The sequence below is a fragment of the Myotis nattereri genome, assembly GCF_964212035.1.
Source record: "Myotis nattereri genome assembly, chromosome: X".
Classification (NCBI taxonomy): domain Eukaryota; kingdom Metazoa; phylum Chordata; class Mammalia; order Chiroptera; family Vespertilionidae; genus Myotis; species Myotis nattereri.
In genome coordinates, this window is record NC_138078.1 from 143334614 (window position 1) to 143406702 (window position 72089).

The 72089-nt window shown below is 43.6% G+C and overlaps 3 protein-coding genes across 5 annotated transcripts; 1 reads left to right on the forward strand and 2 right to left on the reverse strand.

Moving 5' to 3' along the window:
- Positions 1–10568: 10568 nt before the first annotated feature.
- Positions 10569–10916, forward strand: LOC308512171 (histone H2A-Bbd type 2/3-like; the record flags this gene model as incomplete). Its single annotated transcript, XM_081081984.1, has 1 exon — positions 10569–10916. The coding sequence occupies one exon, from the start codon at positions 10569–10571 to the stop codon at positions 10914–10916; it is 348 nt and encodes a 115-aa protein (XP_080938110.1).
- Positions 10917–21220: 10304 nt separating this feature from the next.
- Positions 21221–22573, reverse strand: LOC308511160 (40-kDa huntingtin-associated protein-like). Its single transcript, XM_081081153.1, has one exon. It carries the CDS (start codon positions 22522–22524, stop codon positions 21307–21309), a length of 1218 nt encoding a protein of 405 aa, XP_080937279.1. The 5' UTR covers positions 22525–22573; the 3' UTR covers positions 21221–21306.
- A 636-nt stretch (positions 22574–23209) lies between these two features.
- On the reverse strand, positions 23210–49841 carry LOC308511161 (histone H2A-Bbd type 2/3-like). 3 transcript variants are annotated; one of them, XM_081081155.1, is made up of 4 exons: positions 49528–49841; positions 43258–43348; positions 30245–30420; positions 23210–23856 (listed from the first exon to the last, which is right to left on the reverse strand). In XM_081081155.1, exon 4 carries the CDS (start codon positions 23662–23664, stop codon positions 23317–23319), a length of 348 nt encoding a protein of 115 aa, XP_080937281.1. In that variant the 5' UTR covers positions 23665–23856; positions 30245–30420; positions 43258–43348; positions 49528–49841; the 3' UTR covers positions 23210–23316. The 3 variants fall into 3 exon arrangements, 2 of the variants coding, with proteins under 2 accessions (XP_080937281.1, XP_080937280.1); XM_081081154.1 differs by lacking the exon at positions 43258–43348 and having other exon boundaries at positions 49528–49702; XR_013995453.1 differs by lacking the exons at positions 23210–23856; positions 30245–30420; positions 43258–43348 and adding an exon at positions 48806–49005 and having other exon boundaries at positions 49528–49707.
- Positions 49842–72089: the final 22248 nt, after the last annotated feature.

Consider the following 72089-nt stretch of genomic DNA (forward strand, 5'->3'; position numbering starts at 1 on the left):
TATCTATTAAGTCTATCCGGTCTAATATGTCATATCAGGCTAATGTTCCCTGGTTGAATTTCTGTTTGGATGAGTTCTCCGTTGTTGTAAGTGGGGTTTTAAAGTATTTTATTATTGTGTTGACATCTATTTCCCCTTTTAGGTCTTTTAATAATTGCTTTATATATTTTGGTGCTCCCAAGTTGAGTGCATATGCATAAATAAATGTTATGTTTTCTTAATATATTGTTCCCTTTATTCTGAGAATATCCATCTTTGCCTCTTGTTAACTTTTTTGTTTTGAAGTCTATTTTGTCTGATATAAGTATGGCTACACTATGTTTTTTCTTTAAAAAAAAGGTTTTTTTTGTTAATCCTCACCCAAGGAGATTATAATATATATATATATTAGAGGGAGTGGAAGGGAGAGAGAGAGAGAGAGAGAGAGAGAGAGAGAGAGAGAGAGAGAGAAAGAGAGAGAGAAACATTTATGTGAGAGAGACACATCGATTAGTTGCCTCCTGCACTCACCCGGACCAGTGCCAGGGATCAAGCCTGCAACCGAGGTACGACGTACGTACCCTTGACCAGAATTGAACCTGGGACAATCCTGGCCAACTCTATATCCACTGAGCCAAACCAGCTAGGGCCCATCTTTTCTCTTAGTTCCATTTGCTTAGTGCATCATCTTCCACCCCTTCAGTTTGACCCTATATTTATCTTTAGCTCTGAAATTGGTTTTCAGAAGACAGGATATATTTGGATCTTGTCCATTCAGCTACTCTGGCATTTAATTAATGAGTTTAATTTATGTAAATTTAGACTGATTATTCATATATGAGGATTTACTACCACCATTTTATCTTTTGTTTTCTGATTGCCATGTACCTCCATTGTTTCTTTTTTAAAAAAATATTTTTTCCTTTTTATTGAATTTATTGAGGTGACACTGGTTAACAAAATTATACAGGTTTCAGGGGCACAATTCTACAACGTATCATCTGTACACTGTATTGTGTGTTCACCACCCCAAGTAAGTCTCTTTCCATCACCATTTATCCTCCCTATACCTTCCTCCACCTCCCTCCACCATCCCCCCGCAATCACCACATTATTGTCTGTGTCTATGAGTTTTTTCTCTCTAATCCATGTGTTTGGTGCTTTTCTATGATCTTTTTTCTGTTTCATCTTTTTTTATGTTTTGTGTCTCAGATCTGGATTTTTGTTTTGTGGTTACCATGTGGTTTGTAATAAAATGTTTTAGATAAAATAATTCCCTTTTCCCCCTGAGAGCATCTTCATTTACTTACTTAATTTCCATTCTTTCCCCCTTTCCTTTTATGTTTTTATTATAAAAAACTAGAGGCCCAGTGCACAAAAATTTGTGCACTGGAGAGGAGGTCCCTCAGCCCAGCTTGCCCCCTATCACGTACTGGGAGCCCTCAGGGGATGTCCTGCTCCCTGCTCCCCTTGGGGAGCGGGCCTAGGCCACAGTCTGGCCTCCCTTTTTGGGAGGCGACCGGGCTGGTCAGGGGAAGGCACCAGCCCCATCACCCCGCTGTTGCAGCCACTGCCAGTCACTGCAGCCACCAAGGTGTTTTCATCAACATGGACTCCAGTCCCTTTACTGTGAAAAAATGACAACTTTCTTTAGGCATTTTCAAGATGTGTCTTTCATATAATAATAATTTCTTTATTATTTTTTATCCTTGCCTGAGGATATGTTTCCATTGATTTTTAGAGAATGTGGAAGAGAAAGTGAAAGACAGAGAGTAGCATCAAAGTGAGAGGAACACTTTGATTGGTTGCCACCTGCATGAGCCCTGACCTGGACCCTGGCCAGGGAGGAGCCTGCAACCTAGGTACATGCCCTTAGTCAGGATTGAACCCAGACCCAGAAGTGGGCAGGCCGAGGCATTATCCACTGAACAAAACCAGCTAGGACAGGATATGACATTTCTTAACCCTCCAGCAGCGGACCTTCGTTTTTTTTTTTCACCAGGAGTGTGCTGAAAAACCCTAGATCACCGTTTTGGATTCTTATTACCCAAGTTACTAAGAATATTACCAGTGGCATACAGGGAGCTAAGCCAATGAGCCGTCAGAAAAGGTGTTTCCTCTGTAGTTCACACCGATTGCCCGCTTGGCCCCTGCCCAGGCCTAACGCTTCTGGCCAAGGCATTAGGCCTGGGCAGGGGACCCCCAGCTCCCCACGATTGCCGGCTCCGCCCATGCCCAGGCCTAATGCCTCTGACCAAGGCATTAGGCCTGGGCAGGGGACCCCCAGCTGCCCATGATCACTGACTCCGCCCCTGCTCCCTGTGACTGTGGGCTCCGCACCTGCCCAGGCCTAATGCCTCTGACCAAGGCATTAGGCCTGGGCAGAGGACCCCCAGCTCCCACCATCGCCTACGCCCCTACCCAGACCTAATACCTCTGGCCAAGGCATTAGGCCAGGGCAGGGGACCCCCAGCTCCCCACGATCTCCTTCTCCGCCCCTGCCTAGGCCTAATGCCTCTGGCGGAAGCATTAGGCATGGACAGGGGACCCCCAGCTTCCCCCCCCATCGCTGACTCTGCCCCTGCTCCCAGCGATGGCTGGCCCCGGCCTAAGGCCTCTGGCCAAGGCATTAGGCCTGGGCAGGGGACCCCCAGCTCTCCATCTCCCGCTCTGCCCCTGCCTAGGCCTAATGCCTTTGACCAATGCCTCTAACCGAGGCATTAGGCCTGGGCAGGGGACCCCCAGCTACCCATGATGACTGACACTGCCCCTGCTCCCCTGATTGCCGGCTCCTCCCCTACCCAGACCTAATACCTCTGGCCAAGGCGTTAGGCCTGGGCAGGGGACCCCCAGCTCCCTATGATGGCTGGCTCCGCCCATGCCCAGGCCTAAAGCCTCTGGCCAAGGCATTAGGCCTGGGCAGGGGACCTCCAGCTCCCCCCGATGGCTGACTCTGACCCTGCTCCCAGCAATGGCTGGTTCCGCCCCTGCCCAGGCCTAATGCCTCTGGCCAAGGTGTTAGGCCTGGGCAGGGGACCCCCAGCTGCCCACGATTGCTGACTCTGCCCCTGCTTCCCGCAATCACTGGCTGGGGGTGGGCAAAGGCACCCGGTTCTCCGATCATGGGGCAGGGCAAAGGCGGCCCCCAGGGCGCCCTGGCTCTTAGCTGCCTCCTCGGTTTTGATCACCTGCAGTGGCAGGCGGCTTCTTCCGTCCTTCCCCTTTGGCCTCCCAGCATTGGGCCTACATATGCAAATTAACCTCCATCTTTGTTGGCGGTTAACCGCCATCTTGGTTGGCAGTTAATTTGCATATAGCCCTGATTAGCCAATGGGAAGCGTGTCGGAGCTACAGTTAATTACCATGTTTGTCTATTATTAGATAGGATTATCCCTTGCCCAGCTGTAGTGGCTCAGTGGTTGAGTGTTGACCTATGAACCAAGAGGTCATGGTTTGATTCCTAGTCAGGACACATGCCCAGATTGCAGGCTCCATCCCCAGTGTGGGTCGTGAAGGAGGCAGATTCTCTGTCATCATTGATGTTTCTATCTCTCTCTCCATCTCCCTTCCTCTCTGAAACAAATAAAAATGTATTTTAAAAAATATCCCTTTTTATGTTGTGCATTCATTACCAAATTGAAGTAGCTATAGATATTTTTATATTTTCTTTAACCTTTATGGTATAATTAAGTGTTTACATGCTATTCTTTTCTGCTCCTGTCTGTTTGTCATCTTACTCAAAGTTTTGTGTATTTTGCCTTTTTGTTTCAGGTATAAGAGCTCCGTTCAACATTTCTTATAATGCAGGCCCTGTGGTGGTAAATACCCTCAGCTTCTACTAGTCTGTAAAGCCTTTATATATCCTTTATATCTGAAGGATAACTTTGTTGTATATATTATTTTGGGTTGGTGTTTCCTCTCTTTAAATATTTTGAATATATCATTTAAATCTCTCCTGATCCACTGGGTTTCTGCTGAGAAATCTGATGATTACCTAATGTGTGTGTGTGTGTGTGTGTGTGTGCGCGCGCGTTACTGTCTTTGTTCCCTGACTGCATTGATAATTCTTTTTTATCATTAACTTTCCTTCCCCAGGTTCGGAAAGTTCTCATTAGTTATTTCTTTGACTAGTCTCTGTTCCCTTCTCCTTCTCTTCTCCTTTTGGGATACCAATCATCCTTATATTGCCCTTTCTAAAGAAATCAGCTATTGTATAGTTCATTAATTTTTTAAAATAGTTCTCTCTCCCCTCCACCTGAATAATTTTTAGATTTTTATCTTCCAGCTTGCTAATTCTCTCTTTCATATGGTCTGTTCAATTTCAAATACTTTCCAATACATTCTTAATCTTATTTACTGAGTTCTTCAGCTCCAAGATTTCTGGGTATTTTTCAGAGTTTCAATCTCTTGGTAACATATTCCTTCTGTTTATTATTTTTATTCCCAATCCCATTGAACTGCTTTTCTGAGTTTTCTTCAATATCATTGAGTTTTTTTTCATGACTGCTATTTGGAATCCTCTAGATCACAATCCATGTGTTTGAGTTTGATTTCTGGAGAACTGTCACTCTCTTTCCGCGTTACCATGTCGCCTTAGTTTTCACAGTGCTTATGGGTTGTTCCTCTGTTGGCACATTTGAAACAGTGAACAGTTTTCTTATTTAGGTACCATTGTGATTTTAGCCGTTCATCAGGTTGGTAATTAGAGGTCTTTCTTTACATTTTCCAGTAGATGGTGCTATAGTGCAAGTTTTTGTTTCCTCTTACCTGCACTGCTTGCACCTCCAATGTCCCAGTGGGGGGTGGGGATGCTCTCTGTGGAACTGGAAGTCAACCTGTGGGTAATTAGGGTGATGGGTCTCCTGGTTGTTGGGGCATCATCACCATGGTAAGGGGATGTGGCAGGTGGGAGGAGCCAGGCTTGCAAGCCTTCTGTGCTGCTGTCTGGTTCCCTATGGCTGCTGGTACCATGGCAAACCTTAGACTTATTTCTCCTGCCAGGGGGCTCTGCCATCATTGGGGGAGGGAACCAGATTCTCTGGCACTGACTCTGCTGCCGCCCATCTTACCCTTCATGGTGAAGTGGTGTTGGGGATCCTCTAACACTACCGTGGTCACTGGGGTCATGGTAATAGTCACGGTGTTTGAGAAACCATGTCTGTGGGCATTGTTCCTATTCCTGCCCCCCCCCCCCCATCCTTTCTCTCCCATGCATTACAGTATGCTCAACTTCAGATATGCCAATGCATGGATCTCTCAGGGATCCTAGTGTGTTGAACAGAGAAACTTTTGTTGTATTATAGATGTCTGACAAGCTGTAGGCTTATGGGGAAACACTAAGAGGGTGTCACACTTTGCCATGATGCTGATGGCACACCCATCCAGGTTTCTTTTTGTTAACATTTGCAGGCTATGCCTTTCTCATCTCTTTACTTTTAATCTACATACGTTTATATTCTAATTGGGTTTATTGAAGATTTAGTTGAGTTGTAATTTTTAATGCAATCTGACAAGTTCTTTCTACCGGTGTATTTAGTCTATTCATATTAAAAGTTACTAATATAATTAGATAAACATCTATCATATTTCTAGCTGTTTTATTTTTATTGTAAGTCTGCTGCGTTATTTTCCCTCTTTTTCTGCCTTCTCTGGTTTTAATTGGGCAATTTATATGATCCCATTTTATCTCCTCCATTGATATAATTTATGCATCTTTTCTTAAACTAGTTCAGTCATTATCTTGAGTTTTCAATAAGTAGACTGTTTATTTTCCAGTAATATTATACCACTTCTTGTGTAATGTAAGAATTGTATCCATTTTTGTGCCATTGTTCTCCTAGATTTCATTTTGCATATGTTATAAACAGCCCATATATTACTGCCATTAATGCTTTAAACAAATAGTTATTTTTCAATACCCTTAAAATGAGAGAAATATGTTGTATTTTACATTCCTTTATATCATATACAAAGTTGTTCATTTCTTTGTCTAATCCAAGTTTCTAAACTCTATTGTATTTCTTCTGAAAGAACTTCTTTTAACATATCTGGCAGGGTAGGTATGCTGACAATTCTTTTCAGTTTTTGTTCATCTAATAAGTATTTCTTCTTTATTTTTCTAGGGATATTTTCAATTGGTATAGAATTATGGGTTAAATTGTTCAATAATTTAAAGATGTGACTCCATTGTCTTCTTGCTTGCATGGAAATTCCATAAAAAAACACACAAGAATAGCTAGATTAGTTTTATAAATAGTTTGCAAACATCAACAAAACCCCCTCACTTTCTAAAAAGTGTTTTCCAATTTCTCTAATTTTACTTGTTGCAAAGGTAGAAGCTTTGTGATAGAAGGAAATCATTCTATTCAGCACCCTTTCCTTCTTACTGCACTCTTGCAAAATACCAGTCAGTTGTTAGGATTAAAACCATTTTGTAGGACATGTTCATATCACTTCCCCAGAGAGCTCCTGGGCATCTTAGGGGATCCACTCACAGAGCCAGCTGGTTACTTAGCTCAGCTCCTAGTTGTGATGTCAGGCAATGTCTTTGTTCTCATCTCTGTAGGCCTGAAACTCACAAGAGCCAATGACCCTGATAGATTTGATAGTAGTTCTTTTTCTGTCAGATATACATTCAGGAGTTAGTGGGGTTTTGGATAGTTTGATGCTAGTCTTTGGGTTGAAGCAATAAGCCTGGTTTCCGTGCTTCATCTTACTCAGAGTACTTTTGGAATGTTATACTCTGCAAGGAGCTCAACTTCTGGCTATCAGTAATTTCTTCCAGTCTACAAAGCCTGCCATTTCAACACAGACCATTTTTTTTTTTGTCTTGGCTGTTCATTTTTTATTTTACCTGTTAATATTTTTTCCCATCATTGCCATGTGTTTGGAGTGGCAGGCTTTCCATAGTATGAACTCACTCTACCATCTTGAGTGGGAAATCAATGTAAATCTTTCCCATGTGGATTTTATTCTTCCCTAATTCCCTAAATTTGTTATTTAAATATATTTTTAAATTAATTTCAGAGAGGAAGAGAGAGGGAGAGCGAGATAGAAATAGCAATGATGAGCCCTGACCAGTTTGGCTCAATGGATAGAGCGCCGGCCTGTGGATTGAAGGGTCCCGGGTTTGATTCCGGTCAAGGGCATGTACCTTGGGTGTGGGCACATCCCCAGTAGGGGGTGCGCAGGAGGCAGCTGATCGATGTTTCTCTCTCATCAATGTTTCTAACTGTCTATCCCTCTCCCTTCCTCTCTGTAAAAATTCAATAAAATATATTCTTTTAAAAAAGAAATAGCAATGATGAGAGAGAATCATTGATTGGCTACCTCCTGTAGGCCCCACACTGGGGATCGAACCTGCAAACTGAGCATATGCCCTTGAAAGGAATCGAACCTGGGACCCTTCAGTTCACAGGCCAACACTCTATCCACTGAGACAAACCAGCTAGGGCCATAATTCCCTAAATTTGGTTTGTAAAATATGACTACATGCTTTCTTGACGACTCAGGCTTATTGTTATGACTTCATTTTTGTGCCAGGCTAGAAAGTAGTAAAAGTCTTAGCTTTATTAATAGAATTCAAGCTTTCTTTCTGGACAAAAATAATCAAGCATCTTTTACAATTGTGATAAATCATCCTAACACATTGCGCACCAGTAGTTTTATTGCCAGCTTTACCCAGTGGCCAGATAAGTTGCTATTGAACAAGTACAAAAAACGTTTTACAAAGTATCATATTTTAAAAAGATATTAGCTTGTAAGAACATGCAATAAATAACTTCAAAATGCAATGGGTATTTAATTTTAAGGCGTGCCTTTAACATTTATGCAAAACACTGTGTAATATGAAAACACAAAAATGCTCGTGATCTGCCTGCAATATGTTAACCCATGTTGGTGAATATATTGATTTATAGTGGTGTACCAACTTTCTGTCTGTGTGGGTAGATAAGCATGGTAATTTATCCAGTGCACAAATGAAGATCACAGGGTCAATGCTATTCAAACTTGTGAAGTCAGTGAAGCTTTTTCTTTGTTAACCCCATCTTTCTTCATGGTCTACCTTTTGTCCCATTGATGGTGGCCATTTTTCCAGTTCAGGCACTAAGTACCTTCTCACCTTCTGCTTACCAGCTCCCTCTCTGATGCCTTAACTGAAGCAGGATAGTGTCCTAAGAAGAGCATGGGCTTGGCCTGATCTGGGTTTAAATTCCATCTCTGTTTCTTACCAGCCTGGTGAATTCTGGGAAGCTGCTCTCCCTCCTTGAGCCTCTGATTCTTCATCTACAAAATGGGTCTAATAAATGCCATCTATCAGGTAGAATCTACAAAATGGGTCTAATAAATGCCATCTATCAGATAAAGCTGTGATGAAGAATGAAACAAGGTCATGTGTATAAAGTGTCTACCATAGTGAGCATCACATAAGAAACATTTAGCACTTAGTAGTTATCACTGTCACCAATATCATAATTTGAATGAATAGGAGGGACCAGGGCTAGCCTGTGTCTGATAGGAGTCAGCATTATACTTAGTGAGAAGGAGTAGAGTTATGAGGGTCAGAACTGGAAAAGTGTGTGGAAACACTAGGGGTCAGAGAGAGTAGACAGGTTATGAAGCAGACAGATATTGGCAAGGCTTCTGAACTTCAAGCATGGCCTGAGGGTTTATGGTTAGGAAGTTGGTTTGGAGTACATGGTCTTGGGGCTGAGAGCTGAAAGGGTAAAAAAGGTCACAGAATGGATGAAAAAACCCAATGAGACCATCTGAGTCTGGAATATTTTAGGGAGAGTGGCTTGATTAAAAAAAAAAAAAAGCGCACAGTGTGAATGAGGCAGACAAGCAGACCTCCATGCTCTCCATGAGGTATAGTTGAAGCGGAACACATACTTCCACATATAACTTTATCAAGTCCCCCAAATCTACTGAAATTACTCAAAAATTATATTTGACAAGATTGAAAAAGCAGGAAAGGAGATAGATGAGTAGTAATTAACTGAACAGACCCCAGAAGGCCACAAACTAGGAATCCTAAGCCCTAAGTAGGAACAGCCCCAAACCATCCTGATTTACTACTGTCCTTCTGGCAACCAGAAGAATCTTCAAAGGCTGCAAAGGCTAACTCTGGAAGTGGAGGTGAAGGGGGTGGGCACCAAAACAATGAGGGTGAAAACTGTTTAAGAAGTAGAAGCATTTCCAATCCCCATTCTGCACTGTAAAACAAATAAATTGTATGCCATCCAAATGCAAAACATTTGTGCCTCAAAGGACTCTGTCTAGAAAGTGAAAGGACAAACTCCAGTATGGGAGAGACATTTGCAAATTACATATCTGATAGTGGCCTACTTTCCAGACTGCATCAAGAACCTTAAAACTCAGCAACAGAAAAGACAAGCAGCCCAGTTTTAGGAAATGGGCAAAGCAGTTGAAAGTACATCTGCTTCCTCCTAAGCAGATGTACAAATGGCCAAGAGGCACATGAAAGGATGCTCAACACCACTAGCCATTAGGGAAATGCAAATCAAAACCATGAGCTACCACTTCACACCCACTGGGATGGAGATTGTAAGCAAAACAAAAGGGAAATGAGTTTTGATGAGGATATGGAGCAATTGGGGCCTCAGACACTGTTGTCAGAACTGTAAAATGGAACCATCACTATGGACACCAGTGGGCGGTTCCTCAGGAAGTTAAACATAGAATTACCACATGGCCTGGCAATTCCGCTCCTAGATATGCACACAGAAGAACGGAAAACAGGTGTTCAAACAGAACCCTGTGCAGGAATGTTCACCGGGTGCTATTCACAACAGCCAGAAGGTGAAAATGACCCAAACATCCATCCACTGAGGAACCGCTGCCCAATATGTAGTCCACCCATACAATGGAATGTTATTCAGGCATGAAAAGGGAATGAAGTGCTGATTCATGCTACCACCAGGGTGAACCATAATGAGACCATTATGTTCAGTGAAGGTAGGCAGACACAAAAAGCCACCCATTTATCCTATGATTACATCCCTAGAAATTTCCAGAATAGGCGAGCCTCTGTGGACAGGAAGCAGGTTCATGGTTGCCTGGGCCTAGGAGAGGAGGAGGGCAGTGGGAGTGACTGCCACCCAGGGTACAGGGGTTTCTTTTGGGGGAGGTTCCAACGTTTTGGAAGTAGATAGGTGTGCTGGCTGTCCAACATCACCAGTTATACCTGGTGCCACTGGATCCCACATGTTTTTTCTCTACAACATTCCTGTCCAGTGGACAGTGAGAGTTCCCCCAAAGAGAGGGTCCCATGAGCAAGGGTGAGCAGGGCGCTGCCAGCGCCCCTTCTTTGCAAGCCCCGGCCCACCAGGGCCAATGGGAAAGCAGTGACCTCACCGAACTTATGCGTCATACAGCCTGTACCTGGACCAATGAGGGCTCGGTCCACGGTCGCGAGGATACAGAGCAGGAGCCTCTGTACTGGCCATCTTGAGCGGTTGAGACCAACGGGCACCTTCCTGAACCCAACCGCACTTAACCGCACCGCAGCACGCCACAGCACACTGTAGATCTAGGCGGATCGGAGACAGCGCACCCCAGCGCCCATCATGTCTGGGCAAAGGAGCCGCGATGGGTCTTCTGGTCACCAGAGGCGGAACCGCACCCGAAGCCGCACCCGCAGAGCTGAATTGACCTTCTCTGTGAGCCACCTGGAGCACCTCCTGCGGGACGGCCACTACACCCAGCGTCTCAGCGACAATGCACCTGTGTACCTGGCGGCCATCATCCAGTACCTGACGGCCACGGTCCTGGAGCTGGCGGGCAACGAGGCCCAGAAAATCGGCAGCAGGCGCATCACCCCGGAGCTGCTGGACATGGCGATCCACAACAACGCACTGCTCAGCCGATTTTTTGAGAACACCACCGTCTCCCAAGTGGCCCCGGGCAGGCGGTAGCTTCCCAACATGACCTGGGCTCCCCGGGCCTCGGCCCACTCACAGCCCAGGCAGCCCGGGCCTGTCTGGCGCCTTGGGCCAAGTTATTGAAAATAAAGTGTTGAAGGAAACCTCTGTGCCTGCTTCAGTCACTCTGTGTGGGAGGTGGTTGGGATGGGCCGGTGGTGGTGTGTTCCTGGGAGGGGGGGTGGAGTCGGGGATGACAGGACAGGAGCAGCCCCCATGGTGACAGTGCAGGGGGTGGTCCAGGGTGGGAGAGGCCGGCTGGGTGGGGGTAGGCTGGGGTCTGGAAAACTCCCCCATCGCCTCTGAGCAAGTCAGAGCCTGGCAACGTCCCCAGAAGGCTGGTGTTCACTGGGGTGGAGTGCAAGACCATGACTCAGGCATCGTGATAGGGTGAAGGTGCAATGCCAACCCGCCTGCAGAATGGGGTGGGCGGAGTGGTTGGCATCGACTCCCATGGGGCAGTGGCTTTGACCGGGAGATTGAGGTCTGATGTGGGGGCCGAGGGAAAGACAAGGAGAAAGATGCAAAATCGGAATGAGGGTCATGAAGGATCAGTTTTTTTGGTCCTGTTCTTTTAGAGATGCTAAGAGACACCCTTAGCAACCTAGGTAAACAAGCTGTCACCTAGCAACAGAGGGTGCCTGGCCAGAGCTGACCCTGGATTCTCTATTTGCATATGCTGCTTGTACCAGGCAAGCCCCTCAACATTTTTGCATGGGAACTGTGCCCCTGGAAAGGCTTTTCCCCCAACCCCTAGTTGGCGTGTATAACCTGTGCTTGACCAGGTTCTTCATCAAATCACTCGATTTACATATACCTAGGGAAGGGGGCCTTAGTTCTTAAAAGCCAGATTAATAACTGACTCTGATACCCATAATTTAAAGTGAATGAGACTTCTTTTTGTCCTATGTAGTTTGATTTTGATTATGGCTACTGCTTCTATGCCAGTGTACTAGTCTTTCACTGAACTACAAGGAAGATTTTCTCATTGCCGGGCAACCAATGAGAAACTGTCACAGCCCATCCAGAGAAAATCCACTACACTTCCAACTCCCAATTTTCTCCAATGGACTCTATTTGTAACAGCCTCTCCCAACTTCCCCCATTCCTCTATAATGGAACAGTTCCTCTCCTTTGTTCTCTGCACTTGCCTATGGTTTTGCCATGGTTTGTTCTGAATTGCAATTCTTTGCTGCTCCCCCAATGAGCCCATTTTTGTTGGTAAAATAACTGACTTAACTTACTGTTGTTTTTTAGTTCAACACAGTCATGGATAAGTTTCTGTATGAACATAAATTTTCTTTTTTTTAATTAAATCTTTATTGTTCAGATTATTACATTTGTTCCTCTTTTTTTCCCCCCCATAACTCCCCTCCTCCCAGTTCCCGCCCCACCCTCCGCCCTCACTCCCCACCCACTGTCCTCATCCATAGGTGCACGATTTTTGTCCAGTCTCTTCCCGCATCTCCCACACCCCTTTCCCCCTCAAGAATAGTCAGTCCATTCCCTTTCTATGTCCCTGATTCTATTATAATCACCAGTTCATTCTGTTCATCGGATTATTTATTCACTTGATTCTTAGATTCACTTGTTGATAGATGCATATTTGTTGTTCATAATTTTTATCTTTACCTTTTTCTTCCTCTTCCTCTTCTTAAAGGATACCTTTCAGCATTTCATATAATCCTGGTTTGGTGGTGATGAACTCCTTTAGCTTTTCCTTATCTGTGAAGCTCTTTATCTGACCTTCAATTCTGAATGATAGCTTTGCTGGATAAAGTAATCTTGGTTGTAGGTTCTTGCTATTCATCACTTTGAATATTTCTTGCCACTCCCTTCTGGCCTGCAAAGTTTCTGTTGAGAAATCAGCTGACAGTCGTATGGGTATTCCCTTGTAGGTAACTGAGTTTCTTTCTCTTGCTGTTTTTAAGATTCTCTCTTTGTCTTTTGCTCTTGGCATTTTAATTATGATGTGTCTTGGTGTGGTCCTCTTTGGATTCCTTTTGTTTGGAGTTCTCCACGCTTCTTGGACCTGTAAGTCCATTTCTTTCACCAGGTGAGGGAAGTTTTCTGTCATTATTTCTTCAAATAGGTTTTCAATATCTTGCTCTCTCTCATCTTCTGGCACCCCTATAATTCTGATGTTGGTACGCTTGAAGCTGTCCCAGAGGCTCCTTACACTATCCTAGCATTTTTGGATTCTTTTTTCATTTTGCTTTTCCGGTTGGGTGTTTTTTGCTTCCTCGCATTTCAAATCATTGACTTGATTCTTGCGCTCCTCTGGTCTGCTGTTGGGAGTCTGTATAATATTCTTTATTTCAGTCCGTGTATGCTTAATTTCTAGTTGGTTCCCCAATATAACATCGAGGGTCTCATTAGTTTTCTTGTAGATCTCATTAAGTTTATCGGCGGCTTCTAAACAGTTCTTGAGGGACCTTAAAAGTGTGGTTCTGAACTCTATATCTTCCATTGACAATTTTGTCCTGTTTCTTTGTCTCCGCATTTTGTTATGCTTCCTTGGTGCACCCCCTAGTGGTCTTTGTTCGCAGTCTTATAGTTAAATCTTGATTGTTGTAGCTAATTCCAGGGAGGGTTTGACCTCCAGGCCAAGTGGCTATGAGAATCAGCTGTGTCAGCAGTGAGAGAACTTCTGTCCTCTAGGGAGGTGCTAATCTAGCCTTTGCCTGAGGCTATCCGGCAAATGCCTCTGTGCAGGGCTTGGGCGGGGCGGGTCGCACAGGATCAACAGGGTGGGCTGGAGAGAGCAGTTATGGCGGCTTTCAATCCTGTCCCAAGGGGCTCTGCCTCTCTGAGTCCCAGCACCCACTGCAAAGCTCTGATAGAAAGCTACACTCGCTCTGACCGAAGCCAGACAGTCCCGCTTCTCCCGTTTGAGTCTGGATCCCTAAAGACTCGCCCGGATCTGGAGCTCAGAGTCTGCGACTCCCTCCCGATTGAAAATGCCAACCGCGTCCTCCGCCGCCAGCCCACTCCGAGCACTCCGCACCTCAGAATTTGACTTCAGCACTGCGCCTCCTCTGAGTGTCCGTATGCGTTTCTCTTTCCTCCTAGTTGTAGGACTTCCACTCAGCCAGCGTTCCTGTGGTTCTGGGTGATGTCCCTTCCGTCTTTTAGTTTCACTTTTGAAGTAGTTGTTCAAAGCAGCAAACTCGGCGTTAACCTATGCCGTCATCTTGGTTCTCCATGTATGAACATAAATTTTCATTTCTCTAGGGCAGTGGTTGGCAAACTGCGGCTCACGAGCCACATGCGGCTCTTTGACCCCTTGAGTGTAGCCACAAAGTTTCAATTGCACTGTATGTGCGTGCCCGCACATGGTATTTTGTGGAAGAGCCACACTCAAGGGGCCGCAGTTTGCCGACCACTGCTCTAGGGTAAACACCCATGAGTTGGACTGCTGGATCATATGAAAAGATTTCTCAAGCACCTACCCAATTAGCCTCATCCTCATACCCTAGAGGCAACCAATGTTCTTATTTTTTACACCACATAATAGTTTGGCCTGTTCTAGAACTTCAGATTAATGGATTCATACATGTAAGTGTTGTGATAACATTTAAAATGAGGTTCATCCTCTTAATAAAAATTTAGTGTGCAATACATTATTGTTGGATAGGTACAATATTTACAGTAGAACTCTAGAATTAATTCATCTTGCTTATCTGAAAATTTATTCCCATTGATTAGTAACTCCCCATTTCTCCCTCCCCTTTGAACCTAGAAACTACCATTACACTCTTGGATTCTGTGAATTTGACCATTTTAGATACCTCATGTAAGTGGGATTGTGCAGTATTTCTCTTTTTGTGAGTGTGGGAGGGCACTTAGCATAATGTCCTCAAGGTTCATCTGTATGGTTAAAGAACATCTTTTATAGACAGCATGAAGTTGAATCTTGCTTTTATTTACAGTGTGATTATCAGATTAGTCTTCTATGTTTCCAGAACTGAAAGTAAGGCATTAATATTTTAGAGATGTTGGAATCAAGTTTTAGTTGGAATTCAAGCTCAAAATGCTCTTTTCTCCCCTTTCCCCAACAGACTTTGCATAATGGAAGGTTTCCACAAGTTCATGTACTAGAAATCTGGGAATCAACATCTAGAGACCCATTCTACCTTTCATTCCAGATTTTTTTTTACTTGTACAATGGTTCATGACACTTAAAAATCCTCGTTAAGATCCTGAATGGTTTTTTTTTAAATTAATAGTGTTTCTTTATGCCTACCTAGGACTCAAGATCCAAAGATAAAGGCAAGGGTTCTTTAAAAAGTCCACATAAGAATAAACTCAAAATGGATTAAAGGTTTAAATGTAAGTCACAAAATCATAAAAATCCTAGAAGAAAACATAGGTAGTAAAATTTCAGACATTTCTCATAGCAATATTTTTACCGATGTGTCTCCCCAGGCAAGGGAAACAAAGGAAAATATAAAAAAATGGGACTATACCAAGCTAAAAAGCTTTTGTACAGCAAAGGAAACCAACAAAATGAAGAGACAACCCACTGTATGGGAGAACATATTTGCCAATGATACATCTGATAAGGGGTTAATTTCCAAAATATATAATTTATACAACTCAACACACACAAAAAATCCAATTTTTAAAAATGGGCAAAGGGTCCTGACTGGTTTTACTCAGTGGATAGAGCATTGGGCCATGGACTGAAGAGTCCCAGGTTTGATTCCGGTCGAGGGCATGTACTTTGGTTGCGGGCTTGATCTCCAGTGGCGGGTGTGCAGGAGGTAGCTGATCGATGTTTCTCTCTCATAGATGTTTCTGGCTCTCTATCCCTCTCCCTTCCTCTCTGTAAAAAATCAATGAAATAATATTTTAATTAACAAAATGGGCAAAGTATCTGAATAGATAATTTTCTAGAGGACACATAGATGGCCAATAGACATATGAAAAAATGCTCAATGTCACTAATCATCAGAGAGAGACAAATTAAAACCACAATGAGATTCACCTCACTCCTGTCAGAATGGCTATCATCAATAAATCCACAAACAAGTGTTGGTGAGGATGTGGAGAAAAGAAAACCCTCATGCACTGTTGGTGGGAACGCAGATTGGTACAGCCACTGTGGAAAACAGTGGAGTTTCCTAAGAGAAAAAATAGTAACTACCTTATGACCCAGTGATTCCATTTCTATGAATATATCCTATGAAACCCAAAACACCAATCAAAAAGAATATATGTACCCCTATGTTCATAGCAGCACAATTTACAATAGCTAAGATCTGGAAACAGCCCAAGTGCCCATCAGTAGATGAATGGATAAAAAAAGCTTTGGTATATTTACACAGTGGAATGCTATGCATCTGTAAAAAGGAAGGAACTCTCACCCTTTGAGACAGCATGGAGGGGCCTGGAGAGTATTGTGCTAAGCGAAATAAGCTAGATAAAGACAAGTATCACATGATCTCACTCATATGTGGAATCTAATGAACAAAATACACTGATGAACAAAATAGATCCAGGAACATAGAAGCATGGAACAGACAATAGAATGGTGAAGGCCTGGGGGTGGGTGGGCCCAGGGTGGAGGGGATCAATGGGAGAAAAGGGGGGACATCTGTAATACTTTTAACAATAAAGATAAATTAAAAATTTTTTCTATTACAGTTGGTATACAATATTATATTAGTTTCAGGTGTACAGCACAGTGATTAGACATTTACATGACTTACTAAGTGATCACCCCAATAAGTCTAGTAGTACCCATCTGACACCATACAAAGTTATTGCAATATTATTGACTGTATTCCCTATACTGTGCTTTATATCCCTGTGACTAGAGAAATAGCCCATTTGCTTTTTCTTATCTTTTTTTTCCTCTTTTTTTCTGGGTGTGGATCTCTCTCTCTCTCTTCCTCTCCCTCTCCCCCCCCCCCTCTCTCTCTCTAAACTCTTTGTGTATGGACAATGAGAGTCTTGAATGAGTTTGAAGCTAGTAATTCTAAAATCCAGTGCCACTGTGAGCTGGATGCAGGCAATTGAGGAAGCACAGCACCAAATGGCTATTCTGGGACAATTTCTGAGCTGTACAGGCTTGCATTTTCTACTAGAGCCGAGTTGCCTATGTCTGGCATTGTGTTGGAAGCAGCCCCAGAATTTTCAGGTGAGTTGATAATTTCTGATGCTCTCTCTTCTTTTGACACTAGGACAGTCCCCATCCCTACCCACCACACATTTAGATGTTTTTATTATTAGTTATGACATTTACTTATTTAGATATTACTTATTACTATTGTATAGAAAACAATATCTGTGAGTTTATAGAGAAAACATGTGTGAGCTGATATTTCCTGACATCACTCATCAGCACCACTGAAGTGGAAGGGGGCTACACTGGGCCAAAGTATTCTTAGAGCACAGACAATGGAGCTAATTTGGGAGTGAAATGTAAGGGAGAATAATAAAATTGATGTTAGAAGAAGATAGAATATGAGTAGAGAATTTGTTTTTATTATAAACCCAAGAGATTCACTTGACAAAAGACCATGTTTCCCAAGTATTTCTTGCTGTTCTGGGAATATGAGGGTTTTATGTTTATTTGCAAGAGGAAGGTGCATGGTGTCAGAGAACTGGTAAAGCAAGAAAAGGAAGTCAAGAATAAACAGCCTATGAGGTCTTCTGAGAGACATACTGAATACTTCTTTTTCCCCAGGGGTCTAAGTATTGTTTGGCTTTTGGGAATGTAATGTTGCTGGGGCAGGTCTCTTCCTGTTGATACTGAAAATAGCCCCACAGCTCAGGGTCCAGAAAAAGATTGGGTTCAAGACCAAAGACTTTTCTAGAGAACAGAAAGATGGAGTCTACACTAGTAGAGCAAAGTAGACCTTCAACACAATTACCTTAGTCCAGATGTCTTGTCGGTGGGGGACAAATTTGCAGATTTTATTTGACTTGAAGATTTCATGCCTATAGTAATAAAATAGACTACAATTTGTCTTTCCAGTTGGTTTATGTACCACAGCTCTTGACATCCTTCCCTCTGCCGCCCTCCAGAGGTCTCTTGGGGACATTACATAAAGTGACACTGGCCTATGGCACAGATAGGGAAACTGGTGGAATAAATGGCAGATACAGGGGTGGGCAAAAGTAGGTTAAATAACCAGCCCTTATTACCCTAAGGTTAAATAATAAGAAAGGATATGAAATAAAAACAATAATAGTAACAAATAAATAATACAATAATTAATAAATAAACTCTGTGTTTCATACACTCACAGCTGTAAAACCACTTTTGCCCACCCCTATATTTGACCACTGGAGCAAGTAAGTGGAAAAGCCAAATCTACTACTTTGGACAATATGATGATGAGGATTATCCACAGCATCACTTGCAGCTTATGAGACCACTGAATGTTTAACTATTTTTTAGTTAATTCTGAAGCAAGACCCTGGTCCATGATTTAATGTTAGAAACTTATTGCTCCTGTTGATTAGTTGAGTCAATAGTTTAGATGCCAAATTTAATGCTATTACCTATTCTCTTTTGTTTAATTTTTGATTATTGCCTTTTTGTTGTTCTTGAAAGTTTAATAAGGTTCTTATTCCAACTCTAGAAAATATGATGATACCCAAAGTCACTAGGGTCCACAGACAAATTCATACTATTATTTTGTTTTTGTAGAAGAGGAACTTAAGACACAGATAAGTTAATTGATGGGGGAAGAAAGGTGGACATCAGTGCTTGAGGTCTAGTAACAATTAGCAGACGTGAGGAGGGCATCAGAATATAGAAAATAAGAGATGAGTTGAGGGGTCTGCAGCTAAGAAGTTTAGAAGTAGGTTAGGAGGTGGAGAGCAGAAAGGATGGAGTTTACCTGTTTCAGGACAGAGGATGCAAGGACCTGAGGACTGCCCTAGCTGGTTTGGCTCAGTGGATAGAGTGTCGGCCTGTGGACCAAAGGGTCCTGGGTTCGATTCCAGTCAAGGGCATGTACCTTGGCGTGTGCAGGAGGCAACCAATCGATGTGTTTCTCTCACATCAATGTTTCTCTCTGTCTTTCCCTCTTTCTTCCACTCTCCCTAAAAAATCCATGGAAAAATATCCTTGGGTGAGCATTAACAAACAAACAAACAAAGGACCTGAGGGCCATGCTCTCTCCTGACTGGGAGATGTTTACATTTTACAAGCGAAAGATTGCAGGCTGCGCTGGACTCTACCTTCTCCCCGCGGGCCTCCCCTGGTGTGCAGGTCATAGATGAACTCCTTCCCAGATTTTCCCCGTGAAAGGTTACATTGTATTCTGGAGCAGATTTTAGGTAGGGTCTGAGTTCTGTGAACTCATATACATACCTTTCTTATTCCGTCATAGGCTTATATCTTTTCCTATTAGATCATACATCAGAAATGGCTTTAATGACATGTGATTCTCAACAGAGTATACATATTCTGGTCATTTGAATAGATAGTGGTCTAGAGTGTAACGTGGAATTAAAATAAACTAAATGTAGCAAGAAAGTTGAAGGTGAGTGGTTGTGCATGTATCCAAGGGCAGAAGACAATGGTGCAGACTTTGAAGTCAGATATGCCTGGATTTGACTTCTAGCTCCATAACATGTTTTTCTCTAATCACCTTTACCTTTTTGCTGATTCTCTGTATTCTGAAAGCATTTTTTTTTCATGCTACCCCTCCTTATAATTTATATGATTTTTGTAATGTTGACTTATCTTTGTTGCTTCTGTTGGTTTAATCTGTTATAGTCAATAGTCTTATTTTTTCCCTTACCTTATTTCTCGAATCCTTTTACTTAGTTTTACTTCCTAATTTGTTCCCATTTTAACTTGTGCATTCTTTAGCACATGTCTTTCATCAACTCAGGAACTTTTTATTTCCAGCTTTAAATCTGTTTATTTCTTCTGTTCTTTGAATGGTGGGCTTTTCCTGAGGCACATCAAATATCAACATGTTAGCTTTCCATTGTCTATCAAGTATTTTCCAGTTCATTTTTATTAACAACTTGGTTTTATATACAAATACATTATTCTTAAATTATTTAAGACTCAATTTTTTTCAGCCAGTGTATATCAACTTTATTCACACATTTCCTTTTTACGTAATTTGGTTCTCTCCTTATTATGTCCGAGTACTGTTGCAAACTGGTCTTTTTAATTTTTTTTCCAGTTACAGTTTACATTCAGTATTATTTTGTATTGGTTGGGGATGCATTTTCCCAAAGCTGAATGATTGAGAATGAGAGTATACTCTGAAGAATTATCACTCTTGAAACTGTAAATAAAATAAATTTGAATTAAAAAAACAACAAAAAACACCACACAGCCAAATCAGTTTGAATGTAACATCCGGACGAAAAAGCCTTGACAATTTAGAGTTTTAAAATGGAACGCCATCATACTTTGGTCATGTACATGATCACACAACACCAAAGAACCATGCTGATTTTACATAGTCGAGTTATATAAGAGCTGTAGAAAGATTCCTACTACAAATATAGAAATGCGCCAAGAAATTAGCCATGATAATTTGTGGATTATAGGTACCTCTCAGAATAGAAGCATACATGTGAATTCCAATGCACACCTGACACCTTTGCCTTGGACCCCCCTCCAACCACATCCCCCAACCCCACATTGCACCTGATACATTTGCATTGCAGCTATCCCAGTAAATGATCTCTGTAGACTCATTGTCCAGCGTACTTGCATACTAAGTACACTGTCAATTTCAAATGAATGACTACATCTTGGAACTGAACGAGAACTGTTTCTGCTTTCTGGGGCCTGACAACTAGATAAATTATTCCCATTTTATAGATGAAGTAAATCTAAACCACATGTCAGGACTTTTGGCATGGCTTTATCATAGATTTAGAGCTGTAGCAACAACGATGTATGGAACCAAATGGTTCCCATGAATATGTATGGGGTAGATAAAACAGGAGAAACGGGGTGATCACATAGATAGTAGATAGATATAAAAATGCATCAAGAAATTAGTCATGATAAAAAAACACCCCACATAGCTTAAGTATTTAGACAGCAGTGCAAAATAAAATCCTGATAATGAAACAAAGATTGGGGTATGGAGTGAGGAGACTTGGGTGGAAGAGAAACGGGGTAAAAGGAGTCTCATTTTTATGTTGCAGTTTTTGGGGAAGCGAGCCATGTGCTCTGCTCCGGTCCCATCACACTGCTTTTTTCCTCCCACTATTATGGAAAGAAGTCTTTGGGGTACAGGTAACTTTCAGTCAACGAGATTTCTGTGGTGGCAAGAGGAATAAGCTAACAAAGGTAGAACGGCGGTGATCAATATCTTTTATTTCCCTCCAAATGCAGAGGCGGGTGCCTAGGGTCTGGCAGCAGGCAGTGTCACCAGGCTAATGCGAGTCATCCGATCCCCTGTCCCGAGGGGGAGATGGTTTCTTGCAGCACGAGGTGAAGCAGGTGGTTCTGCTCGGCGCTCAGCAGCGGCCACATCTCCACCTGCAGCGCCTTGACGGCTTCCGTGTCCTTCTCGTGGGTGGCCATGACCAGGGACTGGAGCAGCAGGAAGAGGTCTTCGGGGAGCTGGCCGCTGCCCTCCTGGCCCTGGCTGTCAAAAGCCTCCCAGGAGTACTTCTCCAGGGTGTGTGCGTGCTCCGGGAGCAGCTTGGCGGGCGGCGGCTGCAGGAGCAGCAGCAGCAGCACACGGGACACCTCGCAGCGGACCAGGACGTCCGAGAAGGCGCCCAGCACGGCGGGGGAGGGCGCGGCCGCAGAGCCGGCGGCGTTGGGAGGGAGCGGCGCGGCGGGCGGGGCGGGGGCCGCGCCGGGTCCATGTACCTGCGGCGGCGGCGGCAGCGGGAGCGGCGGCAGCGGGAGGGGCGGCGGCGGCACCGGGTGGCTGCCGTGCTCCTGCGCCAGGCGCTGCATGCGCGTGAAGATGGCCAGGGCGCCGTTGTAGTCGCGCGCCAGCAGCAGGCAGGAGGCGGCGTCCCCGAGCGCCTGCAGCGCGGCCAGGGGCAGCTGCGACAGCTGCAGCTGGGCGGCGCGCTGGAAGTGGCCGGCGGCGGCGGCCGGCTGGCCCAGGTCGCGCAGGGCGGCGGCCAGCTCCAGGCAGAGGGCGGCGGCGGCCACCGGCTGGCCCAGCTCGAGGTGCAGGCGCACGGCGGCGCCCAGGGCGCTGGCGGCCGCCTGCAGGGGCTCCCCGTAGGCGGCGGGGCAGGCGAGCCGCTGGCGCGCCTCGAGCTCCTGCTGCAGGAAGAGGCGGGCGGCCTCGGTGAGCGCCAGGGCCTCCCCCGGCCCGTGGAACAGCGCCTGGTGGCAGCGCGCCACGGCCAGCTGGCACCAGGCCGCGTAGGGCAGGCACTCCTGGGCGCGCAGCTCGCGGCCCAGCTGGGCGAACTGCTCGCCGGCCTCCGCCACGTTCGGCTTCCGCAGGAACCGCTTCTTCAGCTTGTTCAACACCTGCCGGTACCTGGCCAGAAAGTCCCCGGCATCCATCCCCAGTCCGGAAAAGCCACCCAGGCCGCTGGAGGACGCCGCCATGTTCCCAGCCCAAGTGCTTCCTCTGGGCGGACTTTGTGGGTGCAGGCAGCTGACAGCGACGTGCCCTGCGTCCCCCATCGGCCTCCCTCCCACAGAGCAGGCACAGGCATCCCACGCCCTATCGTTGCCCTGGTGATATGTAAATATAGGATGCCCTGGGCGGGACCTGGTCTGCTACAAGAAGTATGAACGAATCACGGGTCCTGGGGCGGGGCCTGGCCGCAAGCCCTCTGTTGCTAGGTGACAGCTTGTTTACCCAGGTTGCTAAGGGTGTCTCCAGCATCTCTAAGGGAACAGGACCAAAAATAAACTCGTGACCAGGCGTGACGCTCATTCTGATTTTGCATCTTTCTCCTTGTCCCCGCTCCCCTTCAGTCCTCAATCTCCCGGTCAAAGCCACTGCCCCATGGGAGTCGATGCCAACCACTCCGCCCACCCCATTCTGCAGGCGGGTTGGCATTGCACCTTCACCCTATCACGATGCCTGAGTCATGGTCTTGCACTCCACCCCAGTGAACACCAGCCTTCTGGGGACGTTGCCAGGCTCTGACTTGCTCAGAGGCGATGGGGGAGTTTTCCAGACCCCAGCCTACCCCCACCCAGCCGGCCTCTCCCACCCTGGACCACCCCCTGCACTGTCACCATGGGGGCTGCTCCTGTCCTGTCATCCCCGACTCCACCCCCACTCCCAGGAACACACCACCACCGGCCCATCCCACCAACCACCTCCCACACAGAGTGACTGAAGCAGGCACAGCGGTTTCCTTCAACACTTTATTTTCAATAACTTGGCCCAAGGCGCCAGACAGGCCCGGGCTGCCTGGGCTGTGAGTGGGCCGAGGCCCGGGGCGCCCAGGGCATGTTGGGAAGCTACCGCCTGCCCGGGGCCACTTGGGAGATGGTGGTGTTCTCAAAGAAGCCGCTGAGCAGTGCGTTGTTGTGGATCGCCATGTCCAGCAGCGCCGGGGTGATGCGCCTGCAGCCGATTTTCTGGGCCTCGTTGCCCGCCAGCTCCAGGACCGTGGCCGTCAGGTACTGGATGATGGCCGCCAGGTACACAGGTGCATTGTCGCTGAGACGCTGGGTGTAGTGGCCGTCCCGCAGGAGGTGCTCCAGGTGGCTCACAGAGAAGGTCAATTCAGCTCTGCTGGTGCGGCTTCGGGTGCGGTTCCGCCTCTGGTGATCAGAAGACCCTCCGCGGCTCCTTTGCCCAGACATGATGGGCGCTGGGGTGCACTGTCTCCGACCCGCCTAGATCTACAGTGCGCTGTGGCGTGCTGCGGTGCGGTTAAGTGCGGTTGGGTTCAGGAAGGTGCCCGTTGGTCTCAACCGCTCAAGATGGCCAGTACAGAGGCTCCTGCTCTGTATCCTCACGACCATGGACCGACCCCTCATTGGTCCAGGTACAGGCTGTATGACACATAAGTTCGGTGAGGTCACTGCTTTCCCATTGGCCCTGGTGGGCCGGGGCTTGCAAAGAAGGGGCGCTGGCAGCGCCCTGCTCACCCTTGCTCATGGGACCCTCTCTTTGGGGGAACTCTCACTGTCCACTGGACAGGAATGTTGTAGAGAAAAAACATGTGGGATCCAGTGGCACCAGGTATAACTGGTGATGTTGGACAGCCAGCACACCTATCTGCTTCCAAAACGTTGGAACCTCCCCCAAAAGAAACCCCTGTACCCTGGGTGGCAGTCACTCCTACTGCCCTCCTCCTCTCCCCACCCCCACATGCCCTCTCCTCCTCCCCTAGACCCCAGGCAACCATGAACCTGCTTCCTGTCCACAGAGGCTCGCCTATTCTGGAAATTTCTAGGGATGTAATCATAGGATAAATGGGTGGCTTTTTGTGTCTGCCTACCTTCACTGAACATAATGGTCTCATTATGGTTCACCCTGGTGGTAGCATGAATCAGCACTTCATTCCCTTTTCATGCCTGAATAACATTCCATTGTATGGGTGGACTACATATTGGGCAGCGGTTCCTCAGTGGATGGATGTTTGGGTCATTTTCACCTTCTGGCTGTTGTGAATAGCACCCGGTGAACATTCCTGCACAGGGTTCTGTTTGAACACCTGTTTTCCGTTCTTCTGTGTGCATATCTAGGAGCGGAATTGCCAGGCCATGTGGTAATTCTATGTTTAACTTCCTGAGGAACTGCCCACTGGTGTCCATAGTGATGGTTCCATTTTACAGTTCTGACAACAGTGTCTGAGGCCCCAATTGCTCCATATCCTCATCAAAACTCATTTCCCTTTTGTTTTGCTTACAATCTCCATCCCAGTGGGTGTGAAGTGGTAGCTCATGGTTTTGATTTGCATTTCCCTAACGGCTAGTGGTGTTGAGCATCCTTTCATGTGCCTCTTGGCCATTTGTACATCTGCTTAGGAGGAAGCAGATGTACTTTCAACTGCTTTGCCCATTTCCTAAAACTGGGCTGCTTGTCTTTTCTGTTGCTGAGTTTTAAGGTTCTTGATGCAGTCTGGAAAGTAGGCCACTATCAGATATGTAATTTGCAAATGTCTCTCCCATACTGGAGTTTGTCCTTTCACTTTCTAGACAGAGTCCTTTGATGCATAAAAGTTTAGTATTTGGATGCTATACAATTTATCTGTTTTTTTTTTTCTTTGTCTTTTGTGGCTTTGCTTTTGCTCTCATATTTTGTACCCGTTGCCTAATCCAAGGTCATGGGGATTTGCACCTATGCTTTATTTCAAGAGTTACATTGTTTCAGCCCTTAAGTTTAGGTCTGTGGTCCATCATATTTAATATTTGTACCTGGTGTGAGTTTGGGGTCCATATTCATTCTTATATCTGTGGATATTGAGTTGTCCCTGCACCCCCTTTTTTGAAGAGATGTTTCATTGTTCCATTGAATGGTCTTGGTACCCTTATTGGAAATCAATTATTTATACATATATGAGTTTGTTTATGATTCTAAATTCTAAAACATTGACCTACAATAGGCCTATCGTTATGCCAGGGCCACACTCTGTAAGATTGCTGTAGCTTTGTAGTTAGCTCGAAATTGGGAAGTGAGAGTCCTCCCACTTTGTTCTTCTTTGTGAGCGTGTTTTGGCTGTCCATATTCCTTGCATTTCCATGTGAATTTAAGGGTCAGCTTGTCAATTTTCACAAGGAAACCAAGTTAGATTGTAACAGGCATGGCACTGAGTCTGAATATTGCCTTGGGGATTGTGGCCATCTTAACAATATTAAATGCTCAATCCACTAACACGGGATGCCTTTCCATGTATTTCGGTCCTCTTTCATTTCCTTCAGCAATGGTTTGCAGTTTTCAGAGTACAAGTCTGACATGTCTTTTGTTAAATTTATTCCTCAGTATTGTATTTTCTTTTGGGTGATACTGTAAAAGCCATGATTTTCTTAACCTCATTTTTGGAATGTTCGTTGCTAGTGTATAGAAATACAACTGATGCTTGCACATTGATCCGGGCTCCTGCAACTTTGCTGAGCTCCTTTATTGCATATTTGAATAGGCTGTTGTGTTTTACTATATTCTTTAGTGTTTTACACACACACACACACACACATATATATATATACATATATATATATATGTATATGAATATGTCTGTGGATAAGATGGTTTTACTTGTTCCTTTCCAATTGGAATGCATTTTATCTAGCTGGCCTGGCTAGAACTATGAGTATAATGTTGCATAGAATGTCAAGAGCAAACATTCTTATCTTCCTCCTGATGCCTGGGGGAAAGTACCCGGTCTTTCATCATTGTCAATGGGATGCTCTTTATCAGGTTGAGGAAGTTCTCTTCTATTCCTATTTTGTTGAATTTATTTTCATGAAAGGGTGTTGGATTTTGTCAAATGCTTCCCTTCCCACTACATTTATGAAATAAATGAGCATGAGATCCCCCCCACCCCCTGCATTCTATTAGTAGGGTGCATTACATTAATTGCCTTTCATATGTTACATTCATGGGAGAAATCCCACTTGGTCATAGTGTCTAATAAAGGGTCCACACACCTTTTGTTGAAAGCATAGGTGTGGACCAGGCAAGCTGCTTGATGGCAAGTGTGTGTGAGAGAAGGGATCTGTACCATGACAAGAAGCCGAGGCATTTGGGGGGACCTGCAATTAGTTTACTAAGACTGGAGAGTAGGGTGCCCATGGGGGCGTGGCTGTTGATGTGGCTAGAGTAGAGGCTGCAGGAGCCAAGATAAGTAGGTTCTGGTCTGCTATGCTCAGGTTTTGGAATACCTTGTAGGCTATTATGAGCTCACTGTGGTCATTAAGCTGTGGAGTGGCATGGCCTGATTTGTTTCCAGAAAGCTCATTCTGGCAGCTGTGTGGCAAATAGGATAGAGAGGCCTGAGATTGAAGTTAGAAAGCTACTGCAGTAACTTAATCAAGAAATGATAGATACTTAACTAAGATGATGGCATTGGTAAATAACTCCAGGGGACAAATTCAATTTAAAAAATAATTTGGCTGACAGATCTCAGAGGGGAGGATGTGGGGGGGGGGGAGGGTTGGAGGAGATTAAGCAAAGTACATATATGCTTATATGCATAGCCCATGGACACAGACAATAGGGTGGTGAAGGCCTGGGTGGGTTGTGTGTTGGGTGGAAGGGGTAAAGGGGGGGGGGAGGAAATGGGGGACATCTGTATTACTGTCAACAATTAAAATAATAATTTGGTTAGTAAAATGACACATAATAGGTGCTTGAGACATATTTATGATACTGTTGACCCTAGCTGGAGACTTGGTGATTCTTTTTTTTTTTTTTTTACTATATTTTATTGATTTTTTACAGAGAGGAAGGGAGAGGGATAGAGAGTTAGAAACATCGATGAGAGAGAAACATTGATCAGCTGCCTCCTACACACCCCCTACTGGGGATGTGCCCACAACCAAGGTACATGCCCTTGACCAGAATCAAACCTGGGACCCTTCAGTCCACAGGCCGACACTCTATCCACTGAGCAAAACCGGCCAGGGTGACTTGGTGATTCTTTTATTCATTCCTTCAATTTATTGAATGCCTACTATACATCTGGGACTGTGGTAGGCATTGAAGAAATACCGATGAGCAATGTTCATCAGGTTCCTGCAAGTAGTATGATGGAAGATATATAGACAAGGAACCTGACAATGAAACACTATATTGTGATATGTGCTATGAGAAGGGAAGTTCAAGATGCTATAGGAACATTTAGGAATAATTTACACGGATTCTGCTGTTTGGGACATATTCCTGGAGACATTTGTGTCCACGCTGAAGAACAAATAGAAGTTAGCTGAGTGAAAGAGTAGAGCATTAGTGGAGGAGCAGACAAAAGCTCTGGTATAGCTCCTCGAGTGCAGGGTGAGATGACTATGGATTTTGGAGCCATTACTGGAGATATGGGCTAAAGATGAAGGTCCTGATATTGGTTGGAAGATGAGTTCAGTTTGGAGTATGTCAGTTTGAGATGCCTGTGTGATATTCAGATGGAGATAAAGGATAAATGGTGTGGGAATTAAAGAGAGATAGAGGTCAGGGCTGGAGATACAGATTTGGGAGTCATTAGGATAATTCTGGTGAACATGATGTACAGGCAGTCCTCGGGGTTTCGTGGTTACGTCGCTATCTCCCATTTATTTAATTAAAAGAACAAGTTCCGTCATTTCGACATATGTACATATGTGCTTTATGTTTTTTATTTACCACAAGTAAAGGTCAGGAACTGTTATATTTCTTTTAATTTTTTTTTTTTTTTACTATTTCACTTCATTACTGTTGTGTATGTGCTCCATGTGAGTGACATAGGTGCTTATGTAGGTGGGTTCCGACTTATGGTGAAAATCGTATTTCGTTGTGCCATAGGAATGGATCTCGTGGAACCCAAGGACCTACTGTAGTGAGACTGTACAGGGAAAGTGTATAGAGAGAACACAGAAGGGGACTAAGGGTGACTTCTTTTAAGGGGCCGGCAAAAGAAGAAAACTCTTGGAAGGAGACTGAATGAGTGTCTGCGCAGATAAGAGAAGACTGAGAGAGAATCAAACCAGAAAGAAAAGGGCGGGGGGTCAGAAAAAGACAGATTTTACCCTAGCTGGCTTAGATAGAGTGTTGGCCTTAGGACTGAAGGGTCCCAGGTTTGATTCTGGTCAAGGGCACAGGCCCGGGTTGTGGGCTCAATCCCCAGTAGTGGCGTGCAGGAGGCAGCCAATCAATGATTCTTTTGCATCATTGATGTTTCTATATCTCTCTCCCTCTCCCTTCCTCTCTGAAATCAGTAAACAATATACATTTTAAAAAGAGGAGAGAGAGAGAAAGAGAGAGAGAGAGATCTTTTGGATTCTTATATTTTCCATCTTGTCTATTTTTTCCATGAGAGTCCTTAACATAGTAATCATAGTTAATTTGAGTTTCTTGACTGATAATTTCAACACCTGTATCATATGTGAACCTAGTTCTCATGGTGCTTTGTCTTTCCAAATTGTATTATTTCTTGCCTTTTAGCATGTTTTTAAAATTTGTTGTTGTTGTTGTTGGCCAGGCATGCTGTATAGGACAGTAGATTCTGAGGTAAATAGAACTTCAAGGTGAATATTTATATCAGTCTGGCCAAAGATGGTTTCTATCTGATGTTTGCGTCTATGAATAACAGAGGCAGTAAACTTCTCTGGTGTCCTGTTTTTGTCTCCCCATTACTTTGTGCTGCACATCAGAGACAGTCTGCCTCTCGCAGCTCTCCCAGCTGTAGCCCACTTTTATTTTAACCAGAGGCGTATTGGTTGTATTATATGTGGAAGGAGGACATTCTCTAATCTTGGAATTATGTTTCAATCTTTAGAGTGAACAGTGGGCCTATGTCTTGGAAGTGCGGCCTTCACAAGTCTTTTAGTCCCTTTCTCAGGTGTTATGGTTTGAACTGTATGCCCCCAAAAGATATGTTAATATCCTAATTCCTAGTACCTGTGAATAAGGCCTTATATTTGGAAATAGGGTCTTTGAAGGTAACCAAGATTATTTGAGGTCATACTGGATTAGGATGGCCCTAAATCCAACAATTGATGTCCTTGTAAGGAAAGAGAGATTTGAAGGCACAGAAGAGACACAGGGAAGAAGGCCATGTGATGATGGAGACAGAGAATGTAGTGATGTTGCCACAGGTCAAGGAACATGAAGGATTGTTGGCAACCACCAGAATAGATTTAATGATAACCAGAATCTAGAAGAGACAAGGAAGAGCTCTCTCCCAAAGTCTTTGGAGGGAGCATGGCCTTGCCAATACCTTGATTTCAGATTTCTAGCCTCCAGAATTGAGAGAGAATAAATTTATGTTGTTTAAAGCCAACTAGTTTGTGGTAATTTGTTATAGCAGTGTTATGCAACTAATACACTGGGATAAAGCTTCCCCGCCCCCTCTTCCACGTAATACTTTTCCTGGTGGTAGCATTTCCAGTCTATGCCTTTGAACCTCTCTCTTGTACAATGAGGCTTTCTTTACTTTCCTATTTTTCCTTATGAGATACAGCGAGATAAGAGTGGGGCTGGAACAGTGTTCCCTTTTTCTAGCTGGGATGACATTTTACTATTGCCCAAATTATTTTTGTCTTTCTTGCAACCTGTAGGATAACCTTGGAAATAAATGGCTAGAGGTCCTTAGAAAGTATTTTCAGTCCACATAAAAATTATCTGTTATTGCAAAACAATGTGAATATATTGAACACTATTGAACTGTACACTTAAAAATGGTTATGTTAAATTTTATGTTGTTTTTATCACAATTAAAAAGAAAGTATTTTTTCCCACACATCTTACCAAAATCATCTCCATGTTGTCAAGCACAATTCAGAGGCTTGGAGTCTGTATGGTGTCAATGGATGGTTAATGGAAGTAAGCTTTTGAAGTTGGGCTGTTGAAGGGCCCAGTGAATGACTCTTCCCCTCAGCAGGTCCTGGATCCTGCTTTGCAGGTAGGACAAACTGTGGCACATCCTAAAACATTCAATAATAAGAAGAAAGAGTTAGTAGCAACATAAAACAACTTTTATGAGCCCAAGAGAATAAGACTACATAAAAAACTGTAAAAGAATAGATTTTGTGATCTCACAAAATATTACCAGTGGCATACAGGGAGCTTAACCAATGAGCGGTCAGAAAAGGTGCTTCCTCTGTAGTTCACACCAATCTGCGGCTTGGCACCCCACCCACCCCCGCCCAGGCTTGACACCTCTGGCCCAGGCAGAGGAACCCCCATCTCCCCTGCCCAGGCCTGACCCCTTGGCCAGAGGCGTTGACCTCCATCACCCTCCGATTGCCAGATTGGCCCCTTGCCCAGGCCTGATGCCTCCGCCAGAGGTGTAAGGCCTGGGCAGGGGACCCCCATCTCCCTCCCATAGCTGGCTCCGCCCCTGCCCAGGCCTGACGCCTCTGGCCTAGGTATCAGGCCTGAGCAGGAGACCCGCATACCCCTCTGATTGATGGCTCCACCCCCCGCCCAGGCCTGACGCCTGGGCCAAAGGCATTGACCCCCATCACCCTCCAATTGCAGGATCAGCCCCTTGCCCAGGCCTGACGCCTCTGCCAGGGTACCCTCATTTCCCCCCATCACTGGCTCTGCCCCCCACCCAGGCCTGATGCCTCTGGCCCAGGCGTCAGGCCTGGGCAGGGGGCCCCTAGCCCCTTCCGATTGCTGGCTCCGCCCCTGCTACCCATGATCTCTGGCACTGCCCCTGCCCAGACCTAAGGCCTCTGGTGGAGGCATTAGTCCTGGGCAGGAGACCCCCAGCTCCCCACGATCTCCTGCTCTGCCCTGGCCTAGACCTAATGCCTCTGACCGAGGGTTAGGCCTGGGCAGGGGACCCCCAGCTCCCTGCGATTGCAGGCTCTGCCCCTGCCCAGGCCTAATGCCTCTGGCCAAGGCATTAGGCATGGGCAGGGGACCCCCAGCTGCTCACCATTGCTGACTCTGCCCCTACCCAGGCCTAACTCCTCTGGCCAAGGCATTAGGCCTGGGCAGGGGCCCCCAGCTCCCAGTGATCTCCCGCCCTGCCCCTGCCTAGACCTAATGCCTCTGACCGAGGCCTTAGGCCTGGGCAGGGGACCCCCAGCTGCCCTCGGTTGCAGGCTCTGCCCCTGCCCAGGCCTAATGCCTCTGGCCAAGGCATTAGGCCTGGGCAGGGGACCCCCAGCTCCCCACGATCTCCCGCTCTGCCCCTGCCTAGACTTAATGCCTCTGACCAAGGCCTTAGGCTTGGGCAGGGGATCCCCAGCTACCCAGGATGGCTGACTCCACCCCTGCTCCCTGTGATGGCTGGTTCTGCCCCTGCCCAGGCCTAACGCCTCTGGCCAAGGTGTTAGGTCTGTGCAGGGGACCCCCAGCTCCCCGGATTGCAGGCTCCACCCCTGCCCAGGCCTAACGTCTTTGGCCAAGGCTTTAGGCCCGGGCAAGGGACCCCTAGCTCCCCGGAATGCTGGCTCCACCCCTGCCCAGCTCCCATTGTGAGCTCCACCCCTGTTTCCTGCGATCACTGGTCGGGGGTGGCAAAGGCTCCCATTTCTCTGATCACGGCTGGGGGGCAGGGCCGCCTTTGCCCTGCCCCCGGCTCTTAGCTCCCCCCTGGGTTTCCGATCACTGTCAGTGGCAGGGGGCTTCTTCGGTCCTTTCCCTTTTGCCTCCCAGCATTGTGCCTACATATGCAAATTAACCGCCATATTTGTTGGCAGTTAATTTGCATATCTTGCTGATTAGCCAATGGGAAGGGTAGCGGTTGTACGGCTAATTACCATGTTTCTCTATTATTAGATAGGATTGTGTTCACCCCCAAAGTCAAGTCTCCTTCTATCACCATTTATTCCCCCTTTACTGTCCTCTATCTCTCACCACCCCACCTCCTCTTCCCTCTGGTAATCACCATAATGTTGTCTGTGTCTATATGAAGTAAAAAACCCCCAAAAGAACAAAAAATCTGAGGTAGTTCTTTGAAAATTCACTACTTTTTTTCTTTTTGTTAATGCTCATTCAAGGATATTTTTCCATTGATTTTTAGGGAGAGTGGAAGAGAGAGGGGAAGACAGAGAGAAACATTGATGTGAGAGAAACACATCAATTAGTTGAACCCTTCACGTGTCCCAACTAGGGCCCCAACCAGGGCCCAGGCTAGGGAGGAGCCTGCAATCAAGGTACATGCCCTTGACTGGAATCGAACCCAGGACCCTTTGGGCCACAGGCCAACACTCTAGCCACTGAGCCAAACTGGGTAGGGGTAAATTTCATTAATTTTAACCTTCCCACCACATATAAGCATTGGTTTTCAGGTTCCATCCTTCTGGGCCTCTTTACTTATGACAGTATTGATTGCCCTCACCCTGGCTCCTTGGAGCTTTCTTTCCCAATGATTATGTGTGACTGTGGGCAAGTTACTTAAACTTCCAGTGACTCCATTTCCTATTTTGTAAAATGAGGACAATAATAACACTTCCCTCCTGGGTTTAATATGAGCACTAAAGCACTTAGAACTGTGTCTGTCCCATACTAAGACCTATGTATGTTAGCTGCTATTATCATTATCATCATCACCATTATTATGGTTGTTGTTAAGAATAAACTATATCTCTTGATAAACCTGCTTGGAGTTGGGAACTCCCTGAGTGTGATGGTTTCAGAAAGGTTAATAAAACAACTTCATTTGGATAAGGCCTTAAAAGGAATTAATTTGTCTTGTGGGAAAAGAGAAGATATGCAACTGCAAAGAAGTTGAATGGTGCTTGATGTGAACCGTGTCAATAAACCCCTAAGGTCACTAAACCCACAAAATGCTTATTTTTTGGTAAAATATGTTTTTATTGATTTTAGAGAGGGGAGGAGGGAGAGAGTTAGAGAGACAGAAACATTAGTGAAAGAGACACATTGATTGGCTGCCTCCTGCATGCCCTGCACTGGGTATCAAGCACACAACCCAGGCATGTGCCCTGACCGACAATCAAACTAGGGACCTCTTGGTGCATGGGTCAGTGCTCAACTATTGAGCCACACCGGCCAGGCACAAAATGCCAATTTTGCCAATTTTGCCAATTTTGAGTGGATGTGTGCATGTGTGTGTGTGATGTAAGCTGATGAGGGGACTAAATTTCATGTTGATGTGGGATGAAACCAATCACATACCAGAGGCCATAGCTAAAGACATAATAGAATTTGCTGATGACGAAGGGAATGTTCTGAAATAACAGGTTTGGAAATCAAGAGCTAAACTCAAATTTATTGAGAGTGTGTGGGTGGTGGCAAGGAGAAGAGCATAGAGTGGCCTCTGCTGATATCTGGGTTATGTTTATTTTTTCCATAGACTCTTGTTTTCCAAACTCCTACCTATGGGTATTGTCTATTACAGAGGCTATCGAACTATGGCCCATGCCTATTTTTATATGGCCTACAAGCTAAAAATGAATTTTACATTTTTAAAGGGTTGTAAACAAAAATAATGAAGACTATGAGCCCAAGACCATATGTGGCCTCCAAAGTGTACAATATTTCTTATCTGGCCCTTCGAAGGATAATAAAATTCCAACCCCTGGTCTAATGCTCAATTCTTAATCAAATACTCTTATTCTTTTATATTGGACTAGAGGCCCAGTGCATGAAATTTATGCATGGGGGGGTGGGGTGGGTCCCTCAGCCAGGCTTGCACCCTCTCCAATCCAGGACCCCTGTGGGATTGGGCCTAAGCTGGCAGTTGGCCATCCCTCTCGCAATCTGGGACTGCTGGCTCCTAATTGCTCGCCTGCCTGCCTGCCTGATCGCCCCTGACCACCTCTGCCTGCCAGCCTAATGCCCCGAACTGCCCTCCCCTGCTGACCTGAATCCCCCCTAACTGCTCCCTCCTGCCGGCCTGATCACCCCTAACCACCTCTGCCTTGGCCCCTGCCACCGTGGCTTTGTCCAGAAGGATGTCCAGTCTAATTAGCATATTACCCTTTTATTAGTATAGATTACTCCCCACACCAAACCACTCTTAAGCAAGTATATTAATTCATTTATTCATTATTTCACCCAACATATATTACTGAGTACTGGAGATATAAACATAAATAAGTCAGCAACCCCAGCCACCATTCAAGAACCTCACAATCGCTAAACCGGTTTGGCTCAGTGGATAGAGCATTGGCCTGCGGACTCAAGGATCCCAGGTTCGATTCCGGTCAAGGGCATGTACCTTGGTTGCGGGCACATCCCCAATAGGGGGAGTGCAGGAGGCAGCTGATCGATCTCTCTTCTCTCATCGATGTTTCTAACTCTCTATCCCTCTCCCTTCTTCTCTGCAAAAAATCAATAAAATATATTTTTGAAAAAACACCTCACAATCTAATGAGGAAGAAAGACAGATATAGGGTGATAACCAATACTATCTATGATAGTTGTAATCACAGAGTACAGTGAAAAAGCGCAAAGGAAAAAGCAGTTAACTACGCCTGGCAAAACTGGGAGGACTCCATGCGATCAGAGTTCTTTACAGAACTTAAAAATTAGCCAACTATATTTGCTCAAACATTTAATCAACTCACCCCTAATGCTTTGGCAGGGCCAGACCAAATGATTTTGTGGACCTTATACGGCTTTTGTGCTGGATATTCCCCACCCCTGACCTAAATGATTCTTAAACCCCATGTACTACATGATATCTCTACTTATCACCATCTAAGTTCAGGTCCACTATTATTTCTCACTCAAAGACTGTAATAGACTCTTAATTAATCTATCCATATACACACACCTTCAATTCAAACTATTGTGCACACTGTAGGGATTGAACGAAAAGAAAACAGATATGTCAGTATGTCATTCCCTTTGAATGGATTGCTAGGGTCTTCAGGGTAAAGTCCAGTTTCCTTATCATGTTATGCAATGCCTTCCATTACCTGGTCCTGAGCTACTTCTCAGCCTTACTTTCTGCTATTTATGTCTTTGTACATTATTGCTTATAGTTTCCCAGACCCACTAAATGCTTTCATGATTCTAAGAAACTCATGTTCATGTTTTTATTTCCTCAAACTGGAAGCCCTTCCTACTTTATCTTTTTTTAAAAAATATATTTTATTGATTTTTTTACAGAGAGGAAGGGAGAGAGATAGAGAGTTAGAAACATCGATGAGAGAGAAACATCAATCAGCCACCTCCTGCACATCTCCTACTGGGGATGTGCCCACAACCAAGGTACATGCCCTTGACCGGAATCGAACCTGGGACCTTTCAGTCCACAGGCCAATGCTCTATCCACTGAGCCAAACCGGTTCCGGCACCTACTTTATCTTTTATTCATCCTCAAGAATCATCTCCTATAACAAGTCTTCTCTAAACTCCCAGAATAAAGTTGTATCTCTTTTGTTCTCTCATAATACTGTTTATGTCTCTAACTTTCTTCTTAATACATTTTGCTAAAATTATGTTTTTATGTCTTTCCTCCTAGAAATACTTAGCTGCTCCACAATATAAAGACATAGGTCTCATTAATTTTTATACTCTAATATCTAGCATAGTTTCTAGACATAGTAAAACTGCATAAATGTTTGTGGGAATTGGATTAAATTAATTTTCTTCCAGCTTCATAGTCTCTTTAAATCTGGTAAGCTGCTTGTTCTGAATCTTTATTCAATAATAAAAATATTGAGAAACCAAGATGGCGGCATAGGTAAACACCTGAAATTGCTGCCTCGCACAACCACTTCAAAACTACAACTAAAAGACAAAATTGACATCATCCAGAACCACAGGAAGGCTGGCTGAGTGGAAATTCTACAACTAGAAGGAAAGAGAAAAGCACACTGAGACTCAGAGGAGGTGCGGAAGTAAGGTGCAGAGGTACGGAGGTGCACGCAGAAAGGGCTAGCAACTGAGGACACAGTTGTCTTTTTCAATTGGGAGGGAGTCTCAAGCTCCTGACTGCTCTGAACTCCAGTTCCAGGCGAGTCTCTGGGGACCCAGACTCATACAGGGAGAAACTGGACTGTATGGCATCAGGTGGAACTCGAGGGCAGCTTTCTCTCAGAGGTGCTTGCAGCGATTACCGAGGGACACTGAGACCTGGGGCCTCTTAGGGGAGGGCTGAGGATCAGCCATAGCTGTTTGCTCTGCCCTGTTGATTTCCTAAGACCCTGCCCCACCCAAGCTGTGTGCAGAGGCTTTTGCATATGAATGGCCTGGCCCTTTGCAAACTAAAATTACCTAACAAACTGCAGCTGGGTCAGAGAGACCCAGAACTTCCAAGAGAAGGCCCAAGGCCCCACAGCAGCTTACATTGCTTCACAGCTGGGCCTCATCTGGGAACCTCCAAACCCAAAACAAAGAAGAGGAATCTGCAGATCTCTCCATAGCTCCTGTGGGGTAGCCTCAGGCAGAGGCTAAATTAGCACCTCCTTAGAGATCCAAGAGCCAGTGTACCCAGTCGTCAGAGTGGGACCATCCAGATTACAACTCCTCAGATCCATATGGGACACACTCAGGGGGCAGACTCAGTGAGCACCAAAGCCACACTGAAGCAAGTCTTACCCCATAAGGGTGTCTCCAGCACAGAAGTTCTCCCACTGTAGACACAGCTGATTCTCACAGCCAATTGGCCTGGAGGTCAATTCCTCCCAGTGATACCAACAACAATCAAGGCTTAACTACAACAACACTGTGCTCAAAGCCCACAAAGGGGTGCACCAAGAGTGTCCACCTCAGGTAATTGGGGAAGCTGAGCCACAGGGCCCTATAGGACACCTAGCACACAAAGCTACTCTATCAACACAGGGAAGCATAAAAAAATGCGGAGACAAAGAAACAGGTCACAAATGACAGAAATGGAGGAAAGCAAACCACTGGATATAGAGTTCAAAACCATGGTTATAAGATTTTTCAAGAATTTTCTAGAAACTGCCGATAAATTTAGTGAGACCCTGGAGTATATGACAAAAGACCAACTAGAAATTAAGCATATACTGACTGAAATAAAGAATAATATACAGAGATCCAACAGCAGACTAGAGGATCCCAAGAATCAAGTCAAAGATTTGAAATACGAAGAAGCAAAAAACACCCAACCGGAAAAGCAAAATGAAAAAAGAATCCAAAAATATGAAGATAGTGTAGGGAGCCTCTGGGACAACATCAAGCGCACCAAATTCCGAATTATGGGGGTGCCAGAAGAAGAGAGAGAGCAAGATATTGAAAACCTATTGGAAGAAATAATGACAGAAAACTTCCCCTACCTTGTGAAAGAAATAGACTTACAAGTCCAGGAAGCACAGAGAACCCCAAACAAAAGGAATCCAAAGAGGACCACACCAAGACACATCATAATTAAAATGCCAAGAGCAAAAGACAAAGAGAGAATATTAAAAGCAGCAAGAGAAAAACTGTTAGTTACCTACAAGGGAGTACCCATATGATTGTCAGCTGATTTCTCAACAGAAACTATGCAGGCCAGAAGGGAGTGGCAAAAAATATTCAAAGTGATGAATACCAAGAACCTACAACCAAGATTACTTTACCCAACAAAGCTATCATTCAGAATTGAAGGTCAGATAAAGAGCTTCACAGATAAGAGAAAGTAAAGGAGTTCATCACCACGAAACCAGTATTATATGAAATGCTGAAAGGTATCCTTTAAGAAGAGGAGGAAGAAGAAAAAGGTAAAGATAAAATTATGAACAACAAATACATATCTATCAACAAGTGAATCTAAAAATCAAGTGAATAAATAATCTGATGAACAGAATAAACTGGTGATTATAATAGAATGAGGGGCATAGAAAGGGAGTGGACTGGCAATTCTCGGGGGGAAATGGGTGTGGGGGTGCAGGAAGAGACTGGACAAAAATCGTACACCTATGGATGAGGAGAGTGGTGGGATGTGAGGGCGGAGCGGGGGTTGGAACTGGGTGGAGGGGAGCTATGGGGGGAAAAAAGAGGAACAACTGTAATAATCTGAACAATAAAGGTTTAAATAAAAAAATAATAAAAATATTGCCTAGGTCAAGCTAAACATAGGTTTGAAACAGCCTATCAAAACTCTTCCTTTGCCTATGGTCTGTTAATCGTTACTCTTTGAGTATGCTAATAACTTAATTAATTAATATACAATTGTTTTAATTATCTAAACCATCAATATGGGTTCATAATTATTTTTCATAAGTGTGTCATAAAAGATGTTAAAATTTTGATGAAATATCAGTCATTTTCTCATTCCATATTTCTTCTATACTTCCATAAACTACATGTAATGATCTTGTCAGAAGTAAAAATTATATTTGTGTGGAATCTCTTTGTTGATAACTTTGTAACTTTCTAAGTACTCTCTTACTTGAAAACTTTTCCTTCTTTTTCTTTGTTATAATTTTTTTTTCTTTAAAACTTCTGTACTTTATTTGTAACCCATAATTTTATATCAAGTCCAACTATCAATCAAGGTAAGGATAAACTAAACACATTTTTATTATTATTGAGGTCACATTGGTTTATAACATTATACGTTTCAGGTGTACAACATTATAATTTGACATCTGTGTACTCACTAACCAAAAGTGTAGTTTCCATCCATCACCATATATTTGACTCCCTTTTCCCATTTTGACCTATTATGCCCCCATTCCCCACTAGTAACCACCAATCTGATGTCCATATATTTGATAATGAATTTGCTTTTATTTTGTTTTGTTTATTTTTTGTTTGTTGCATATTTCAAATATGAGTGAAGTCATATGAGTTTTGTCCTTTTCTGTCTGATTTATTTCACTTCGCATAATACTTTCAAAGTCCATCCCTGTTGTTACAAAATGGCAATATTTCATCTTTTTAATTCCTTGATCATTGAGAGAAGTTTAAGAATATCATCTGAGTTGCAACTTATCCAGGACACACATACTTTTTTTCTTTCTGAGAACATAGTTAAAATGTTGTTCTTATTGTTTTTGTAAATATATATTTATCCAAGCCAGAGGTAATTTGGGGCCTTATTTTTCCACATACTAATCCTTTAGGCACATGCCACCTGTTACAGCCATTCTTCTTTTCCATATGTAATATTATACTTTTAAAAAAGGAACTATGAGCTCATTGTAAAACTTCCTATGCAGTCCCATGGTTTCACTCATTTCTTTTTTAATGGAATAATTTGCTGTTTCATAGTCAAAATTATGTTTTTGAGAGCATCCCAACCTTAAGAGTCTAAGCCATCTTAATGTAAATTAAGGTCCAACAAGTATCAATCACAATAACAAACTTTTGGAGGCCAGCCATAGCTAGAAATTCTAGTCAGAGTAGGCAATTACATAATAGGTCAGTCTGAATCTTTTCATGGTTATTACTAAGGAAGAAGCATTACCTCTCAAGAGGCTTAAAGCCAAGAGTCCATTTAGCTCCTGTCAATTTTTCCTTCCAAATGTCTCTCAGATTTGTCCTTCTCTTTCCATTCCTATAGATGCCTTCATCACTTCATGCCTGGACTACTGCCATAGGCTAGATGATTTCTTTGCCTTCAGTCCATCCATATTCCCATCCACTTTCCATACTATTGCCAGATTAATCTTCTTAAAACACTTTCATCATGTCACTCTCCTGCCTGAGACCTAGCTCTAATGTCACCTTCTTTGTAAAATATTCCTAACTCCTCTAGGAAGAGTTAGCAGCTGACCACTCAGTGTTTTCACAGCTCTTTCTGCATTCTCTTACTAGTACACTTACAACACGTATAATAATTGGCTGTTCATTTTTCCTTCCCCATTTGGTGAGAGATTCTAGAGGGCAGGCAAAAGGATGAAGTCATCTCTTTCCAATGACACTCAAGGCTTTACATAATTGGCCTTATTGGTCTCGCCCTCACTGCCTCAAGGCCTTCACATATGTTGTTTCCTCTGCCAACCATGTTGTCCCTCTCATTCTTTCCCTATTCAGTTTTCAGGTCTCGAATTAAATAGAAATTCATCTTAAAAACCTTCCCTGACATCCTTATTAACGAATTAACTAGCTAATCAATTCATTTAAGAAATATTTATTAGGTGCCAACTTTCTGCCAGGCACTATTTTAGGCCCTTGGCATAGATATATCAGTGAACAAAACAGACAAATTTCCTGTTTTCATGGAGTTTATCTTCTAGTGGGAGGAGGTAGACAATTAAAGATAAACAATATAAAGGAAATGATATAGTATATTAAAGGTAATAAGAGCTGCAAAAAACCCAGCAAAGTAAAGGTGTATGCTGTTAAGTAGCAGGACTTTTAAACATGGTGGTCAGGGTAGAGTTCATTGAGAAAGATAATATTTGAACAGAGAGGTAGCTTGTCATGAAAATATCTGGTGTAAAGTAGACCCGTGTAAAGGTACTAAGCTGCGATTGTATCTATTGTTGCCAAAGAACAGTATAAAAAGCAGTGTGGCCCAGCTAGCATGGCTCAGTGGTTGATTGTTGACCTATGGAACTGAGAGGTCAAGGTTTGATTCCCAGTCAGGGCACATGCCGAGGTTGTGGGCTCAATCCCTAGTGTGGGGCGTGCATGAGGCAGCCAATCAATGATTCTCTCTCATCATTGATGTTTCTAGCTCTCTCCCTTCTCTGAAATCATATATATATATATATATATATATATATATATATATATATATATATATATTAAAGGCAGTGTGGCTGAGCTGAGTAATCAAGGGGAAAACTAATAGGTGATGTCAGAAAGGAGATCACAAAGGGCCTTCTATACTAAAACATAAAAACTTAGATTTTGCCCTAGCTGGTTTGGCTCACTGGATAGAGCATCGGGCTGGAGACTGAAGGGTCCTGGGTTCAATTCCGGTCAAGGGCATGTACCTTGGTTGCGGGCACATCCCCAGTGTGGGGTGTGCAGGAGGCAGCTGATCGATGCTTCTCTCTCATTGATGTCTCTAACTCTCTATCCCTCTCCCTACCTCTCTGTAAAAAATCAATAAAATATATTAAAAAAAAACAACTTAGATTTTTACTCTGATAAAAATGACAAACTGAGATCCAAGATGGCAGCAGATAGGTGGAAGTTACTTTCAGCTCCTCTTAGGACCAAATTGGAATTAAAACTAAAATATGAAACAATCAATCTGAATAATCAGCTGAAGACTAGCTTAACAGAAGTCTTATAACCAATGATTTAAAGAAGAAGCCACCTCGAGACTAGTAGGAAGGATGGTATCATGAAAAGGGCTGGCTCTATACCCATGTGCAGTATTTGAGAATCCAATGGGCTATCTCAGCTGCAAAGGTCCCCCCTGGGGAGCCTGAGGTCTCAACCCCAAACCAGGCTCCCCTGCCTAGAGCGCCAGAACTGGGAAGTGGAGCCTATATAACATCTGGCTGTGAAAATCAGCGGCATTTCTGTCCACCAGGGAGATGCCGATCTGCTAGAAAGCCAGACACTCTACTAATGGGTCAGTGCACAGAATCTCATTGGCAGCCACTCACCCTGGGCTCCAGTGGAGGGAGGGAGGCTCAAAGCAGAGTGGAATTGTGTGAGAAGACTGGATTGTGTGGCCTTGGGGAGAGTTGAAGGGACAACCACCAGGGTCACTGTGCTGAGGCCCTCTTCCACACCAAAGATGCCATCTTCCCTGGGTCTAGCCCTTCCCTCCAAATGGCATTAGCCTGGAGGAATGCAATGGCCTGGCTCCTTGTCACCTTGCCCTTCAGAGCTCATGCCCTGAGAAGAAGTCAGCTGACTGGGCCCAGGGTATAGAGGTTTGGGTGGATTCAAGAGGTGTCAGAGACTGAGTTGTGTGGCTCTGGGGTGGGGACTATTCCATCTGCCTTCCCAATGGCCTGACCAGTGCCACCACTTCATGGGACATCCACTATCCCCACTCTCCTGACTTCTCGCTGTCAAACTCCAATTCTCCAGGAGGTCTGGGTAGAATCTCAGAAAGATTGACTTGTGTGGCTCCAGGTCAAGGGCCACTTATCCCTCACATGCCCAACCAGTGCAGAATGCTCACTTCCCATGGTCAAACCTTGGTCTGTTTGGGTCTGATGAACTCTGCTGGGCTCCAGCAGAGGTAAGGTGACTCAGAATGGACTGGAATCCTACAGGGAGAGATTGAGTAGTGTGGCTCTTGGAAGAGGCCAGAAAGGACAGCCACCAAGGTCCCTGTGCTGAGTCCTTCTCCCACACCACTCACAGATGCCATCTTTCCTGGGTTGAACACTCCCTTCCATTCTGCATCAGCATAGGGGAATGCACCAGCCCCACCCTCCAGACTCCCCGTGGCCCCACTCTGCTGAGCTCTCAAGTTGTGGAGGAACTTGTTGCCTCTGGCTAGACTGGGCCCATGGTGCAGACTTTCTTGGAAGGCTCTCAAGGAGGTCCGGGCAGACTACAGGTGGCAGAGATGAAGAGAAAAAGGCTTAATTGTGTGGATCTAGGGAAGGGGCCATTTTTCCCTCACTTGTCTGACCAGCACTACTATTCCTGTACAGAACCCTCCCTCCAAACGTCCAAATCTTTTAGCCTGATGAGCTCTGCTGTCCTCCTCCAGATGACTCCCCAAGACCCTGCCCTACTTACCTCAAAGGTCTGTGTTCACCCAGCAGGTGACAGCTGGCCTTGGTGTACCCTGGGACTTTTGCTTAGTGGCCTCAGACTTAGCACTGGTACCGAGTTTGAATTTGTATCAATCTGGTGAACACCACTCACCCCTACCTAGTGACTCACTGAGAACCTATCTCACACAACTCACATACCACCAAAGGCCCTTTTAGTGACTGAGCCTAACAGGCAACTGGTAGGTGGAGGCAGGTGGAGGCAGGTGGAGGTGAATTACGAGGTGCTTTAGACATTTTGCTGACCTTCCACTGGGCTCCGTGCTGGTGAAAACGTTGCAGATCTTTTTTTACATGAAAGGAGATGAACACTGTTACATATACTTTATTTAGTATCCTGTAAGAGAGAAGCAAGAGTTTAAAGAATGTGGGGTTTAAAAAGCATTGACAACTGTGGCCCTTGGTGAGAAACAACAATGTCAAGCAGGACATGGCCAATTTCATCAGTGCACCTATTGTAAAGAGTATGGCTTGTGGTTCTGGGAGGCAGGCAGGACAGGTTGAGGTAAAGTTTATGTCTAACAAGGGTGGTCTAGGGCAGTGGTCGGCAAACTGCGGCTCGGCAAACCATGGCTTGCGAGCCACATGCGGCTCTTTGGCCCCTTCAGTGTGGCTCTTCCACAAAATACCGACTTCTGCTCATGAGCCACAAAGTTTCAATTGCACTGTACACACGCGCCCACACGTGGTATTTTGTGGAAGAGTCACACTGAAGGGGCCAAAGAGCCACATGTGGCTCTCAAGCCAGTTTGCCGACCATGGGTCTAGGGTCAAGAGTATGGGGATCTTCCCTTTTGGTTTTCCTGGTGTGTCCTTGTCTACAGTGAACAGACCTCATGTTTATGCATGCCACAAGACATAATGTCAAATGCAGTGCCACAAAACATCTTTAAGTGACTTATTCCATGAGTCACAGAGGCACACTGGGATGGTATTATGGTACAGGCAGAGAATTTGGGATTGGATTTGGCAACACAAGTATACTTCCATCAGGACTTACAACTGGCAACTTAAGTATACTTCTTTCAGTATACTTAAGTATACTCACGTACACACATCAACCACACATTCTATGTCCATTTGGTAAGTCTGCTGAGCACAGGTGTTGGTCTGGTGTTGCTTCTGGATGAAGCCTACTGACCCTGGTGCGCACTGGAGGGGGCACCCTTACACCCTAGAGCAGCGGTTCTCAACATGTGGGTCGCTACCCCTTTGGGGGTCCAACGACCCTTTCACAGGGGTCGCCTAAGACCATCGGAAAACACATATATAATTACATATTATTTTTGTGATTAATCACTATGTTTTAATTATGTTCAATTTGTAACAATGAAATTGGGGGTCACCACAACATGAGGAACTGTATTAAAGGGTCACGACATTAGGAAGGTTGAGAACCACTGCCCTAGAGAGAATGACTTTACAGCAGGGACTACCGACCTATACTTTGGGAGTGGCCTTTGGCTGCTGAAGACTTGTAGTATACGTATGGACAAGACACCCCATCACCCATGTGGAGTCTCCTGTACTGTTGTGTTGGAGAAGACCCTTTTCAAGATGCATAAATGCTGTGAGATAAGATGTGGTATAAATGAAGAGCACCCCTAAGTGCCTTGGGATCATTATGAAATCTGGGCGGCTGTGATGCATTGTTAGAAAAAAAAAAGTTCCAATAGAAGCATACATGATAGTGTTAGTGCCTTCTAGTGAAAACTGAACTAAGGCTTTATTCATGTATCTGTGCATGTATATGTTTTTCAGGGAGAGTAAGTAGAGCAAGATGACTCCAAGGCTAGCAACTGAACTTTTGTGTTCTGTTAGCTGGTTTATCAGTTGGCATCCTTAATATGAAAGGAGGCAGCTTCTTTCCTCAGGGCCATACTTGCCATATATATTGTCTACTGGTGCACCATTATCTCTTCCAACATCACACCATGGTGCTACTGGAATTATTGATTGAAGGATAGACTTTATGAAGGTCAGGTACTGCAACCCAAGGAGGATTTCCATCAGTGTCTAGGTGGAAGGTTGTAAGCATTGATAAAACCAAAATAGAAACCATCAGAGATAGTCCAAGGATGACCTACTAATATGAAAAGATAAAATTGTGGTCAGGAGACAAAGAAGGTTACCATGAGTGTTCCATATGAAGGATGAGGAAAAGGTTCCAACAGGACAAACAAGAGAGTTTCTGGAGAGTCAAGTGGGAGATGGGCCAGTGTTAGTCAAATGGAATGACTTATGATTTCCCTGTGAATGGCCACTTATGCGGTAGGACTCCCTTTTTTTATGGTTTGAAGTACATGATGAAGAAGTGGGTACGTGTGATTCAAGGAGACAAACTATTCTAGTTGGGGGGGGGTGTTTCAATGTCCTGACCATGGTATTGCTCATAATACTTTACTTAGAATGTTCTCTTTATGCAAAATCTCTATTGACTTTTCAAAGGCCATTTCAAGTCCTATTCATTGAAAGAAGCCTTCCTTACCTTACCCGGACTACACAGATTTATTGTCTTTCCTGACGATCAGCAACACATACTGTTGGAACCAAACATGAGGGTATTATCTTGAGTGAATTGACCTAATTGATTCAAGAATGTAAGCTTTGATTCTCCAGATAGACTGTAAATTCCACGAGGTCACAGAACAAATTTCTTTGTAATCCCCACAGGCCAAACATATACTAAAGACTCAATGCGTTTTTATGTTAGTTAAATTAAGTCAAGACCCAAAAATCATTGATTACAAAATATTCACAAACACTTGGGCAATGGCCATAGCTAGAAATTCTAGTCGGAGTAGGTAATCACATATGTCAACTTCAATCTCTTCATGTTTACTACAAAGAAACATCCTCTTCTGAAAGTCTACAAGCCAAAAAACTAGGCATTTTGATTCCTGAATGACTGGCAGTGACATCTGAGGAGAATGACTACATTAGGGATTGGGAAAAACAATGACTTTGCCTCTCCTTTTTCTGAAGCACAAGAATCATGCTAAGAAATTGAAACCACAAATGTCTATGTTTTAGCTTCAACTGTAAAACAAAGCAAAACAAATTATCCAACTGGTATAGGGTCACTAAAAGAATGAAATCTGTCCAGCCAGGCATGGCTCAGTGGTTAAGAGTAGATCTATGAACCAGGAGGTCACGGTTTGATTCCCGGTCAGGGCACATGCCCAGGTTGCAGGCTTGATCCCAGTGTGGGGTGTTCAGGAGGCAGCCAATCAATGACTCTCTCTCATCATTGATGTTTCTATCTCTCTCTCCCTCTCCATTCCTCTCTGAAATCAATAAAAATATATTAAAAAAGACAAATGACAGATACAGAAGGCATAAAATCAGTAAGAACATAGCTGAACTCAACACCATCAACCAATTGTATATAATTGAAATCTATAGTCTACTTCATCCAAAAATGGCAGAATATATCTTTTTCTCAAGCTCACATGAATCATTCACCAAGATAGATCACATTCTGGGTCATAAAAACACACCTTAACAATTTTAAAGAACAGAAACCATACAATGTGTACAGAAATATAACTGGAGATCCCCAAATATGTGGAGATTAAACAACCCACTCTTAACCCATGGTCAAAGAAAAAAATCTCAAGAGAAATGTAAAACTGCTTTGAAATAAATAAAAAGAAAAACACAGCTTATCAAAATTTGTAGGATGTAGCAATTTTAGTGCTTAGGGGAAAATTTACAGCATTGAATGCATATATTAAAAAAGAAAACAAGGCCTAAAATCATTACGCTAAGTCACAAAAGACCACATACTGTATGACTGCATGTATAACATGTTCAGAATAGGCAAATCCGTAGGCACAGAAAGCAGATTAATGGTTGCTAGGGGCTGGGGGTGGTAACAGGGATTAAGTGCGAATGGGTAAGAGAGAGATGTCACTGAGGTGATGGAAATGTCTAAAACTGCACTGTGGTCATGGTTGCACCACTCAACAAATTTACTAAAAATCCTTAAAGGTGTACACTTAAAATGAGTTAATTTTATGGTGTGTAAATTATATCTTAATACACAATTTTAAAAACACCCTAGAAAGCAGAGGAAAAAGAATTTGTCTCTTGGACATTATATTAGGAATAACACAGAGCTCGTTAGGCTCTTGTATGTTGTTGTTGCTGCTGCTGTGGTGATGGTAGGAGTGGTGGCTTTCCCATTAAGACTGAGGGTCCAGCAATGATTTAGATCTTCTAAAACAAAAATTTTAAAATCATTAAATACCCTGGCCAGTGTGGCTCAGTCCTCCCATGCACCGAGAGGTCACTGGTTCGATGGTACATACCTGGGTTGTGGTCCCAATCCCCAGTAGGGGACGTGCAGGAGGCAGCTGATTGATGTTCCTCTCTCATCAATGTTTTTCTCCTTCTCTCCCAAAAACATATTATTTAAAAATCACCAAAAAAGAATGATTCTGGCTTGAAATCTGGAGTAGCAGTGGCAGGCAAACAGAAGTGGGTGGGATTTAAAAATACCCAGGAGGCAGCAGTGACAAGATTTTGCACTGATTGGATTCAGGGAATGGGGAAGAGTGAGGATGCCTCCCACTCAGCATGCTTCAAGTTGAATTCCTGTTGTCCTCCCGAACTTACTGTCCCCTGTGCTGCCAATCGCAGCGAGTGGATCAGCATCCTGGCACAAAGTAAGCATTTATTGATTGACTTTGGAATAAAAGAATGAATGAACAGAGTAAAAATATGACCAAAGCATCCCCCAGGTCCTGCCAAACAGCCAGTCCTAGACTCGCCCTCAAGGATGACTCAGCAGACGTCTACCACCACTTCCCTCTCATTTATCAGCCGTTTGGGAAACCATCAGGTCCCGTGCCCTGAAGGACACCCACCTCATCTCAGCCACTCCTGACATGGAACCTGCCGGTGTGCACAGATGGGTTTTGTCAAGAGCCCCTTCTTCTCTCAGGTGCATGTACAGCCTATATGAGCAGGGGAAATACTTCTTGTTGTAGAAAGAGGGTCACGAAGGTGTCCAACTGGTGGATCTATGTTCACTTTGGCTCTAATCAGAGACTCTTCCTACCAGAAAGGTGCATTAATCCAGCACCACCAGCCCCGCCCCCCTTCCTGGCAGGCAGAAAACACAGCTGCTAGAAGCACTGCAGTTGCTGAGTGATGTTTGGATATTTTACTGCTGTTCCCAGGGTTGCCAAGCAGAGATACACAACTGCTTGTGGTTCCTAACACAGATGCCAAAGCAAGGAAGTGATCCATCCCAGTCCACACTTTGCACATAAAAAATGCGGTGGGTACCCAAAGGATGCCCCCAGGCTCAACCACCCCAGTGAACATTCCCTTCATCACACTGGTTATGAAATAAAGTATAACCTCTCTATGTATAGTGGTCAATAAACACATTCACCTCTCATTTTGCAGATTATAGTGCTTTGCATAATATATGGTTGTCATTCTCATTATCACCAATTCCTTCATGCAGAGGAGTCAGAATGACCCCACAATGTTGGTTCATGGTGATTATAATTCTTCTTTGCCTTTACAGTTAAGTTCATGTAAAATAAATTGTATGTAATTTTTACTACCGTGTTTCCTGAAAGGGCAATACCAAGGTAAGAAGCAACTCTAAAAACTGCTGTATGGGAATGGATTATGGAAGTATTCCTACATGTGAGAGCTGAAGGTTTTCTTTCAGCGATTGGGCAGGCACACTAAAGTCACGCAGGTCTTTTCTGATGAGACACGCTAAGCAGTGTATTATGTTCATTGAGCACAAAACATTTTGGTCAAACAATCATCCAGTTAAAATCTTTAATAGTAAAGCATTCACAAGAGCATTCTTCAGAGTTGCCATTCAAACTAAGCATTGAATGGAGGTTGTTTCCAGTGTCCAGGGCAGGCAGTAGTATTAAAAAGGCTTTTCAGAGTTGTTTTCATTAGAGAGAGAACTTCCTTGCCTAGCTTCCTCGCTCATGAGGGGCAGACAAAGGGTAAAATCTGGGCAGAGAACATTAGTGGATATTAGAACGAAAGAAAAATCAGTGCTGCAAGGTCGTGCAGGCAGCCACCTTCCTCTCCACTGCCAAGCAGAGCGAAGCAGAGAGAGGGCAGGGACTTGCTGAAAGCTCGACACCAAATCAGTTTCAGATCCAGGACTGGGAAGTCCGATCGAGTTTAAAACAATGTATACTGGGCGCAAGTCCCAAGGCGGGCTTGCTCCAGATCTTGCAGCTGTTTTCCAGCGTTAGGCCCATCTGGCCCTGCGCTGATCTCGGGGCGGACTCTTTGTCGCGCAACTGGCACGAACCGTGACGACGGACGGCCCTGCAGCAAGGCGCGAGTGGCCTCTTTCTCTGCCAGGGTTCAGGTGAGTACCGCCGCCCACGGGCCCGAGCAGCTGGGGTGGGAGCCGCCGTGCCATCCCGCACTGCGCCAGGCCTGCATGCAAGCGCCCGGGCAAACCCCACCCATCGCACCCACCCGGGACACCCCTTCCCGGATCCACGGGGCGGGACCCACCTGTGCTGGAGATCGCGACTCCCAATTCAGCAAAGCGGAAGGAATTGCAAGTAAGGAGAGCCTGGGGAGGCAGCCTGGCGCGCCCGCCCTTGGCTTTTGCCTAAAAAACAGTCGGCCCCACACTGGCTTCCCCGAGCGGGTTCAGGCCCAGCTGGGAGCCTGGAGGCCCCGCCCCGCTCCTTCCGGCCGTGCAGGGTGGGCTCCTCGCGCGCCCGGGACTTGGCCCACGGCGGCGGCGTAGCGGAGCCTCCGATCCAGAAGGATGGGAATGGGGCGGACTAGTCTGTTTAAAAGATGTTGGAGCCACAGGCTCCGAGAGAATAGGCGGACCCGTAAACTACGCTGCGTGTAAAACGCGGGTCCTTGCCTTTTCAATGCGCCTACCTAGTCTTCTCACTCCGCTCCTATTCATGGTGGCTTAGCAAGGTTTGCTGGATCTAAAATTCTTTCACTATCCTTCCAGCACTTTCTTGAACTTACGTCACATATCACTCAATGCGGGACTCCCACTAATTCAGTTGAGCACCTTGAATTCAGGGTGCAGGTAGAGCGCTAAATCCAGTGAGCACTAGAAGGGAAGTCACCATTAGGAATGCATATTTTATGCGCGTAAAAATTAATGAACAATACATATTACAAAGAAGGACCAAAAAGTGCACCAAATTAGCAGTGCAAGGGCAATCCAGGGCAGAGGAACACATTGAGAGCGAGAATAAACAACATACATAATCTATAGAGACACTGGAAAATGGGAAACTGAGCAGCATTGTAGTTATTGGAGATGAAAAATATTAGGCTAATGTCAAAGGGGTAACAGCTTGTAAAAGTTAGGATCAACAAAAGAAGAAAAGGCATTCATGCTTTGCCCCTACTTGTCTATTGGAAAAACTGCTACTCATTTTTTTTAACTTAATTTACATGTTACTTCATCTGTAAATCCTTTCCTATATTTCCCAAATAAATTTATTTTCTCATTTTCCATGGGTCCATTATGCCCAGTGAGTCCAGTACAGGCCTTAAGTATACCACATCATTCTAGATTATAGCCTCTCTCTTTGAATGCTTGTGTCCTCCAATGAAAGAGTAGCTTTTTGAGAGCAGAAAATGTATATTTTATTTTTTAAAAAATACATTTTTATTGATTTCAGAGAGGAAAGGAGAGGGAGAGAGAGACAGAAACATTAATGATGAAAGAGAATCATTGATTAGCTGCCTCCCGCATAACCCCCACTGGGGACGGAGCCTACAACCCGGGCATGTGCCCTGAATCAAACCATGACCTCCTGGTTCATAGGTTGACACTCAACCACTGAGCCACACTGGCTGGGCGAAAGTTTTTATTTTAAAAATTTATTTTCCAAGACCCTAGCCCAGAACCTAACATATAGCATTTATTTATTTTTTGAAAATTGTCTAGAACCAGTGAGTAGACAGAAAAAAAGCTGTAGCTAGGATGTGAATTCATATGCAGAGCAATACCTGAATAAGGTGAGCTACTAGGTTGACTCAGGTTGGTTTTCATGCAACAAACGTTAATGAGGGCCTACTGTGCACCAAGTGCCATATGAAACTCTGGGTGTAAAACGGCAAACAAAAACAGGTAGAGTCCTCACCCTTATGGAGTTTAAAGAACACATAAGAATTGGCCAGGCAAACAGGAAAAGGAACATTTCAGACAGTGAACAGCATAATCAAAGTTCCTGTAATAGGAAGGAGCATGACAGTAGCAATTAAAGTGAATAAAATCAATAAACGTAAGGTGAAATGAACAGATAGAAAGTACCCAGAAAGAGGCAAGAGGTTGATAGATAGAAGCCTGTTTAAGAGTTGGAAAAAGAAGCCAGTTTTCTTTGCAATAACGCTGGGCTAAGTGTTTTATAACAGACACTAAAGGTAGATAATATTGTTATTCCTGCTTTAAGGATAGGGAAACAGGGGAATGAAGAAGTTAAGCAATTTCGCCAGGATCACACAGCACTTAAGTTTCAGGGCTGAGATTCAAACCTAGGTAATTTGGCACCAGACCCAAGGGCAGGAACTGTAATAAAAGCACAAGTAAAAACTACAAAGAACTCTTTCACAAAATATGGTCATTGTTCCCAGATATTTAGCATCTATGAGAAACAATACCCTGGACTCGAACATTAATGCTCTAGACATAAGACTTTGGCATACACGTTGGTTGGTATTGGCGCCTTCGGTAGGTGATACCATCAAGCAGCAATCTTAACATTAGGCATCAGCAGCAAGCCAGAGCAGAGGAGGAAGAAAATAGCAGATGCCCTGAGCGCTACTTTGTGGAAAACACACATGAGAACTTGAACAAAGGACTTCACCTCTCTGACCCTTAATTTCCTATTTCACAAACGGGCATAGTAATATTTATATCAGGATTGTGATGAGTAAATGAGACAATGTGTGTCCAGTACCTGGCTATATATATATATATATATATTTTTTTTAAATATATTTTATTGATTTTTTACAGAGAGGAAGGGAGAGAGATAGAGAGTTAGAAACATCGATCAGCTGCCTCCTGCACATCTCCCACTGGGGATGTGCCCGCAACCAACGTACATGCCCCTGACCGGAATCGAACCCGGGACCCCCCAGTCCGCAGGCTGACGCTCTATCCACTGAGCCAAACCGGTTTCGGCAGTACCTGGCTATATCTTACACCCAGTAAATGCTCAATGGGGATTAGCTGCTACGATGATGATTATTACTATTATATGATGCAGTTTAGTGACTGAAGGAGGGGAGGCATGACCAACCAGGAGAGATGTGGTTCGGGTATAATTTGAGGAAGGTTACATGTAATAGCAGATGCTGACTAGGTGGTAAAAGAAAAGTGTATTGCCTCCTCTGTATCAATTGCATCCTTTTCCCCTCATTTTTAGTTAGCACTTACTATTTTGTGTTGTAATTGTTTACTTGTTGGTTCCCCTTTTACGATGTATGTGCGTGTGTATGTGTGTGTGTGTGTGTGAAGCAGCTAACAGTGTCTGGCCCACAGTGGGAACTTAAAGAATATTCACTGAATGAGTGAATGAATGTCCAAATAAATATCAACAGGTACAAATGTGCTACAAAATAAGGGGAGAGACGATAGTATCTGGATCCATTTATGGCCTTCCTGTGTTTCTAGAACATGCCAGGCTTATTCCTGCTCTACTTCCAATAATACAATCTGCTCATCTATTTGTCTCCACTTGTCCTGATAACACTAGGGGCCAAGAATTGGCATTTTTTTTCTATAAAGGGTCAGATAATAAATACTTCAGGCTTTGTGGGGTGCATACATTCTCTGTCTGCTACTACTCAATTCTATGTTTATTGAGCAAAAGCAGCTACAGTCAATGCTTAAATGAGAGTGTGGATGTGTTCCAATAAAACTTTATTTACAAAAAGAGGCAGGAGGCAGAATTTGGCCTGTGGGCTTATAATTTGACAACCCCTGCTCTAGACCAAATTAGCACCATCTCTTGTGTGGACTATTGTATACAAATGATGTCTGGCAACTGTCATCTTTGGCCAACATCTACATCTTGGTTTGTCCAGCATCTTAATGAAGATGCCATGCTCTCTAATCCTGTTCATAACCTTGAGTTGAAAAGCGGTTAAAACAGTGTGCTATAATGGTCCTTAAAAGAACCAACTAAGAGCAATCTTTAAAAAGGTTAAAAAAACAAGGAAAGGAAAAAATGAAGATTTATAATAAAATGAACTTTGGTCATGCAACTGAAAGTGACTCTTAGCCAGAAAATAAATATTCTGGACACAACACAATGTTGAATTTGGTGGAGGCTTTGGTCTATGATAATTCTACTACTAACTGTATACAGAAACAAATAAACACTGACATTAAAAAAAATCATCTAGGCCATGCAAAATGTTCCTCATCTACCAATGGAAAAAAATGTGTTAAAAGCTGAAAGTATATCAATTTGTGTCTGAGGATATAGCAGGATGTGAGCATTTCTGACTCTCAACAGAAATATGATTCAGCACAAACTCAACATCATTCAGCATTCGGAGTGATGATGATGTTGTATGTCTTGATTGTGATGTTGGTCCCACACTGTATACATTTGTCAAATTCATTGACCTGTACAGTTAAGATTTGTATATTTAAGTGTGTATAAAATAACTTTGATCAAAAGTAAGTTGGAAGAAAGGATATTTGGAAGCTAACAGCATCATCATGAGGCCTGGAGAAAGAGGCATAGGGCTGTTTCCAGGTTCAACAACCAAAAATTCACTGCACAACTGGTGTCGTGAGGAGAGCTCTTTTGATATCACAAAACACTAGGTACCACTATTTATACCACTGCTACTGCTGTAACAGAAACTTTCCTGTAGTCAGTAATGTTGATGGCTGCCACTTCTATACTGGACTCAATCTGGCAACTATCATGGCTGCTCACAGAGAAATTATGAATGTAAGCATGTGCAAACAACTAAATTTTGTGATCAAACTCTGCCACAGTCATTATTGTCAGTTTAGTTATTCTCCTGATGTTATGTGAGTCTACAGATGATGTATTAGAGAATTGTACCCCTGAAACCTATAAATGTTATTAACCTATGTCACCCCAATACATTTTTAAAAACTAAAAAAAGGAAGTAATATAATTGACATTTGGAGATGAAAAGATTTTGACACTGAAGCCCCTTGGGCAATCACTTGTAGCCAGAGTCTACAGTGGACTTATATAAAAGAAAATGAATTAATAATGATATCTGAAGAGGAAGAAAGAGACACGCAAAGTGAGTTTGGAAAAGTAAATAGTTTTTAACCTTTATTTTAGAAGATTTATTCCATGCATATCCTGTATTATAAATGACTTTAAATCCATTTTGGATTTGAGTCAAGAAATGCATAAAACAATGAAAAAGTATATTCTAGTCACAAAGGCATATTACTTTTTCTCTTATTACCTATTACTTCCTTTCCAGTCTCACTGCTGGTAAGGCAAAGACTCTGCAGTCTGACAAACCTAGGATTCTATCCTGGTCCTCTTGTATTGCCCACCAAACCCTTTTTGGATTTTCCTTTGTTTTACCACTCCCTGACTTCCACAAGTCTTCCCTAGATTAAACATTTTATGAGAAACTTAAACTGTTTCTCATAAAATGAGTTGGACTTCCATCACATGCCAACAGGAAACATTGTCTTCAAGAGTCTGGAGGCCAAGTTCCCAAATGGTATCCTGTCCACTCAGAGAGTCAGATTGATGTCAGCCAAGGTCTCCTCCTTCCAGTATGGGCTTCATTAGGGTATAAGCAGTAGTGCTGGGCCCAACTTCTGTTATTACTGACTTCCTGGGCAAGAGACTCAGGATTTCTGGAACTCCAGAGCAGCCCAAGCATTCAGGATGCTCTTTGTTTATACCCCACCTGATGTCACAATTTCTATACATCTGAGAGAGACTTCTCCAACAGAGCAGTGCAAGAAACCCTTGCACTGCACCTGCTCTACCCATACTTTTACTACAAACTCTCAGTAGCCAAAGACCACCTTGAAGTGCAGGTTGGTGGCCCCCATTATAAAGTCAGCCTCTCTAGGGTATAGGGACATCACATCTAGTTTTGAGGCATTTATTTTCCTTTCAAAAAATTGTTATTGATGGCAAATTTGAAATCTACACCAAAGTAGAAAGAATGTTATGATTCCCACATACCTTACCCCCAGCTTTGACTGCTCAATTCATGCCAAGTTTTGTTTCATCTAGATATTCTGAAGCAAGTCTCTTATAATTTATCATTTCATCTATAACTTTTCCAGTATGTAGCTTTAAAGCAGCGGTTCTCAACCTGTGGGTCGCGACCCCTTTGGGGGTCGAAAGACCCTTTCAGAGGGGTCGCCTAAGACCATCAAAAAACACATATATAATTACATATTGTTTTGTGATTAATCACTATGCTTTCATTATGTTCAATGTGTAACAATGAAAATACATCCTGCATATCAGATATTTACATGACGATTCATAACAGTAGCAAAATTACAGCTATGAAATAGCAACGAAAATAATTTTATGGTTGGGGGTCACCACAACATGAGGAACTGTATTAAAGGGTCGTGGCATTAGGAAGGTTGAGAACCACTGTTTTAAAGTATAAGGACTTTTTTATTTTCCATAACCACAATACCATTATTGCACCAAATAATATATCCCTAATATAAACATATATTCAGTCAATATCCTAATTTCTAATTATCTCATACATGTGACAAATCTTTTCTGTTTTTCAGTTTGTTTGATTTGACCCCAGTAATGTACAGAATCTGAAATTGGTCAGTTTATCTTTTAAATCTTTTTAAATGTCGACTTCATCTCTCTTTCTTCTGTTTTACTTTTTCCTTGTCATATGTTTATTGAAGGATTGCTTATCTGTATTTTCCCAAAGTCTCAATTTTGCTGACTATTTCTGGGCATGTTTTTTATTAAATCTTTATTGTTCCGATTATTACAGTTGTTCCTGTTTTTTCACCCCATAACTCCCCTCCACCCGGTTCCTCTCCCACCTTCCGCCCTCACCCCCCCACCACTGTCCTCATCCATAGGTGCACGATTTTTGTCTAGTCTCTTCCCGCATCCCCCACATCCCTTTCCCCCCCAAGAATAGTAAGTCCACTCCCTTTCAATGCCCCTGATTCTATTATAATCGCCAGTTCATTCTGTTCATCAGATTATTCACTTGATTTTCAGATTCACTTGTTGATAGATGTGTCTTTGTTGTTCATAATTTGTATCTTTACCTTTTTCTTCTTCTTCCTCTTCTTAAAGGATACCTTTCAGCATTTCATATAATACTGGTTTGGTGGTGATGAACCCCTTTAGCTTTTCCTTATCTGTGAAGCTCTTTATCTGACCTTCAATTCTGAATGATAGCTTTGTTGGGTAAAGTAATCTTGGTTGTAGGTTCTTGGTATTCATCACTTTGAATATTTCTTGCCACTCCCTTCTGGCCTGCAAAGTTTCTGTTGAGAAATCAGCTGACAGTCATATGGGTACTCCCTTGTAGGTAATTAACTGTCTTTCTCTTGCTGCTTTTAAGATTCTCTCTTTGTCTTTTGCTCTTGGCATTTTAATTATGATGTGTCTTGGTGTGGTCCTCTTTGGATTCCTTTCGTTTGGGGTTCTCTGCGCTTCCTGGACTTGTAAGTCTATTTCTTTCACGAGGTAGGGGAAGTTTTCTGTCATTATTTCTTCAAATAGGTTTTCAATATCTTGCTCTCTCTCTTCTTCTGGCACCCCTATTATTCGGATGTTGGTATGCTTGAAGCTGTCCCAGAGGCTCCTTACATTATCTTCGTATTTTTGGACTCTTTTTTTATTTTGCTTTTCCGGTTGGGTGTTTTTTGCTTCTTCGTATTTCAAATCTTTGACTTGATTCTTGCAATCCTCTGGTCTGCTGTTGGGAGTCTGTATAATATTCTTTATTTCAGTCAGTTTATGCTTAATTTCTAGTTGGTCCTTTATCACAACATCGAGGGTCTCACTAGATTTCTTGAGGGTCTCATTAAGTTTATCGGCGGTTTCTAGAAAATTCTTGAAAAACCTTAAAAGTGTGGTTTTGAACTCTATATCCAGTAGTTTGCTTTCCTCCATTTCTGTCATTTGTGACCTGTTTCTTTGTCTCCGCATTTTGTATTCTTCCCTGTGTTGATAGAGTGGCTTTGTGTGCTAAGTGTCCTCTAGGGCCCAGTGGCTCAGCTTCCCCAATTACCTGAGGTAGACACTCTTGGTGCACCCCCTTGTGGTCTTTGTGCACAGTCTTGTTGTAGTTAAGCCTTGATTGTTGTAGGTAACCCTGGGAGAATTTGACCTCCAGGCCAATTGTTTGTGAGAATCAGCTGTGTCTATAGTGGGAGAACTTCCATGCTGAAGACACCCTTATGGGTCAAGACTTGCTTCAGTGGGGCTTTGGTGCTCACTGAGTCTGCCCCCTGAGTGTGTTTCTTATGGATCTGAGGAGTTGTAATTGGATGGTCCCACTCTGACCACTGGGTACACTGGCTCTTAGATCTAAGGAGGTGCTAATCTAGCCTCTGCCTGAGGCTACCCAGCAGAATCCAGCTGTAAAGCAATGCAAGTTGCCCTGGGGCCTTGGGGCAGCTGCAGTTTGTTAAGTAATTTTCAGATTACAAAGGGCTGGGCCTTTCATATGCAAAAGCCTCCATGCATGGCTTGGGCGGGCCGGGGTCCTGGGGATCAACAGGGTGGGTGGAGCAAGCAGTATGGCTGCTCTTAGTCCTGCCCTCAGAGGCCCCGGCAATCGCTGAGATCACCTCCAAGAGAAAGCTGCCCTCGAGTTTGACAGATGCTAGACAGTCCCGTTTCTCCTGTATGAGTCTGGGTCCCCAGAGACTTGCCCGGAACTGGAGCTCAGAGTTTGAGACTCCCTCCCGATTGAAAAAGACAATCATGTCCTCAGCTGCCAGCCCTCTCCGCATGCACCTCCGCACCTTAGTATTTTACTTCCGCACTGCGCCTCCTCTGAGTCTTGGTATGCTTTTCTTTCTCCTTCTAGTTGTAGAATTTCCACTCAGCCAGCCTTCCTGTGGTTCTAGATGATGTCCGTTCCATCTTTTAGTTGTATTTTTGAAGTGGTTGTGCGAGGCAGCAATTTCCAGTGTTTACCTATGCCGCCATCTTGGTTTCTCCTTCTCTGGGCATGATTTAAAAACAGATTTATTGAGATATAATTCACATACCATACAGTTCACACATTTAAAATTCAATGAATTTTAATACATTCACAGAGTTGTGCATTCATCATCATAATCAAGTTTAGAACATTTTCATTACCCCCAAAATAAACCTCATGGCCCTAGCTGGTTTGGCTCAGTGGATAGAGGATTGGCCTGCGGACTGAAGGGTCCCAGGTTCAATTCTGGTCTAGGGCACATACTTTGGTTGCAGGCTCGACCTGGGAGGCAACCAATCGATGTGTCTCTCTCACATTGATGTTTCTCTCTCTGTCTCTCCCTCTCCTTTCCACTGCCTCTAAAAATCAATGTAAATATATCTTCAGGTGAGGATTAACAAAAAAAGAAACCTCACATGCTTAATCTCCTGACCCCTAGCCCTGCTACTGGGAACCACTAATCCACTTTATATCTCTATATATTGCCTGTACCGATCATTTAGTATAAATAAAATCATACAATGTGTGGTCCTTTGTAACTGGATTATTTCACTTAGCCTATTGTTTTAAGGTCAATTCATGTTGTAGCATGTATCAATACTTCATTTCTTGATATGACTGAATCATATTCTCTTGTATGAATTTGCCAGGTTTTGTTTATTCATTTGTCAGTTGATGGACATTCATGTTTTTTTCACTTTTGGCTTTTGTGAATAATACTTCTGTGACTATGTGGGTACAAGTTTTTATGTGGAGATATATTCTCATTTCTCTAATAGTGGAATTTCTGGGTCATATGGTAGCATCCATTAGTTATTGAGGGTCTGGCAGACTGTTTTCCACAACAGCTCCACCATTTTACATTCTCACTAGCAATGTCTGAGGGTTCCAATTTTTTCACATCTTGGCCAACACTTGTTTTTTTTAAAAAAATTTTTATTCTTTTCAGAGAGGAAGGGAGAGGGAGAGAGAAATGGAAACATCAATGATGAGGGAGAATCATCTATTGGCTGCCTCCTGCACACACACCCCCACCAGGGATTGAGCCTGAAACCAGGGTATGTGCCTGACTGGGAATTAAACCACGATCTCCTGGTTCATAGGTCGACACCCAACCCCCAGCCATGTTGGCCAGGCTGTTATTATTATTTTTAATTATGGCCATCCTACTGGGGGGTAAAGTGGTTCGGAATTGCTGTTCCTTAAGGACGAATGATGTTGAGACCTTTTATGTGTTGATTGGCTATTTACATATATTCCTTGGAGAAATTTCTATTCAAATCCTTTGCCTATTTTAAAGTTGGGTTACTTGTCATTTTATTAGTGAGTTGTAAGAATGCTTTACATATTCTGGATACAAGACCTTAGCAGATATATGATTTATAAAAACGTTCTCCCAGTCTGTGAGTAGTTTTTTTCACTGTCTTGATGGTGTCCTTTGAAGGACAAAGATTTTTAATTTTGATGATGTGCAGTTTATTTTTTTCTTTTGTTGCTTTTGTTGTCATAAGAAACTATTGCTTCAGCCAAAATCATGAAGATTTACACCTATGTTTTCTTTTTTGCTTTTACACATAGATCTTTCATCCATTTTGAATTAGTTTTTGTATATGGTATGATATAGAGGTCCAAGTTCTTTTTTTTTTTTTTTGCATTGTGGGGATGTTTTTAATGTCTTGTTTTTTAGGCCAAAATTATCACACAAGTAAGTTCTCCTTCAGTTTAGTTTTCTCATCTCAATGTAACCTGAGATACTAATATTTTTTAGGTAGCTAAAGCTTCATAATCCTTCTACCTCAAAGATCTTTCATCAGAAGTCAGAGCAGCCATCTCTGACTTGCAGAAAATATTTGTTACTTTTAAAAAATTATTTTCCTAAAATTAATTTTTATTGAGGTTTAATTGATATATGACATTATATTAGTTTCAGGTATACAATGTAATGATTCCATATTTGTATATATTGTGAAAGATCACCACAATTATTATAGTTAACATTTATGATCTATACATAGTTACAAAATTTTTTCCTTGTAATGAGTTTTAAGATCTACTCCCCTACTTGTATGCATGCATATAAGCATAACCAATGGACACAAGACACTGGGGGGTAGGAGAGGCCAGGGGATTTTCAAGGGTGAGGAAAAAAAAGGAGACATACGTAATACTCTTTGTAATACTTTAAGCAATAAAAAAACAAACAAACAAACAAAAAGATCTACTCCCTTAGCAACTGCCAGATATACATTACAGTATTATTAACTACTAGAGGCCCGGTGCACAAAAATTTGTGCACTCGGGGGGGAGGGGGGTCCCTCAGCCCGGCCTGTGCCCTCTCGCAGTCTGGGACCCCTCGGGAGATAACGACCTGCTGGCTTAGGCCTGCTCCCGGATGGCAGAGGGCAGGCCCAATCCCTAGGTGCAGCCCCTGGTCAGGCTCAGAGCAGGGCCGATTGGGGAGTTGGGGCGCCGCCCCCTGTCATGCACAGAGCAAGGCGGATCGGGAGGTTGTGATGCCACCCTCAGTCACGCTCAGGGTAGGGCCAATTGGGGGGTTGGGGCACTGCCCCCTGTCACACTCAAGGCAGGGTCGATGGGGAGGTTGCGGCGCCACCCCCTGTCACACACAGAGCAGGGCCCATCAGGGGGTTGGGGAGCTCCCCCCTGTCACACACAGAGCAGGGCCCATCAGGGGGTTGAGGAGCTCCCCCCTGTCACTCAGAGAGTACGGCCGATAGGGGAGTTGGGGCACCGTCCCCTGTCACACAGAGAGCAGGGCGGATCAGCAGGTTGGGGCGCTACCCTCTATCACCCACAGAGCAGGGCCAATCAGGGGGTTGGGGCACCGCCACTGTCACACTCAGGGCAGGGCTGATGGGGACGTTATGGCTCTACCCCATCACACACAGAGCAGGGCCCGAGGGGGGGCGGGGGGGTATTGGGGCACCGCCCTCTATCACCCACAAAGCAGGGCTGATCAGGGGGTTGGGGTGCCGCCACTGTCACACTCAAGGCAGGGCCGATGGGGAGGTTATGGCTCTACTCCGTCACACACAGAGCAGGGCCCATGGGGGGGGGGGGTTGGGGTGCTGCACCCTGTCACACGCAGAGCCACAGGGTGATCAGGGGGTTTGGGCGCTGAACCCTGTCACGCTGATCCCGGTGCCAGGAGGTCTCACGGCTCCACTGATCCTGGTGAGGGGAGCATATTACCCTTTTACTATATAGGGTAGAGGCCTGGTGCATGGGTGGGGGCCGGCTGGTTTGCCCTGAAGGGTGTCCTGGATCAGGGTGGGGGTCCCCACTGGGGTGCCTGGCCAGTCTGGGTGAGGGGCTGAAGGCTCTTTTCAGGCTGGGGGTGACTGAAGCTCCCAACTGCTTCTTTCTTTCTTTTTTTTTTTTTATTCTGGGCCAGCTTTAGCTTGAGGCTTGGCTCCAGCTCTTAGGCCTCCACTGCTGAAAGTAGGTTTCTGGCCTTTGCATACAATGTTGCGATCCTGCTGGCTGAAGTCCCGCGGTATTTGTTACAATGTTTGAAACTGCCAGCTCAGAGGCCTGCAGCGCAGGTGGGGAATGTTGGTTTCCTCCGTCACTGAGGCAAGCAAGCCTCATGTTAGTTTCAAGCTGCCTGGCTGCTGGTCGCCATCTTGGCTGACAGTTAATTTGCATATCTCGCTGATTAGCCAATGAAAAGGGTAGTGGTCGTATGCCAATTACCATGTTTCTCTTTTATTAGTGTAGATAATCACCGTGCTGTACATTACATCCCCATGACTTATTTCTTTTATAACTGGAAGTTTGTACTGGTTGAGCTCCTTCACCATATCACCCACCTGCACCCCCACCTCTGGCAACCACCAATCTGTTCACTATATTATGACCCCTTTTTTAGCATCCACATATAAGTGAGATCATATGGTATTTGTGTTTCTCTGTCTGATTTATTTCCCTTTGCATAATGCCCTCGAGGTCCATTCATGTTGCCACAAATGGCAAGATTTTCTTCTTTTTATGGCCAAATAATATTTCATTGTATTATGTACCACATTTTTAAAAAATATATTTTATTGATTTTTTACAGAGAGGAAGGGAGAGAGATAGAGAGTTAGAAACATCGATGAGAGAGAAACATTGATCAGCTGCCTCCTGCACAACCCCTATTGAGAATGTGCCTGCAACCAAGGTACATGCCCTTGACCGGAATCGAACCTGGGGCCCTTGAGTCCGCAGGCCGATGCTCTATCCACTGAGCCAAACCAGTTAGGACGTACCACATTTTCTTTATTTTAAAAAAGAATATGTTTTTATTGATTTTGTAGAGAGAGAAGTAGAGAGAGAGATAGAAACATCGATGAGTGAGAAACATCGACTGGCTGCCTCTTGCATGCCCCCTACAGAGGAGCCCGCAACCCAGGCATGTGCTCTGACCAGGAATCGAATCAGCTGGTGATAAATTTCCTCAGTTTTTGTCTGTCTGAGAAAGTCTTTATTTCTCCTTTACTTTTGAAGGGTAATTTTACTAGATATAAAATTCTAGCTGGTGTTTTTTTTTTTTTTCAGTAATCTCAATATTTCACTCTACCCTCTTCTTGCTTTCATGATGACTGATGCTCAATCACTGAGTCACACTAGCCAGGCGAGAATTAGGAACTTTTACAGTAAATTGCTGGTAATTTTAAATTGGTAAAACTGCTTTGGAAAGAATTTGGCAATATCTAGTAAATATTGAAGATGCACAGACCCATGTTTAGGCATATACCCTATAGAAAATTGTACATATGCAAAAAGAGATATGGTAAAGGAAGTTAATTGTGAAGTATTTGTATAGGAAAATATTGTAATGTACTTAATTATCCCTCATTAGAGAAATGGATAAATAAGTACTTAAATACTTATGAGAAAGAGTCCATTCAAGGTAGAATTTGAAGGTGCAGGACAAATAGAGGGCAATTGATAATGTCTAGTTCCTGAAATGGTAAGACTGGATGAGATGGAAGAAGGAAGGAAGGAGGAAGAACAACTCCTCTATTATAATAATTACTAGAGGACTGGTGCACAAAAATTTGTGCACTCGGGGGGAAGGGGGGTCCCTCAGCCCGGCCTGTGCCCTCTAGCAGTCTGGGACCCCTTGGGAGATAACGACCTGCTGGCTTAGGCCAGCTCCTGGGTGGCAGAGGGCAGGCCCAATCCCTAGGTGCAGCCCCTGGTCGGGCTCAGAGCAGGGCCGATTGGGGAGTTGGGGCGCTGCCCCCTGTCATGCACAGAGCAGGGCGGATTGGGAGGTTGTGATGCCACCCTCAGTCACGCTCAGGGTAGGGCCAATTGGGGGATTGGGGCACTGCCCCCTGTCACACTCAAGGCAGGGTCGATGGGGAAGTTGCGGCGCCACCCCCTGTCACGCACAGAGCAGGGCCCATCATGGGGGTTGGGGCTCCATACCCTGTCACTCACAGAGCAGGGCCCATCAGGGGTTTGGGGAGCTCCCGCCTGTCACACACAGAGCAGGGCCAATCAGGTGGTTGAGGAGCTCCCCCCTGTCACTCACAGAGTAGGGCCGATAGGGGAGTTGGGGTGCCTTCCCCTGTCACAAACAGAGCAGGGCAGATAGGGAGGTTGTGGCCCCGCCCCCTGTCACACACAGAGCCGCAGGGTGATCAGGGGGTTTGGGTGCTGCCCCCTGTCACACTGATCCCGGTGCCAGGAGGCCTTGCAGCTCCGCTGATCCTGGTGCTGGGAGGCATATTACCCTTTTACTATATAGGATAGAGGCCTGGTGCACGGGTGGGGGCTGCCTGGTTTGCCCTGAAGGGTGTCCTGGATCAGGGTGGGGGTCCCCACTGGGGTGCCTGGCCAGCCTGGGTGAGGGGATGATGGCTGTTTGCAGCTGGTCACACACCTTTCAGGGTGGGGGTCCCCACTAGGGTCCCTGGCCAGTCTGGGTGAGGGGCTGAGGGCTGTTTTCAGGCTGGCGGGTGACTGAAGCTCCCAACCGCTCCTTTTTTTCCTTTTTTTTTTTTTTTTTATTCTGGGCCAGCTTTAGCTTTGAGGCTTGGCTCCAGCTCTTAGGCCTCTGCTGCTGAAAGCAGGTTTCTGGCCTTTGTTTACCTTCTGTATTTGAAACAATGTTGCGATCCTGCTGGCTGAAGCCTGGTGACTAAAGCAGGTTTCTGGGGTTTTGTTTAGCTTCTATATTTGTAACATAGTTGCTTAGAGTTGAAGCTCAGAGGCCGGCAGTGGCAGGCGGGGAACGTTGGAGTCCTCCGTCACTGAAGCAAGCAAGCCTCATGTTAGTTTCAAGCTGCCTGGCTGCCGGCCGCCATCTTGGCTGGCAGTTAATTTGCATATTCCCTTGATTAGCCAATGGGAAGGGTAGCGGTTGTACGCTAATTACCATGTTTCTCTTTTATTAGATAGGATAATAAGTTGAAAGGAAGATAGAATAGGGGCAGAAATAGGAAGTGAAGGGTTTGTGGCAAGAAAATGAAGGAACTCTTATCTGGTGGCTTTTGTTATCCCTCTAAGGTTGGAATAGGAAGTAAGTTTTTCTGCTGGGGAGATAATGGTGGTGATGGTGGTGGGTGTATTCTGTTCATCAAAAGATACCATTAGTAGAGGGGAAAGGAAAGCCACAGAAAATAATTGCAACACATATACATGACAAAGGGCTCATGTTTAGATTATATGAAGAACTCCTCTAAATCAATTACAAAGGACAATAGCCCAATTAAAATGAGCACTGAGAAAGACAAATACCATATGATTTCACTTATATGTAGAATCTAATTAACAAAATAAACACAACAGAAACAGACTCATAGATATAGAGAATAGACTGACAATTGTCAGAGGAGTGGGAGGTTCAGAGTCTGGGTGAAAATGCTGAAGGGATTAAGCAATACAAATGGGTAGTCACAGAATAGTCACAGAGATGTAGGTTACAGTATAGTAAATGTAGTCAATACTCTTGTGACAGCTATATATGGGGCCAGGTGGGTACTTGAAGCAGTGGGGGGTGGGGGGGACCACTCTGTAAAGTACATGATTGTCTAACCACTTTGCTGTACATCTGACACTAATACAGAATAATATTGAATATAAACTGTAATTGAAAAATAAAAATAATAAATTTAATAAATGGTCAAAAGACCTGACAAGACACATCACAAAAGAGGATATCCAGATGACCAATATGAGCATATGAAAATATGTTTAACATAATTACCAATCAGGAAATTCATATTAAATCCACAATGTGTCTACTGCTCATCCACCTGAATGGCTTATAGATAGACAATGCAAAGTGTTGTCAAGGTTGTTGAACAATTAGAGTCTTATACACTGCTGATGGGCGTATAAATTAGAACAATCTATTTACAAAAATTAACAGTATCTATTGAAGCTGAAAGTATGAATACCCTAAGACCTAGCAATTTCACGCCTGAATATATATCTAATAGAAGCAAATGTGCATGTTTACCCAAAGACATGTATATTACTGATAAGAAAAAGCATCATTTGTAATAGCCCCAACCTGGAAACTACCCAAAAATCCATCAATAGTAGAATGAATAAAACTTTTATTTGAATGCCATTGGAAACTACTGACACATATAACGATATGAATGAGTCTCAAAAACAGTTTGCTGAGCAAAATATCCAGATATAATAGAGTGCATAGTGTATCATCCCACTTGTACCGATTTTTAGAAAAGGCTGATCTAATCTATAAGAAAAATCAAAATGGGGGTTACTTCCTGGGAAGGGACAGGTGGAATATAGAATCAGAAAGGACCAGTGGAAACTTTCTTAGATGTGTTCGATAGCTTTATCTCTATAGAGGTTACACAGGCATATACACATATGTGCAATTTTATTTAGCTGTACACTTAAGATTATTCTTCTTTGTGCATTTTGTGCATATTATATCCTAATAAATTTTTTAAGCTCCTAGGTAATTTTTATATTACATCTTTCCTCACTCCCTCTCCTTTCTTTGAGCCTCTTACTATGAAGCTCAACCCTACCCTTCGGCTTCTAGAGTAAGTACCTCTCTTTGGGACCCATATTGTCTCTGTGCCTTTTCTGTTCTATTGCTGGTGCTTTTCCTCCATTCTCTTCTGGTTAGACCAATCTTCTAGAATATTCTAGTCGCTATGTTCCAATCCATAATTACCAGCTCTAGGATAGTGTACTTCTGCCCTCTTCCCTGTTCCATGATTTAGGATTGTCCATGTTATAAAGGTCCAAAGGCTCAGGGGGAGACTTATGGAAGATTTGTTCTTAAAGTGTCTTTCAAATAAAAAAGTAGGCCATCATAGACAGTGAGCCATTAGTAACCCTAATGCAATACTGGCCCCATTCCAATGATTTGCTTTTGGAGATAAACAACCTAGATCAAACAAGTAATAAAGGGATTCTTTCTTGGCATTAAGTACCCACTGAATAATTTCTAATGTGTCTCTAAATAATCATCAATGGCTTTTATAGAGTTACCTTTAAGCTAATTATCCTTCACCCTCTTTATTCCTCCTTCCTCTATCCTGATGTTCTTATTCTTTCACATCATGCTATCCATCTTAACTACTTATACTATTGTATTCCTCAGTCATCTTCCACAAAGCTTTTTAAAATTTATCCTTGGACCTCTCACCCCCTGCCATGGTCTAAATATTGAACTATTTAAGGTGTACAATATGTATAAGTCAAATTAATCGCCCACATTATTACCCGTGTCTTTAAGAAACTGACCTTAAACTGAAAATCTCATACCTTCTAGAAAGATGAATCATAAGCATATTTATAATCCCTATGCTAATACATTATCAGCTAATCACAACACAGACCACAGTACTGTTTCAATTAATGGCTGGACATGCTTACCATTACCATTTTTTTCCTAAGTTAAAATCCACAGAAAAGACCTAAATCTACAGTGACAATATCTGGATTTTTCTCAATAAGTTCCATTGAAGTGTGAATGCAAATGTGTAGATTATTATTCTGAATGAATTAGATACCCCATGCTTGCATGCTCTGTCAATTGAATTCTCACTTATCCTATTAGTGGTAAAATAGTGTAGTGGAGAAAGCATCCGACTTGTAGTCAGGAGAGTGAGTTCTTGTTTTGACTCTGTTACTAAGTACCTATGTATTTTTTAAGTTTATTTTTATTGTTGAGAGTAATGCAGATGTCCCCCATCCTCCCCCACCCCCTTTGTCTCCCTCTACCCGGCTCCCTATCTCTTGGCTTTAGGCTTGTCTGTTCTGCAAGTTGAACCGCTTAGAGTATAAAATTCCTTTTATTTGCATTTTGATTTATAGTTTTAAAAATTTTGTTATAAGAACTATCTTATCTGACCTCATAGCAACCTATGAGTTATACAAAGTAGGCATTATTTTCTCTAATTTTATATATTAGGGCCAGGGTGGCAAAAGGACTTGTTCAAGGTCAAACAGGGCAACAGGACAGAACTGGAGCTAGAACCTTCCTGCAACAATGTTTTTTCCATACTACCATACTGGCTTTTTAAAGCCTGTTGGGGACCAGAACCACTGATCATCCGCAGAGTTACCTGAGGGAAGTCATCCCGTCACTAGTCCATGGTCTTTCCTTGTCCTCAGATATGAGCCCAGGGTAACCTTTTCCTTTCATATAGCATACTTGGCATACTCTGTACCATTTACCTTTATCTCTTGCTGAATCATTGTACTCCCACTTTCTAAGGCTTTGGAAGGTGCTGAGGCAATAGACATAATGAGGAAGCTGGGGGCTGGAGGATATAGAACTAGTTGACATAGGGGAATTATGGGCTGGAAAGAGAAATACAATTATTTATTTTAAATTTTTTTCTTGTAGACTGCTCATGATTTAAACAGTGATCTTTTAGCCTAACATTTTTGTTAATCACTCTCTTTCTCCCCTGAGTCATTCTGATCCTTGAGGCAAGGAGCCAGTTTTCTTCTGCAGGAAGGTTATTGCTTATCCAAATGTCTGGGGGATGGGGATATCTTAAGGGTTGGTATTTGGGCTTGGTGAGGAAGCAGGAAGGGCGTGCCAAGGGCTAGGACAAATCATTCTCTGTCTTCTTATAGCTACCATTCCAAGTCTTAGCAATTATCCAACTATTTCATTCAAACATTTGTTTTGAGCAGTTATTCATAGTCTATTATCTATCTATCTATCTATCTATCTATCTATCTATCTAGTATATAACTATCATGTATATCTATCTATCTAGGTGCTATATCTTAGGCACCAGAATAAGAATACAAATACAAAAGCTCAGAACAGTTTCTGCCTTTAAGGGCCTTATGTCATGAGCACAGCATATGACTGAAAAGTGATATGCTTTCAAACTACTATATGTATATAACTTTTTTCTTCTTTGTTCACGAGATATGAAATAGATGTGAAAAGATGTTGGTATTTCTCCTGTGAAAAGCATTTGTTGGTTTTAGTAAATCCTTCCTGGTATTCTCAAAAGGGGACATTGCAGTGGGACAGGTTTCTGGCCAAAGTTTGTCAGAAATGCTGCCAAAGTGTGAAATCAGCCAAGGTTTCTCTGGTGCCCTTCCAACCTCCCTGACTACTGCCTCTCAAACCTCTAAGGCCTTCACATTGTCCCCCAGCTTTCCAACTCTCTTCTTACTGCATTTTACCCAGATCTTTCTTACTTGGGCAGTTCATGCTTGGAGTTTTTCTGTTCAGTCTTTTGCTGGGTAAAATGTATCTATACTCTTTTTCAGAAGGCCATGGACTGTGAGAGACTAACCTTATGGAAACAGACACTGATTCAGGATACAGTTAAATAGAGGGCAGCCCTATTCACCTCTGGTCAATTCTATCAATGCATCAAGGATGGGATTTCTCCTTGTACTAGACCAGTGGTCGGCAAACTCATTAGTCAACAGAGCCAAATATCAACAGTACAATTGAAATTTCTTTTGAGAGCCAAATTTTTTAAACTTAAATTGTATAGGTAGGTACATTGTTATTAACTTAATTAGGGTACTCCTAAGGCTTAGGAAGAGCCACACTCAAGGGGCCAAAGAGCCGCATGTGGCTCGCGAGCCGCAGTTTGCCGACCACGGTACTAGACCATTAGAACTGTAGCCTATCCCACTTGTCTTCTTTTTTATTTATTTTTACTTTTTAAATCTTTATTGTTGAAAGTATTACATAGGTCCTCCTTCCCACCCCCACCCCCCATTAACCTCTTCCAGCCCACTCCCCTCTCTCCCCCCTAGGCCCTCACCACCCCATTGTCTGTGTCCACGGGCTATGCATATATGCATACAAGTTCATTGGTTGATCTCTTCCCACCCACTCTCCCCTGCCTTCCCTCTGAGGTTCAACAGTCTGTTCATGCTTCTATGTCTCTGGGTCTATTTTTGATCATCAGTTTATTTGGTTCATTCGATTCCACATATGAGTGAGATCATGTGATACTTATCTTTCTCTGACTAGCTTATTTCGCTCAGCGTAATACTCTCCAGGTCCATCCATGCTGTTGCAAATGGTAAGAGTTCTTTCTTTTTTATTGCCATGTAGTATTTCATTGTGTAGATGTACCACAGTTGGTTTTTTTTACCCACTCATTTCCTGATGGGCACTTAGGTTGTTTCCAAATCTTAGCTATTGTAAATTGTGCTGCTACGAACATAGGGGCGCGCATATTCTTTCTGATTGGTGTTTTGGGTTTCTTAGGATATATTCCTAGAAGTGGGATCACTGGGTCCAATGGAAGTTCCATTTTTAATTTTTTGAGGAAAATTCATACTGTTTTCCACAGTGGCTGTACCAGTCTGCATTCCCACTAGCAGTGCACGAGGGTTCCTTTTTCTCCACAACCTCACCAGCACTTGTCTTTTGTTGATTTGTTAATGATAGCCAGTTTGACAGGTGCGAGGTGATACCTCATTGTTGTTTTGATTTGTATCTCTTGGATGATTAGTGACTTTGAGCCTTTTTTCGTGTCTCTTGGCTTTCTGTATGTCCACTTTGGAGAAGTGTCTATTTAGGTCCTTTGCCCATTTTTTAATTGGATTGTTTGTCTTCCTTTTGTTAGGAGTTCCCTATATATTTTGGAGATTAACCCCTTATTGGATGTATCATTGGCAAATATGTTCTCCCATGTAATGGGATTTCTTGGTATTTTGTTGATGGTTTCTTTTGCAGTGCAGAAGCTTTTTATTTCAATGTAGTCCACTTGTCTTATCATCTTTATCTAAGTCTAATTCCACAACAACAGCTATCTTTATTTTGCTTCAAGATTATATGTGTATTTTGCTCTCTATTAAGGGTGATATATATATGATTAGTCACTAATCATATATATATCTTTATTGTTGAAAGTATTATATTTTTCCCCCTTTACCCGCATTAACCCCCTCAAGCCAACCCTTGCCCCCAGCCCCAGACTTTCAATGGGTGATATATTTTACAAAGACCCTTGGACTAATTTCTAATGACAACTCTAACACTAACTTGGACAATTCAGTCACCATAGTTGAAAGGAACCCAGACCCCGAGTTCATTTTTGATAGTGATTCCAATCTTCTTGGCATCATAACTCAAAATGAAAACAGTATTTGTCTATCTAACTGGGACAAACAGGTAAGGTTGCTTGCAGCCAGAAGCAACTGGCCTGGAAGTTCCAGCCTCCCAAAGTTCTGTCTGGTAACTCTGTAGGCTGAAGGAATCAATATCTTATTGTCTACCCATCATCCATTTGTGGAGAACCAGTGCCAAAGACAACACACCAATTGGGAGGTTTTAAGATTGCTTTTTCTTTTTTACCATCTTCTCATATTGAAGATAAATTTCTTGTATGAAGTCTTTCCAATTAAATTTCCATTCTCTTCTTGAAAACTTCCAGAGTTGAAAAACACACTGCCTCTCAAGGAAGGAAGTATGTTCCATTATTGGCTAAAACTAATGGTTATATGGTTCTACTTTTATCAAAGTAAGTTTTGCCTCTCGGAGCGCATTCCTTCAGGTGGGATTTGGTCAGAGCAAATTTAAGTAGAATTTTTACACCTTCCTTCCTCTGTATACTATACTTTCCTTAATTAAGACTGAGATTTTACTCTATCAGGTTTGGCTCAGTGGATAGAGAGAGCGTCGGAGAACTGAAGGGTCCCAGGTTCAATTCTGATCAAGGGCACATGCTTGGGTTGCAGGCTCGATCCCCAGTAGGGGACCTGCAGGAGGCAGCCAATCAATGATTCTCTCTCATCATTGATGTTTCTCTCTCTCTCTCTCCCTCTCCCTTCCTCTCTGAAATCAATAAAAATATTTTTTAAAAAGAGACTGTGATTTTGCTCAATTTTCTATTAATTACATATTGTTGACTCATAGGCTGTCAATTTTTTAAAAATATCTTTTATTTATTTCAGAGGGAGAAAGAGATAGAAACATCAATGATGAGAGAGCATCATTGATCAGCTGCCTCCTACACACCCCACACTGGGAATCAAGCTCACAAGGCCGACCATGTGCCTTGACTGGGAATCAAACCTTGACCTTTCTGGTTCATAGGTTGATGCTCAACCACTGAGCCATGCCGGTCAGGTTCATAGGCTGTCAATTAAATCCCATAAGTCTTTTTTCATATATGAAGCTCTTAAGCCAAGTCTGCTCCTTCCTGTGTATTTGAAGAACATTTCCGTTGATCATGATCACATTTCATTTTTTAAAATATTAAATCCATTTGAGGTCTCTTTATCCCGATCTAAGTCATCAGCAAAAATATTGAACTAGCTTTTGGTTTGATTGTTCAACTAGCTGTGAGCCCATCTAATTGTGTTGTCACCTTTCTATTGTTTTCAGAATTATATCATATGAAACTTTGTCAAATGCCTGCATCATTCAATCCAGATACAGCATAGGAAGAAAGTGCAAC

Bases quoted from the DNA above. Each gene is read 5' to 3' on its own strand.
- LOC308511161 (XM_081081155.1), bottom strand. From the start codon at position 23,664: ATGTCTGGGCAAAGGAGCCGCGGAGGGTCTTCTGATCACCAGAGGCGG.
- LOC308511160 (XM_081081153.1), bottom strand. From the start codon at position 22,524: ATGGGGGACGCAGGGCACGTCGCTGTCAGCTGCCTGCACCCACAAAGT.